The sequence below is a fragment of the Salmo salar genome, chromosome 04 (assembly GCF_965601325.2).
Source record: "Salmo salar chromosome 04, fSalSal1, whole genome shotgun sequence".
Classification (NCBI taxonomy): domain Eukaryota; kingdom Metazoa; phylum Chordata; class Actinopteri; order Salmoniformes; family Salmonidae; genus Salmo; species Salmo salar.
In genome coordinates, this window is record NC_138294.1 from 13,921,241 (window position 1) to 13,982,188 (window position 60,948).

The 60,948-nt window shown below is 40.5% G+C and overlaps 2 protein-coding genes and 1 pseudogene across 2 annotated transcripts; all 3 read left to right on the forward strand.

The window, feature by feature from the left end:
* The first annotated feature begins 33,635 nt into the window (after positions 1-33,635).
* On the forward strand, positions 33,636-38,334 carry LOC106602215 (GTPase IMAP family member 9-like). The gene is made up of 2 exons (XM_082974125.1): positions 33,636-33,710; positions 34,001-38,334. Exons 1-2 carry the CDS (start codon positions 33,704-33,706, stop codon positions 34,897-34,899), a joined length of 906 nt encoding a protein of 301 aa, XP_082830251.1. The 5' UTR covers positions 33,636-33,703; the 3' UTR covers positions 34,900-38,334.
* A 12,030-nt stretch (positions 38,335-50,364) lies between these two features.
* LOC106602169 (ecto-ADP-ribosyltransferase 5-like) lies at positions 50,365-51,219 on the forward strand (annotated as a pseudogene).
* A 6,345-nt stretch (positions 51,220-57,564) lies between these two features.
* On the forward strand, positions 57,565-59,101 carry nar4 (Ecto-ADP-ribosyltransferase 4). The gene is given in 3 exon segments (NM_001140859.2): positions 57,565-57,624; positions 57,799-57,890; positions 58,226-59,101. Coding segments are annotated over 2 exon segments (864 nt in total). The 5' UTR covers positions 57,565-57,624; positions 57,799-57,812; the 3' UTR covers positions 59,012-59,101.
* The last annotated feature ends 1,847 nt before the right edge of the window (positions 59,102-60,948 follow it).

Sequence of the window (60,948 nt, forward strand, 5' to 3'; positions counted from 1 at the left end):
ACATCATCATCTGCACATCTATCACTCCAGTGTTAATTTGCTCAATTGTAATTACTTCGCTACTTTGGCCTATTTATTGCCTTACCTCCTCACGCCATTTGCACACACTCTATATAGACTTTATTTTTTTCCGTGTTCTGGACTGTACACTTGTTTATTCCATGTGTAACTCTGTTGTTGTTTGTGTCGCACTGCTTTGTTTATCTTAGCCAGGTCGCAGTTGTAAATGAGAACTTGTTCTCAACTAGCCTACCTGGTTAAATAAAGGTGAAAAAAATAAACAAATAAAATTGAGACAAAACACGCACCTGATCTCGCAGGTATGGCTACTGAACTTGAAGCAGCAAGAATGATGACAGCGACACTTGCTACGCCTTGCCTAGGCCTATAGGATATGCCCTACCGTTTAGGATGATTTGCAGGCAGAGACAAATAAATTGTTAATCAATACTTATTGAAAATGAAAAGGTTCACCATAGTAGCCTTACATATGTGCGCGTTGTGCCTTTTCTTTTTCAATTATGATAAAAAAAAATTGATTGCACTTCGACACGCGTTGGTTGAGCACCCTCCACTTCTTTCCATTATCAATATTAATTTACAGACCAGTCTAATCATATTTATCCTCTCTGGGCTAGGCGGGACGAATTCGTCCCACCTACGTAACAGCCAGTTGAATCCTGTGGCGCGATTTTCAAAACCTTTGAAATGCTATTACTTCAATTTCTCAAACATATGACTATTTTACAGCTATTTAAAGACAAGACTCTCGTTAATCTAACCACACTGTCCGATTTCAAAAAGGCTTTACAACGAAAGCAAAACATTAGATTATGTCAGCAGAGTACCCAGCCAGAAATAATCAGACACCCATTTTTCAAGCTAGCATATAATGTCACAAAAACCCAGAAGACAGCTAAATGCAGCACTAACCTTTGATGATCTTCATCAGATGACAACCCTAGGACATTATGTTATACAATACATGCATGTTTTGTTCAATCAAGTTCATATTTATATAAAAAACCAGCTTTTTACATTAGCATGTGACGTTCAGAACTAGCATACCCCCCGCAAACTTCCGGGGAATTCGCTAACAATTTACTAAATTACTCACGATAAACGTTCACAAAAAGCATAACAATTATTTTAAGAATTATAGATACAGAACTCCTCTATGCACTCGATATGTCCGATTTTAAAATAGCTTTTTGGTGAAAGCACATTTTGCAATATTCTAAGTACATAGCCCAGGCATCACGGGCTAGCTATTTAGACACCCGGCAAGTTTAGCACTCACCAATATCAGCTTTACTATTATAAAAGTTTGATTACCTTTTGTTGTCTTCGTCAGAATGCACTCCCAGGACTGCTACTTCAATAACAAATGTTGGTTTGGTCCAAAATAATCCATCGTTATATCCGAATAGCGGCGTTTTGTTTGTGCGTCCCAGACACTATTTGAAATGGTAAATCAGGGTCGCGCGCATGGCGCAATTCGTGACAAAAAAAATCTAAATATTCCATTACCGTACTTCGAAGCATGTTAACCGCTGTTTAAAATCCATTTTTATGCCATTTTTCTCGTAAAAAAGCGATAATATTCCGACCGGGAATGTCCATTTAGCTAAACAGAGGAAAGAAAACACAGCTTTCGGTCGACGCGGGCACGAGCCTGAGTCTCACAGTACTGTAACCAGCCACTACCCAAACGCGCTACTTTTTTTCAGCCAGAGCCTGCAAAGCCACGATTCCGCTTTTTGCCGCCTTCTGAGAACCTATGGCAGCCGTAGGAAGTGTCACGGGACAGCAAAGATCCTCACTCTTCAATAAACAGAGACAAGAAGAACGACACCTTGTCAGACAGGCCACTTCCTGTAAAGGAATCTCTCAGGTTTTTGCCTGCCATATGAGTTCTGTTATACTCACAGACACCATTCAAACAGTTTTAGAAACTTTAGGGTGTTTTCTATCCATATGTAATAAGTATATGCATATTCTAGTTACTGGGTAGGAGTGGTAACCAGATTAAATCGGGTACGTTTTTTATCCGGCGGTGTAAATACTGCCCCCTAGCCCTAACAGGTTATACTGAACAAAAATATAAATGCAACATTTCAACGATGTTACTGAATTTCAGTTCATATAACAAAATCAGTCAATTGAAATAAATAAATTAGGCCCTAATCTATGGGTTTGATATGATGAAATGAAGAAGGTAATGAAGCCGGATTTGAAGGTTCTGGGCTAGCGTGGTTACACGTGCTCTGCGGTTGTGAGGCCGGTTGGATGTACTGCCAAATTCTCTAAAACGATGTTGGAGGCAGCTTATGGTAGAGAAATTAACATTCAATTCCCTGGCAGAGGTTCTGGTGGACATTCCTGCAGTCAGCATGCCAATGTCACAATCTCTCTCAAAACTTGAGATATCTGTGGCATTGTGTTGTGACAAAACATTTTTAAGTGGCCTTTTATTGTCCCAGCACAAGGTGCACCACACACACAAAAACGTATTTCTCAAATATTTTGTGCACAAATTTGTTTACATCCCTGTTAGTGAGCATTTATCATTTGCCAAGATAATCCATCCTCTTGACAAGTGTGGCATATCAAGAAGCTGATTAAACGGCATGATCATTACACAGGTGCACCTTGTTCAATACTTGACTGAGGGACCTTAGATGTTGTATGTTTGGGGGACAGAGGAAGGGCTAGTCATTCAAAATTAATTTAAACTCCTATTATTTCACACAGAGGGTGTCCATATAACTTATGTGATTTGTTAAGCCACATTTTACTTCTGAACTAATACAGGCTTGCCTAAACAAAAAGAGTAAAAACGTATGCAATTACTATATTATAGATATTAAAGTTCTATACATTTTTTTAAATGTGTAGAATTTTCACTTTAACATTAATGAAGTATTTTGTGTAGATCAATTACAAAAAATTACAATTTAAATACATTTCAATCCCACTTGGTAACAAAACAAAATGTGAAATAAGTTGAAGGGGGTGTAGACTTTTTCTATAGGCACTGTATATAGTTTCTTAAACAGCTGAGTAGAGAATGGACCAATTCTGATTATTTTGGACATATTTTGAATTTCATGATTTATGGCACTTCTCTGGCATTTTAGTATTGACTGAAACTATAATTTTATAGTGTCCATTTTCAGAACCATTCAGCTGTTGGCTAGTTGGAGAACCAGAGACCGATAATTACCTTTCCTTGTACACTGATATAATTAATTAAAAAGGTATTGAATTAGACTATGTGTAATAAACAATAGATTGTATATTTCTATCCTGTCATTCTTATGGTCTGTAAATACTGACGCCTTGACCTCCATTCTATAAAGCTCTATGTTATTCAACTTAACTCTGTCTGTTATTGACTTATGGGTCGATGTTTGTACCATTGTCATTATTGCATCATCAATATGGGATGGAATAGTGGAATTATTTGGATGGATGCATACAGTTGTCCAGACTTTGTAAATCATGCTGTTTAACTTCTATGGGAAACGTGGGACGTGAGCTATTCAACAGCCAATGGAACCGCATGGCGCGAAATTGAAAACCTCAGAAATGCTATAATTTCAATATTTCAAACATACAACTATTTTACACCATTTGAAAGATAAGACTCTCGTTAATCCAACCACATTGTCCAATTTCAAAAAGGCTTTACAGCGAAAGCAAAACATTAGATTATGTCAGGAGAGTACCCAGCCAGAAATAATCACACAGCCATTTTCAAAGCAAGCATATATGTCACAAAAACCCAAACCACAGCTAAATGCAGCACTAACCTTTGATGATCTTCATCAGATGACACTCCTAGGACATTATGTTATACAATACATGCATGTTTTGTTCATATTTATATCAAAAACCAGCTTTTTTACATTAGCATGTGACGTTCAGAACTAGCATACCCCCCGCAAACATCCGGTGAATTTACTAAATTACTCACGATAAACGTTCACAAAAAACATAACAATTATTTTAAGAATTATAGATACAGAACTCCTCTATGCACTCGATATGTCCGATTTTAAAATAGCTTTTCGGTGAAAGCACATTTTGCAATATTCTCAGTAGGTAGCCCAGCCATCACGGCTAGCCATTTAGACACCGACCAAGTTTAGACCTGATCAAACTCCAATTTACTATTACAAAAGTTTCATTACCTTTGTTGTCTTCGTCAGAATGCACTCCCAGGACTTCTACTTCAATAACAAATGTTGGTTTGGTCCAAAATAATCCATCGTTATATCCAAAAAGTTTTCGGATTTGAGAGGAATTTGTATTTCGCGCCACGCCCATCATTGGATATTGGAGCAGGTGTTCCGCTAGCGGAACGTCTAGATGTAAGAGGTTAAATCAGGTACGTTTTTTATTCTCTATAAAGTGCACTACTTTTGACCAGGACTCATGGGGCTTTGGTCAAAGTAGTGCGCTATGTAGGGAATAGGGTGCCATTTCAGACATTACAGGCACGGAACCAGCAGCCCTATGAAATCAAGAGAGCAGTGATAAACATCAATATTGTAGAAAAGTTTTAATTAAGACTAAGTACACCTCACTAACTTTACATTAAATTATTACACACAGTTCTAATCTCACACAGAGGTACGGGGAAATGACCAGCAAACCATTAACATGTCAAAACAGACATCAGGGGACAAACATTTGTCATATTGTGAGTCACATACATACTATTTCTCTTCCTCTGACACACACACACACACACACACACACACACACACACACACACACACACACACACACACCACACACACACACACACACACACACCTTTGGATGGAATAATCAGTACAATAAGTAAATAAGGAGAATTGCTTTTCATTCTGTTTCAAAGTTACACAAGCTGTTTAAACACACTGAGATGAAACCTGGATCAAAGTGGGTTATGGGAAGAACACTGAGAGGAAACCTGGATCAAAGTGGGTTATGGGAAGAACACTGAGAGGAAACCTGGATCAAAGTGGGTTATGGGAAGAAAACAGTGAGGAAACCTGGATCATAGTGGGTTATGGGAAGAACACTGAGAGGAAACCTGGATCAAAGTGGGTTATGGGAAGAACACTGAGAGGAAACCTGGATCAAAGTGGGTTATGGGAAGAACACTGAGATGAAACCTGGATCAAAGTGGGTTATGGGAAGAACACTGAGAGGAAACCTGGATCATAGTGGGTTATGGGAAGAACACTGAGAGGAAACCTGGATCATAGTGGGTTATTGGAAGAACACTGAGAGGATACCTGGATCATAGTGGGTTATGGAAAGAACACTGAGGTTTGAGGGAAGAAGAAGCACTTGTTTCAATTCAATACAAATCTTCAGCACCACCCAGCCCAGTGAAAAATCATTAGTAGGAATCCAATAGAAAGATTCAGAGTGTAGAAAGTGAGTGAACAAACCAGGGACACATTGACATGATCAAATGGCTCTAGGTCAACAACCAATATATAAGATCTCACATTAATAACCCACTTCTGGTTTCCCATTCTGTTATTTCCCATACCCCCACCTCCTCAATCACACAGCCACACACACACGGTAGAATAAAATAATTCATTCACACAAAGGCAAGTTGTTCAACCTTCAGGTAGCAGTTGAAGTAATTCATCATCATTTTCTTCATCAACATCATCAGCTCCCCAGTTCCTAATAGTAATAATAAATAGTAATAGCATCACTGGACAGTACCAGTCAAAGTCTCAGTAATGTCACTGTTGTTGTTGGTTAGTCAGCCCACTAGGGGGAGCCCTCCCTAACTCTATGCCTCCGGCGCAGCCCAGGCACGCAAGGCGCGGTTGGAGGAGCGAGACCGTTCACCCCAAAACAAAGCAGTCCCTTGATTGATGTAGCAGCTGAAGCGTCACCAACGCAGCCCCCGTTGAGGTTCCGGTAGGGTCGTCATGGCAGAACGCGACGAGGAGTCGGCATCCCCTTCACGCACATGGACGGAAAACTCAGACCAATCAGATAGCAGCCCGGACAGGAAATGACCTCATCTTGCTCAGAGGCGGGGCCAGCAGGGGGGCCCAGGATTGTGGCGCGGTAGCCGCTAGCCCTCCAGCCAATTGGACGGCCGATGACCACCATCGCCAAGATGTTGTTGTTGTCCAGACGGGGGAGAGGAGGGAGGTAGGTAGGGGCATTGGAGACTGGGTGGCCGTTAGGCTGCAGAAACAGGGAGGAAGAGGACAAGGCTGGGTGTAGGAGACGTCTCCCTGGTGTAGGGACAGTGCCTCTAGTGTGTCAGGAGACCTGCTGCAGTCCATAGGCTCCCCAAGAGAAAAACCTTCCTCCTCTTCCAGAGGATCCAGAGACACCATGTCCAGGTCCAGAGGCAGCTCTGAATCATCTGACACGTCCTCCACCATCCCTCCCTTCTCCTTCCTCCTTTCATCCTCCACCTCCTCCTCTTTCCCCAAGCTCCGGAGGAGGGGGGCGAGGAGTCGCCCCAGCTCGGGGGTGCAGGGGAGGGACTGTCAGCGGAGGGAGAGGTGAAGGTCAGGGGTTTTCGGTTGTTCATCTATGCATTTACAGTAAGTATGTACACAGAGTCATGGATGCATGCAATTATGTCTGTCTGTCAGTCTGTCAGTCTGTCTGTTATTGTATCTTAAATTAGAGCAGAGGACTGCAAGGTTGAGGAATGGTGTCCGATAGTCACCGACCAGGTTCTCAAAGGCAGCCAACGTCTAGCCCAAAGTCCTGCACACACAGAAAACCATCATCATTGTCATCTTTTAATGTAGCCGACTAGCTATAAATCAGTTTGTCTGACTAGGTTAAAATGATATACATGTTGTATTTCTACACAGTATTTACTCAATGGAGACACACACTGTGATAGAGTTCTACTCATTAAACATTATACAAGAATGGAACCACTACAATGTACTGCATTGATTCAATATTAAAGTCCTCCACAGCAGTTACATGTGATAATGTTCAATAAGGGCAAGGAGGGTACTTCTTTTCTGGGTCAAAGTGGAAAAAAAGAGTTATATGGTGCTATTTGACAGTAGACCTACTGGGGTTGTGCAGTGGTGGTGAAAGGGTTGGATTAAGGGTTTGTTCATACACTGTCCATTTGTTGTGTGATAGTATTAAAGCCTTGATTTAGGATTGTGTGATCGTGTAAAAAGGAAAAACATTGGTTAACTGTATGCCTGTCATACACTGGGGTTGGGTGTGTGTGTGTGTGTGTGTGTGTGTGTGTGTGTGTGTGTGTGTGTGTGTGTGTGTGTGGTGTGTGTGTGTGTGTCTAAGTGCGAGGTAGGAAGTCTGGATCTGCCTCTATCCGGGCGATGATATCAACCAGGAGGATTCCATAGGCAAACACATCCACTTAGGGGTCAGAGTCAGCCAATCACATCTGATCAATAACATCTCACTTGAAATATTCACAATAATACACCTTGAAGGAGTCTGGTCATTTGCTAGCAACATATATATTAACAAGACCCACTAGAAACAACCAGAATAATACAGCAGGGACATGGAACAGTATGCCTTACAGATTGCATTATAGCATAGTATTATTGCATTATATTACTGTGTTTGCTTCGTCTAATTATGCACCCGGACCAGTGAGATAGCAGCCAGGAAACAGTAGAGTACTGTTAGTATCTTTTCATCATAGACCTCTCCTCTCAGCACCTCCAGGGCCATCCAGTAGGGGGAGCCCACCACGGCCAGAGGCTGCTGATCAGCCCCGTCACTGGAGGAGAGGAAAATAACACATTCATATAGAACACATTTATTTTTCAGGAGAGAAAAACAGAATAGAATGTACAATTTATTTAATGCTATATGTGCAGTCATGATGGGAATATGGGGAGCCAGTCATATAGTCTTCCTGTAATCTGGGGAACTTTCTTACAGCATTAACCTGTAGTCTGGAATCTTCTCTGCCAGACTAAAGTCTCCCACTACTGCAGTGAACACACCATTCTCACAGCGCACCAGACAGTTCTATGAGAGAGAGAGGAGAGAGAGAGGAGAGAGAGGGCATATGAGTGTGTATGAGAGTCAGTGAGAGATGAAATGAACGATTAGTGCAAGATGAAGTGAAGGGAGGTGTTACTGTGTGTCTGTCTGTCTGGAGGCTGATGGGAGGAGCTATAGGAGTACGGGCTCATTGTAATGGCTGGAATGGAATCAATGGAACATAGTTTAACACGTTGTTTTCATGTGTTTTACGTGTTTGGTACCATTCCATTGATTTAATTTCAACCATTACAATGAACCGCTCTCCAATAGCTCCTCCCACCAGCCTCCTCTGATTTGAACAGTATAATGTAATATTTTCTGTAAAGTCATGTACCCTCTGTTTGAAACAATATTTGGAAAGGATTCAAAGGGTGGAAAGAATATTTCATTCACATATAGAAATGTAATATTTATTTTATTTACAATATGGACCAGTTCACTGTATTCTACAGCTCTGCAGCTTTCTGTAGATAGAAGGGTTTACTAGGCTATTCTACATGACCTTCTCTATATTGGTCTTGTTTGAGGGTAAGGCTAAAGTAACCGACTGTAAGGGCTGTCTGAGGAAGTGGACCAAAATGCAGCAGAGTTAGTGTTCATCTTCAATTTAATTACAGCCGGAACACTATTCAAACAAAACAATGAAGCCGACAGCCAAACAGTCCTGTCAGGTGAAACACACTAAACAGAAACAATTACCCACAACCCCAAGGAAAAACACACACTACTATATAGGACTCCCAATCAAAGGCAACTCAACACACCTGCCTTCAATTGGGAGTCCAACCCCAATTAACTAACACATAACACAAAACTTCTGCCACGTCCTGACCAAAACTAATACAATTACACCCTCTGCTGGTCAGGACGTGACACCGACTGCAGAGGAAAGTCGAGTGTTTCCATTCTTCATACAAGGTGTCTTCGTAATGTAGAAATAAACGTCCCCATATGTATCACACACTCACAAACTGTAAATATACTGTATGTGTGTACAGTGTACTATCAATTGGTGAAAGAGCCTAAAAATATCACGTTCACTTGTACATAATATCCACTGTATACATGAATCATGGCAAAGTTGGATCCTGTTTCAGTCACTTCTTTGGACATGTTTGGTGGGTGGAATAAAAACACAACATGATTGAAGCCTCCCACAATGCAGGTGCTGGCTTCATGATGATGTAGATGAAGAGCAACTGGACAAATTTGCAGTCAACTGCAGCAGAGAGGAAGAGGTGAAGAGAGGGATAACTGAGCCCAAAATCTGACTTCTCCAGCAGGTGGCTTTTATTTTTTCACTCACCAAGCGAGGAATGTTTGTATGGAGGTCAATGAAAGAGTGTTGAATTTGGATCACAAAAAATGAAGGCTTATTTGTAACCCGTGGCTTATTTGAATTCCGTAATGCTTAGGTTGTTAGGAGTGCACTGATATAAGTAGGACATGTGACATCCTTGTAACTTTGGGGAAAAACATTTTATATCAGAGTTGTGCCTGTTGTTCAGATGTGTCTGTCTTCTGATTGGATAGAATGGTCTTACCTGATCTTGCCTCCTCCTGACTGCCTTCTATTTTTTAAGATATTCCTTTCCATTGTTAGAGCGGCCACTGGGGTATCTGGTCAATATAATGGATAATCTGTGACTGCAGTCAAAACTTCTTGACCTTTGATCACATGTTTTTTGTAAAGTTCATGCAGTTGTCATGTAGGCACAATTTTTTTCCGCATTATGCAACACACTTAAAGGCCGACTTGACAGAAGTGATCCACTCGAACGCGCCGTTGTCTTTTATCCATGCATAGCAAATATAGGATAAAATCGCTCCAAGGCTGTAGCAGAGAACATAATTTACAAGAAATGCCCTGACTGACTGGAAAGCTACGTTTATCATGCAGCGGGGAGCATAGTCGAGTTCCTGTCCGACTAAATGCTCAGGCGTTGCATTGCATCAACCAATGGTTGGTTGCCACATCACCCAGATGGCACAACACAAAAAAAAGGTTCCTGGAAGATCTTTTAGGAATTCTTTTCAAATTGAAACTGTGGAGGAACGTCTAAATTCTTCAAAGAATCCCCTTTAATGGTTCCTCCAATAACCTTTTGGGGTTCATTTTTTACCCCCCACCATTATTATTATTAGTCATCATAACAATAACACAATATTTAGTTGTCAATGTTTATTATGATTTTAGTGGCAAAGTAGAATAAAAATATCAAAGATGAGGTAAACTCCCAGCAGAGCCCCAAGTCCAGTGGATATACCCCTGGTGTGTTGATGTTAATGTTCTCCATATCCATGGCCAGAATGATTTTGCAGTGCATGGTGATCGAACTGGTTTCCTGTTATATTCATCAGAGGTGTAGGGAGGGTGAAGTCTGTGAATCCAAAAAATAGCAATTATACAGATGATTAACAAAACATGCACACAACAGTATTCATACCTTGGTTTTTGTGGTAAATGTGAATGAAAAAAACTGTTTTGATAATGGTTTTCATACACATACCTTGTCCATAATGTAAAGGCCTATGGGATATTCATTGAAGATGTAAGGGAGGAGGATGGTAAATGTGATCTGCATAACATACCAATACCAATTGACATACATTTGTATGCCTCCTCCTCTGTATACCTGAAGACAGACACAAAGGTGATCAGTTCAGTCATCTGCGCCTAATACAGCGAGCCTTCAACATATTCTTATAGCCTACATATTCTTACCTCTTTGTTGATTGATATCCATTGAATTGTGTCCATTTTTTGTTTCAGGAAGATTTAAACAAATATGAAAAGGTAGATTGTATCATCATAAAACAATACAACAATAAATTGAGTAGATCTTAAAAATGTTCAGTTAAGTGCCTGCACCTGCTGTTCTCTCAAATTCAAATCCACATGTTTCGGTTGGGCAGTTAGGATCCTGCAAGAACCCCCAAGAACTAAGTAGGTTCCTTGATTAACCCCACCTCCTATGGGGTTCTTGGAAGTATGTTTCGGGGGCGTTTTTCAGTGCCAAGAATCCTACGGGTCTTCAAAGACCTTTGAGGATGTTAGAAGAACCCTTGTTGAATACCTAATTGTTAGTGTATATTACTGTTTTATCATTTCTACTACACAGTACCTTTCTGTGCAAACCCAACACACAGTAAGTAATAGTAAAAAAAAGTACATCGCTCATCATAATCAATAAAACAAATAACAGGAAGGCTGTGTGTCTTTAAAAAATGTGCCTATTACACAACATCTTTCCCTCTGAAGACTGATTGAACATGGTGCATGTTTGAATGGATGGCAAACTGGTTGAACTAATGTCTATCATTCTTGTTTGAAAGGTTCAGTCAGCTGTAAATGTTTTGTACAATAACAATGTCACATACTGCACCATTATTGAGCGTTGTTGTATAAAGACAGTATAACTGCCACAAAGAATAGGCAGTTCATCATTAATTTAACGCACTCAAATATATTGGTATGTAAAATACATTGTTGTCTTTCCTCTTTAACCACAGACAAAATGGCTGTGAAATTCAGTGTGGATGTAAGGAACTGAATACCAAAATAAAATACCTTGTAACACTACATTTGATATTTAAAGCATTTTCAGTCACAGAATAAGTAACTGTTTACTGTTAGTCCCTTTCTTGCCAGAATACTGAATGTGTTGTATATAATAGACCTACTGTAATATGAATAATTCCAAATTGTATATAAAGTATTTGACTTGAACAAAACATGATGTATGAGTTATCAATACATAATTTCTAAAGCTGCAACTGCAATCTTGCCTTGATAATAATCTTAAACAGTCCATAATAGGACATAGGCCAATATCTGCAATAGCCAACTCTCTCTAAAATAACAACCGTATTTACAATGAGAGACATAGAACCATTCAGTTGATTGTCATCTAATGTTTTATGTTGTCTGTAATAGCTTCTACATATATACTGTATATTAGAGATCGGCCGATTATGATTTTTCAACGACGATACCGATTGTTGGAGGACCCAAAAAAGACCATTATTTTTATATTATATATATATATATATGAAATAATGACAATTACAACAATACTGAATGAACAATGAACACTTTTATTTTAAGTTAATTGTCATGTCCTGACCAATAAAAGGGGCTATTTGTTATTGTAGTTTGGTCAGGGCGTGGCAGGGGGTGTTTGTTTTGTGTGTTTCGGGGTTTTGATGTATGTTCTATATTTTCTATTTCTATGTTCATTCTATGTTCCCTATCTATGTGTTGTATTTCTTTGTTTTAGCCTGGTATGGCTCTCAATCGCTGATTGGGAGCCATACTTAGGTAGCCCTTTTCCACCTGTCTTTTGTGGGAAGTTGATTTCACATTGCTGTTAGTAGCCTGCGAAACTGTTCGTTCGTTGTGTTGCTTCTTGTTTTTGCTGGTTCACCGTTTATATTAAAATATGATGAACCCAACCCACGCTGCGCCTTGGTCTCATTCTAACGACGGACGTTACAGAACTTCCCACCACCTTTGGACCAAGCAGCGTGGAAGGGAGCAGCACCAGGCGTAGATCAAGCAGCGTGCTCGGGAGGTGATGGCATCCTAGCTGCTGGAGGAATTGGAGGGAAGAATAGACTGGACTTGGGAACAGCTATTGGACCACTGCAACAGCCTGCCGGGGAAGCAGGTGGAGGTGAAGAGGCAGCCCCGCCCAAAACATTTTTGGGGGGGCACACGGGGAAGATTGGCGGAGTCAGGCGTTAGACCTGAGCCAACTCCCCGTGCTTACCGGAAGCGGCGTGGTACTGGTCAGGCACAGTGTTATGCGGTAGAGCACACGGTGTCTCCAGTGCACGCTCATAGCCCGGTACGCTACATCCCAGCCCCCCGCAAGTGTCGTGCTAGAGTCGGCATCCAGCAAGGTAGGAGTATGCCTGCTCAGCACATCTGGCCACCAGTGCGTCTCCTAGGCCCAGGCTACCCTGCGCCTGCTCTACGCACGGCAGCCATCATGCCTCAGCACAGCCCAGTTCGCCCTGTGCCAGCACTCCGCCCATGCAGGGCTACAGTTACAACCCAGCCAGGACGGGTTGTGCAGGCTGTGCGCTCCAGACCTCCAGTACATCCTCAAGACCCGGTCTATCCCGTGCCTGCTCCCAGAGCCAGGCCTCCTGCATGTCTCCCCAGTCTGAGTCCTGTGCCTGCTCCCAGAGCCAGGCCTCCTGCATGTCTCCTCAGCCTGGTGAGTCCTGTGCCTGCTCCCAGAGCCAGGCCTCTTGCATGTCTCCCCAGCCTGGTGAATCCTGTGCCTGCGCCCAGAGTCAGGCCTACTGCTAGTCCCGCCAGTCCGGAGCAACCAGGGTCGCCCGCCAGTCTGGCGCAGCCAGGGCCGCCCGCCTGTCCGGCGCAGCCAGGGTCGCCCGCCTGTCCGGCGCAGCCAGGGTCGCCCGCCTGTCCGGCACAGCCAGGGTCGCCCGCCTGTCCGGCGCAGCCAGAGTCACCCGTCTGTCCGGCGCTGCCAGAGTCGCCCACTGCGAGGGTCCGCCATCCGGGGTCGGCGGCGAGGGACTCCGCTCTAGAGGCGCCACCAAAGTGGGGTGAGCCAGTGGTGGAGCGGGGTCTGCGTCCCGCTCCTGAGCCACCTCCGTAGGGGGGAGGATTGCGAAGGGGGTGTGTAGTACAAGAACCGTCATTGACGGTGGCCACCCTCCCTTCCATTCCTTTAGTTTGGGGTTATTGTTTTGTGAGTTTTTGTTTCAGGTGCATTCGGGGTCTGCACCTTTGGGGGGGGGGGGGGGGGGGGGGGGGTACTGTCACGTCCTGACCAGTAAAAGGGGTTATTTGTTATTGTAGTTTGGCCAGGGCGTGGCACGGGGTGTTTGTTTTGTGTGTTTTCGGGGTTTTGATGTATGTTCTATATTTTCTATTTCTATGTTCATTCTATGTTCCCTATCTATGTGTTGTATTTCTTTGTTTTGGCCTGGTATGGCTCTCAATCAGGGACAGCTGTACATCGTTGTCGCTGATTGGGAGCCATACTTAGGTAGCCCTTTTCCACCTATATCGCCATTAGCATAACAAAATTTAATAAAAAAATGTTTTTCTTTTTTTTTCTTCAAATTATATCGTTTTATAGATACACCTCTCCTGAATCGACCCACGTCGTCCGATTTCAAAAAGGTTTTACAGGAAAGGCAAATCATTAGATTATGTTAGAGGAGTCCATCGTAAAAAGCAGCAACATAGCCATTTTCCGACCAACCACATGCATCACAAATAACCAAAAAACAGCTAAATGCAGCACTAACCTTTTACAAACTTCATCAGATGACACACCTAGGACATCATGTTACACAATGCATGCATTCTTTTGTTCAATAAAGTTCATATTTATATATGAAAACAGCATTTTACATCGGCGTCTGACGTTGACTAACTATTTTCCCGTCAAAAGCATCCGATGAAACAGTGCTACAATTTACTGAATTACTATTCGAAAACATGTTTAAAATGTAATATTGTCATTCTAAGATTTATAGATGAATATCTCTTGAAAGCACCTGTCATACCAGATTTAAAAATAACTTTACTGGGTAATCACATTTAGCGATAAAAGGGGATGCGATACTCAGAAAATGAGCTAGTAAATACAGCTCGGCGCCATCTTGGAACAATCGCATATCACATCTAATGTTGTATAATATTGTCAATAATCCCTTACCTTTAGTTGTCTTCATCAGAAAGCACTTCCAGGAATCCCAGGTCCACAACAGATGTATTTTCGGTCGAAAAAGTCCATCCTTTATGTTCCATTAGCTTTCTGTTGTTAGCGCGTCTGAATGCTGTATCCAACTACTCTGCCGTGCGCGTCACAGCAGTTTCGAAAAAATAACTTTTTTTCACATTTAGGTTCGTTCAAACATGTCAAACGTTGTATAACATAAATCTTCAGGGCCTGTTTCAACAAGAGAGCCAATAAGATTCGAGGGGGATGATTTCATTGTGTTTCAAAACCTTTCCAAATGTGGGGGTAGACAGGGCCGCCGGCGTCATAATGGTGATGGCCCTCCCGCTGTGACCAATTTCCAACGCGTCTCATTCACTGAGTTTCGACAGTAGAAGGCTCAAAACACTTTGTAAAGACTGGCAACATCTTGTGGAAGCAATAGGATGTGCTCAATAAACGATATCTCACGGTGTGAATAATAGGCGACGACGTGAAGTTGAGTCCACAATTCAGAATTCCACTTCCTGGTTCAATCGGTCTCGGGGTTTTGACTGCCATATGAGTTCTGGTATACTCACAGACACCATTCAAACAGTTTTAGAAACTTTTAGGGTGTTTTCTATCCACAGGTATTAATTATATGCATATCCTAGCTTCTGAGTCTGATTAGTAGGCCGTTGAAAATGGGCACGAATTTTTTCCAAAATGCGCTGTGGCGCCCCCTATCCTAGGGTAACGTCAAGAGGTTAAATCATCACCTTTTTGGCGAAGTAGGCTGTGATTCAATGATAAATTAACAGGCACCGCATTGATTATATGCAACGCAGTACAAGCTAGTTAACCTACAGTAATATCATCAACTATGTGTAGTTAACTAGTGATTATGAGAAGATTTATTGTTTTTTATAAAATAAGTTTAATGCTAGCTAGTAACTTACCTTTGCTCCTTGCTGCACTCGCGTAACAGGTGGTCAGCCTGCCACGTAGTTTCCCCGTGGAATGCAATGTAATCGGCGTCCAAAAATGCAGATTACCGATTGTTATGAAAACTTGAAATCAGACCTATATATCGGCCATGGAAATTAATCGGTCGACCTCTACTGTATATATAAAGTTTTCTATATTGTAGACTGTACAATGCGAAGTGTTTTTAAAACTGATCATGTCAATTTACTGTGACAAATTAAGGTGATGAACCATATTATCCCAGCCACTCGAGGGCACTCAAAATTAAGGCATCAAAAATGTAGAAAGAATTCTTCAAGAACTGACAGGGGGTGAAAGTTGGCCTTGATGGAAAAAGAAGGCAAAAAAAAACACATTTTACCCGGTAACACTGGACGGCAGCCAAGCTCTTTAGCCAAGACAGAGAACACCAGACATCTCCTCTTACAATTTACAGGATCGGATGTTCAGAAATGTCCTTTAGCTTAACTACTTACAGAATGTACATAGGTTTTGCTTGTGACTCTAAGTGATGACCACAAAGATGCACTTGGGTATTGCACATTTTGAGAGTCAAGAATGTAATATTTTCCTGAATGAGGGCATGTATTTCTGCCTGTCAGGCTACATAAGACATGAACTACAGCATGACTCCCCTTTACAGTAGACATAGTATTAATAATACAGCCCCGCGGGAAATCCAATGAACATAATAAAAACTTCAAAATCTGTCAGTTTAAACTAGAGATCTGTTTTTTTTGCATGGTCTGAGTCTCAATCGACCGTATCTGCAGGAAGTAGTTTGGTGATTGGGGTGCTGCGATTTATTTGCTGACTGTATTTTAATGTATTTTAGTATTTACCAGCATTTGTAACTTGAGTTTGATAATTATCTATACTAAACTGTTCATCTACATCCACCCAGGTCTCTGTCACCAACATTACAGCTGTACCTGTAGTTAGTACTACATCCACCCAGGTCTCTGTCACCAACACTACAGCTGTGCCTGTAGTTAGTACTACATCCACCCAGGTCTCTGTCACCAACACTACAGCTGTACCTGTAGTTAGTACTACATCCACCCAGGTCTCTGTCACCAACACTACAGCTGTACCTGTAGTTAGTACTACATCCACCCAGGTCTCCGTCACCAACACTACAGCTGTACCTGCAGTTAGTACTACATCCACCCAGGTCTCTGTCACCAACACTACAGCTGTACCTGCAGTTAGTACTACATCCACCCAGGTCTCCGTCACCAACACTACAGCTGTACCTGTAGTTAGTACTACATCCACCCAGGTCTCCGTCACCAACACTACAGCTGTATCTGCAGTTAGTACTGCATCCACCAGAGGGCCACCTTTGACCCTGTCCCTGTATCTAAGCAGGGGTTCTTAAACTTTTTCATCCTGGGACCCAAATTAGAATTTCTATGTTATTTGGGTCACAAGGTTATGAAAATATACAGCTATGCGTAAATATTGGTGCATTCCATTGCCCTTATGCCTGAAACAAATGCAATATAAACAAATAACAATTAATTTCAAGACCCATATAAATGGCTATTCATGTTTATTTTTCCCCATTAAAAACACTCATATCTGTCTAGGTTGGAACTGTTGCTGTTAAAATACAATAAATAATTTTATTCTGAACCCGAATAAACTGATTGATCACATCACACAGATGAATACCAGTACACACACACACAGGCTCCGTTTTTAATTGTGCAACCCTTAGTAACAGTACAGATGAAAAATGATCATGCCTACTGTACATCTTACTGTAGAAAGTATTGTTGAAAAAAAGTCTAAGTTGGAACTGCTGCTGTTAAAATACTATAAATATTTGTTTATTCTGAACTGGAATAAAAAGCATCTTGCTTCAATCAGTTTATTCAAGTTCAGAATAAAAATAATCACTTGCATTTTAACAGCAACAGTTCCAATCTAGATTTGTTTTCAACAATAATTTATACAGTAAAATGTACAGTAGGTCTGATCAATTTTCATTTTCATCTGTATTGATACTTACGGTTGCACTATCAGTAGCTAGCTAGCTTGCTTTGGCTAACGTTGACTATTAGGTGTGTACAAGCCCAGGGGATTGTTTGAAAGAGAAAGTCAGATCTACTACTGTGAGAGAGAGTACTCCCTTATTTCTGTGGATGTTTGGTCAGGACGTGTCATTATATTAACTTGTTCGTTCTGAGAGACTCATTACTAAGCACTTCCCCGCACAAAACACATTGTGGGCGCGCCTCGTTATTTGTATGAAACCAAGAGAGAGAAACTCATCGCTGTATTTGCGTTTCATGACGATTGAGCTCAGTCAGAACTTGAGTGATAGCGAATGGGAATGACATGTCAGTGGCTGACAAGGCATCATCTGCTGCTGACCGACAGCGCTGCAGCTTGTGGGTCGCAGAGGGATCTTCAAGAAAACTGCAGAAAAAAGATCCGGTAAACCGCGAAACACACGGGCATCTCCCACACATCCAGCTGCTAAACTCAGCAGAGACCGTTGCTAAGCAGAGACCGTTGCTAAGCAGAGAGCGTTGCTAAGCAGAGAGCGCACTGAACAGTGAGCGCAGTTGCACTTGGCCAAATCAATTCCAGTAATCAATAAAATAATTATACATTTACTCTGACACGTCGCGACCCATACTTTAAGAAAGGCTGATCTAAGGATCTGAGCTTTCTCTCCTCCTGTGTAATAGAGTAGAGCTATAGAGGTGTGTAATAGCTATAGAGCTATAGAGTTGTGTAATAGTTCATGTAGGTAGATGTCATGTGCAATCGGTTGTGCTAAGATAATGAGAGTTAATGACTATAGGTAATGGTATGTATGTGTATATTCTGTTGTACTAAGAGACTTTAAATACACCGTTTTTTGTTGCTGTCATAATACACTATGTGGAAGTTTTTCTTCCCCCTTCATATTCGATCATATTATGTTTTAATTGAATTTCCCTTTTAAATATCTGAAACTGTGGAGATCATAGCTCTGTCTCAATTAATCTTTCCTTCAGTCCTCACATCCTCTCTCCTCGCCCCATTCACAAAACTCATTGGATAATATGTTCCAAGTGGAGGGACCTTGGACCTTCTCTTCTAATACGGTTGACAAGGAGGAGAGGGGATAGGATGCGAGAAATCCCAGAAATAACTGATTGAGACGTAGCCCTTTTCAGAGGATTGGCCTAACAGAGTGCTTTCACAGTAACTTGGCCTAGACCTAAAAAAACAAGCAAAAACACACGTGTGAAGTTCCCCTTAAAAAATAGCTGACTGGCAGAAATACCTATTGAGAAAGATTGAGATCTACATTTCCCACACAAGACCCTGAATAACTATCCACACTGATAGAAAAAAAGGCCCTATATGGCTAGTCTGTTGTGGGGTTGCTAGCTAGCCTATTGTAGGCTCACTCGCTAGCCTGTTGTAAGGGTAGCTAGTTAGCCTATTATAGGGTTGCTAGCTAGCCTATTGCAGGGAAGCTAATTAGCCTTTCGTAGGGTCAATAGCTTTCTTATTGTAAGGCCTTGTGGGGCCTACTTTAGGTCAAGAAAGATCATCTGTTTACAATAAATTGTATTTGACTTCAAATAAGTCACATGGTACCACAGTGGAGTGTTAGGGGGAGTCCTTATAATCCTGACCACTCTTCCACTTCTCCTTTTCTTTCGCCATACGTTCCTCTTTTCATCTTTCACTTTCCCTGTTGTTGTTGTGGAATATGCAAAATAGATGTCAAATCTAAAGAATGTGCTGCATTAACAGACTCAAGTCAGGGCTCGTATTTGTCACGTCTCAGAGGAGAAGTGCAGATCTAGGATCTGTTTAGCCTTTTGATCATATGATGACACTGTCAATTAGGAGGGACGGTATGGGTGATAGGAGAGACGGTAGGGGTGATAGGAGAGACGGTAGGGGTGATAGGAGAGACAAGAGGGGTGATAGGAGAGACAAGAGGGGTAGGAGGGGTGATAGATGAGAGGGGTGATAAGAGAGACAATATGAGAGACAAGAGGGACAGGAGTGTTGATAGGAGAGACAGGAACAGTGATAGGAGAGACAGGAACAGTGACAGGAGAGACAGGAACAGTGATAGGAGAGACAGGAAGAGTGATGGGAGAGAGACAGGAGGGGTGATAGGAGGGACAGGAGTGTTGATAGGAGAGACAGGAACAGTGATAGGAGAGACAGGAACAGTGACAGGAGAGACAGGAACAGTGATAGGAGAGACAGGAAGAGTGATGGGAGAGAGACAGGAGGGGTGATAGGAGGGACGGGAGGGATGATAGGAGAGTCAGGAGGGGTGATAGGAATGGACGGGAGGGGTGATAGGAGGTACGGGAGGGGTGATAGGAGGAACGGGAGGGGTTATATGAAAGACAGGAGAGGTGATAAGAGAGACGGGAGAGATGATAGGAAAGACGGTAGGGGTGATAGGAAAGACGAGAGTGGTGATAGGAGAGACAGGAGTGGTAGGAGGGGTGATATGAGAGACAGGAGTTGTAGGAGGGGTGATAGATGAGAGGGGTGATAGAAGAGACTATATGAGAGACAGGAGGGATAAAAGTGTTGATAGGAGAGACAGGAACGGTGATAGGAAAGACAGGAAGGGTGATGGGAGAGGGACAGGAAGTGTGATAGGAGAGACGGGAGGGGTGATAGGAGGGACGGGAGGGGTGATAGGAGAGACAGGAGGGGTGATAGGAATGGACAGGAGGGGTGATAGGAGGGAAGGGTGATAGGAGATACGAAAGGGGTGATAGGAGATCCAGGAGAGACAGGAGGGGTGATATGATAGACAAGAGTGGTGATAGGAGAGATGAGAGGGGTGATAGGAGAGATGAGAGGGGTGATAGGAGAGATGAGAGGGGTGATAGGAGACACAGGAGAGACAGGAGGGGTGATAGGAGAGACGAGAGGGGTGATAGGAGGGACGGGAGGTGTGATAGGAGAGACAAGAGGGGTGAAAGGAGGGACAGGAGGGGTGATTGGAGAGACGAGGGGTGATAGGAGAGACAGTAGGCGTGAAAGGAGAGACAGGAGGGGTGATAGGAGACAGGAGGGGCGATTGGAAAGATGAGAGGGGTGATAGGAGAGACGAGAGGGTGATAGGAGAGACGAAGGGCTGATAGGAGCGACGAAGGGCTGATAGGAGAGACAGGCAGGGTGATGGGAGAGACAGGAAGGTAGATAGGAGGGATGGTGGCAGGGATGTCTGATGTGAAATCACATGATTTCATGAAAAAATGTTTTGGCAGTGAGGGTGTGTAATGTGAGGTGTCCTACGATGAACGTCAACAAGATGCATGTCCAGCGTTGTTAAAAAGACCTACACAAAAGTTCCATCTAACTGAAGTGTCTGTATGCTGAGAGACAGTGATGCACTAAACAAACAATGGGTGACTATGTGCTCTTTACCACCTGGAACACAACAATGGTTTCAGTTCTTTACCTTCCTCATAACCACCATTAACCACATCTAAACTGTTTTTATTCAATCTGAACATACCAGTTGATGTCTAAAAGAAACAATAGCAAAGCACTTGCCGCTGCTGTTCTGGTAGAGAAATGAGGAACAGGCCTGGAGAAATGTAACCACTCTCAAATTCATAGACAGAGCTATGGCTACTACAAGGACTGACCATCTATGATATAAACAAGTACAGTTTAACCATGTGTTGAGGCTATACAGTGTTAGTTTACATTTACATGTGTGATGTGCATGTCTTCATTAACCCAGGTGTATGTATCTGTCTCCAGGTGCAACTCATTGCAATTAGGGGCAGGGCTTGGCTGATATATACATTGCGTTTGGGTCAGTCTACAAATCCCCATGATGTGTGAAGGTTGGTGTGCCCTGGGAGGATGGAGCTGAGATGGTGTCTGTTTTATTCCATTCCAGTGTGGCCCGCTGGCGTGTTTGTATTTGTAACGGTGTTTTGGGTCAAATCACTAGGGAACCCCCCCCAAAAAAGCCCTATAACCTGTTAATTCATTAACCTTGAGACTGTGATATATAGGCATAAGGCCGAGACAATAAGACACAGTGGCAGAATAAATTCAACCACACCTTTGTTTCATCACAAAACCGCATAACAACCTCTGTCCAGTGAAGTCCACAAAGCATATTCCATGTACAGTAACAGACAGTTACATGACCTACAGCATGGTAAAGCGTGGTAATGTTTTAGGACCACTAAATAACTAAACTACTATTGATTTAGAACCACAGAGAGTTACCGCAAGTCGCAAAGAAAACAGGAGCTGCCTCCACTATTCCGGCACCATTTACACTTCAACATTTCAACATAATCAAATCACCTGCTTAGTCTAATACAGTGACGACTAAAAGATACCAAAAACAAATTTAGTCCAATCAACGTAAGTTAAATATGATGTTGCTGTCCATGGTTCTGATTTCTGTGTGTTTGCGTGCGCGTTCGTGCAAGTAGGAAAACATGTTGACTCACCCTACTTGTAGAGAGACTCCAATACCATCCTCCTCTCTTTCATGTTAACGAAACAGTCTATCACTCTGTCATACAGTACAGGCTTTTAATTTGTTCTCCTAGGCTACCTGGATAAAATGATTGATCGCTAGCCTAACTTCCATTCATGGGCAACGTCAGCTAGTTAATATTAGCCTTCAACATCTAGCTACACATTGAACTTCCATCCAGGGGCACAAAAATGTATGAATTAATGGTTAGATTAGAATCACCATTATAATCATTGGCCAGTACGGAGAATTAAGTACAAGCACAAGTCCAAATCCCTATCTCCATCCATGGCTAATTGAGGATAGGACCCATTTTAGCTAGCTTGTAGGGTCGCTAGCTTAATTTAGAGTGGCTACTGTAGCTAGCCGTTGGTAGGGTGAATAGCTAGCTTATTGTAAGGCCTTGTGGTGCCTACTGCAGGTCAGGAAAGATAATCTGTTTTACAAGAAATGGTATCGGACTTCAAATAAGTCACATGATACCACAGTGGAGTGTTAGAGGGAGTCCTTATAATCCTGACCACTCTTCCACTTCTCCTTTTCTTTCACCATACATTCCTCTTTTCATCTTTCACTTTCCCTGTTGTTGTTGTGGAATATGCAAACTGTATGTCAAATCTAAAGAATGTGCTGCATTAGCAGACTCAACTCAGGGCCCGTATTTATTATGTCTCAGGAATGTATAACTATGGCAGGGTCAAGAAGGGTGATAGGAGAGACAGGAGGGGTGATAGGAGAGACAGGAGGGGTGATAGGAGGGGTGATAGGAGAGACAGGAGGGGTGATAGGAGGGGTGATAGGAGAGACAGGAGGGGTGATAGGAGGGGTGATAGAGACAGGAGGGGTGATAGGAGAGACAGGAGGGGTGATAGGAGAGACAGGAGTGGTGATAGAGACAGGAGGGGTGATAGGAGAGACAGGAGGGGTGATAAGAGAGACAGGAGGGGTGATAGGAGAGACAGGAGGGGTGATAGGAGAGACAGGAGGGGTGATGGGAGAGACAGGAGGGGTGATAGGAGTGGTGATAGAGACAGGAGGGGTGATAGGAGAGACAGGAGTGGTGATAGAGACAGGAGGGGTGATAGGAGAGACAGGAGTGGTGATAGAGACAGGAGGGGTGATAGGAGAGACAGGAGGGGTGATAGGAGAGACAGGAGGGGTGATAGGAGAGACAGGAGGGGTGATAGGAGAGACAGGAGGGGTGATAGGAGAGACAGGAGTGGTGATAGGAGAGACAGGAGGGGTGATAGGAGAGACAGGAGGGATGATAGGAGAGACAGGAGGGGTGATAGGAGAGACAGGAGTGGTGATAGGAGAGACAGGAGTGGTGATAGAGACAGGAGTGGTGATAGGAGAGACAGGAGTGGTGATAGAGACAGGAGTGGTGATAGAGACAGGAGGGGTGATAGGAGAGACAGGAGGGGTGATAGGAGAGACAGGAGGGGTGATAGGAGAGACAGGAGGGGTGATAGGAGAGACAGGAGGGGTGATAGGAGAGACAGGAGGGGTGATAGGAGAGACAGGAGTGGTGATAGGAGAGACAGGAGGGGTGATAGGAGAGACAGGAGGGATGATAGGAGAGACAGGAGGGGTGATAGGAGAGACAGGAGTGGTGATAGAGACAGGAGGGGTGATAGGAGAGACAGGAGGGGTGATAAGAGAGACAGGAGGGGTGATAAGAGAGACAGGAGGGGTGATAAGAGAGACAGGAGGGGTGATAAGAGAGACAGGAGGGGTGATAGGAGAGACAGGAGGGATGATAGGAGAGACAGGAGGGGTGATAGGAGAGACAGGAGGGGTGATGGGAGAGATGGGAATGGTGATAGTAGGGGCGGTGGCAGGTACGGGAGATTTAAAATCACATGATTTCATGAGGATATGTTTCCGCAGTGAGGGTAAGAGCTGGGGGATATGGCCTAAAACTCATATGTAGATTCTTTTTTTTTGTGCAATTCACGATATATATCTAGATTTAACAAAAAATGTTTTCTCAAAATTAAAGGTCAAATACACTGCATTAAAAACAGTCAGAAATATTATAATGAATTCAGAGCTTGTGAAATTATGCCTAGTTAAATAAAGGTAAAATAAAAATATAAAAAAATAAAACACCGGCCAAACCAGAATGATGCTGGGCCAATTGTGTGCTGCCTGATGGGACTACTGATCATGACTGGTTGTGATACAGCCTGGGATTGAACCAGGGTCTGTAGTGACACCTTGGTCACTGTGATGCAGTGCCTTAGACTGCTGTGTCACTCTGGAGCCCCAGGGCATGGTTCAAAAGGTTAACTTTTCCTCTATTACAGTACAATAATATCTCCATGTGTTTCAAGTGTCCATATGACCGATTATTTTGGACCAAACCTCAAATGCAAACAGCGAATTGAAACCGTTTGTCAGAGGAAGAAGTGATCTCTCATCTTTGGTGTTGTGAGTGGTAGGTGGAGGGACTTGGGAGAAAGAGGCGAAGCAAGAGGTTTCAATCTCGCCAAAATCTGTCCAAAATAAGCCCAATTAGTTTCTTTGCGTTTATTTTTAACATTGTCGCCTGCCTTCCCGCCTTTGAGACAACAACTCCTATTTTTAGGGCGGAGACAGTAGCATCTCGTCATTATATACAGATCTCTGGTGTAAATGGAAAGGTGTGGATGGCTGAGCTCGTGCAGAGGTTTTTTCTTAATTCGCTCGATGACGTTATGGAAAAAAGGTTTATTGGCTAAATGTGGCAACTCCTCTCTAGCTGTGAAAACTAGTTTTCAGGCCTTGTTGCGGGTTTTGAATAGTCATTCGGCTAGAATTGTAGGCTTGACCTGACAACCCTGATTGTGTATGTGTTCCATTCAAAGGGTGAATGGACAAGACAAAATATTTAAGTGTCTTTGAAAGGGGTATGGTGATAGGTGCCAGGTGCACCGTCAAGAACTGCAACGCTGCTGGGTTTTTCACGCTCAACAATTTCTCATGTGTATCAAGAATGATCCACCACCAAAAGGACATCCAGCCAACTTGACACAGTTGTGGGACGCATTGGAGTCAACATGGGCCGGCAGGTGTTCCTAATGTTTGCTATACTCAGTGAATGTAGACCTACAATATGACAATATGACATTTTCAATGTAAAGGTTGTATATGAAACAAGAAGTCATGGAGAAGGAAACCCTTCACCAGGCCCCATAGTATTGTTTTTCATTTGATCAACAAAGGACTTTTGAACATTCTGGACATTGAACGTTCTTAAACAATGGCATGCTGTCACTGGGAATAACCTAATGTAGCAGGCGTAACAGAAACACCTGAGCGGGATGCCCCACTTCCTGGTCTTGAGGAGAAGAATAAAAAACTGATGGGGTTCTATTCTGCACAGTTCAACCAATCCAGTACATGTGGAGGAGGAGTTAAGATGGAGTGTCACCATGAGGGGATTCGATTAATGTGTAAACCGGGTTTAGTTAGACAGGGCTGCCTTGCCAGGGTGAGCTGGGTGCCACGGTCAAAGCCGACGGTGAAGTCGGCTGAAAACAAAAGTGACGAATGTCAAGCAAGCTTAGTAATAAGTTGTGATGACACTGAATCCTAAGTGTTTTATTTAAGTAATAAGGCATGAGGGGGTGTGGTATATGGCCAATATACCACGGCTAAGGGCTGTTCTTAGCACCACACAATGCAGATTGCCTGGATACAGCCCTTAGCGAAGGTATATTGCTATTATAAACTGGTTACCAATGTAATTAGAGCAGTATAAATAAATGTGGTATATACCCGTGGTATACAGTCTGATATACCAAGGCTGTTAGCCAATTAGCATTCAGGGCTCGAACCACCCAGTTCATAAAGAAACATATATTGCTTAACCAGCCTTCCCAAGGAAAACGACTGAAAATTGGATAAAAAAAAAAACATGTTTTATGTTCCTGAATGATTCTTCATGCTGTTTTGTTGATATTATGGCTCCATTTGAGCTAGGCGCTCTTCCCTCACCGCTTTTGCCCGGTGACGTGAAGCCCGGTTTACCCCGGGTCAGTATAATAGAACTCCCTCCTTGTTAACAGTGAGGCTCTCGTCCAAAAGCGGACGTCGCATCACAGGCTATCTTCCTTTTCCAGTGAATACCGGATGCATCCGATTGTGAGGGTGCTCAGAGAGCCTGTCAGGCAACAGTGCATATTCAAATCAAATCAAATGTTATTAGTATATTACTATAGTACTATAGAAGAGGCCATAAAAATAACAAGGAAAAGGATTCATACATTTTATGAAACCGATAGCCCATTTCCTCATACCAGAATTAACATGGACCTGCCTATTCATTCATATAGGTATCTGATATTAGAAATCAAAATATATCTCTTCCTGCATCCACATGTGATAGGCCCCGGATCAATGGCTTGCACTTCACGGTTGGAACATTGATCATGCAATGGATGCATGCACAGTCATGAGCTAAATTTATGTCTATAACCTTACCTACTTTATTGGATAAAAATCATTGTCAAAAAATCATCAACTTATTTATTTGAATATGACAGCCGGCCAAAGATAAGTTACCTCTTTTGAACTATTGATTTATAGTATTTTTCTGTTGTCAACACTTTCTACCACAGTACAGTAGAAGACCTAGTAGCATATGTCGTGAATGATGACCACTTGCTGTCAACATCTGCAGTGTTGCTCATGGATTACCCCATATCATAGATAGAGACACAATAGTGCTTTTCACTTATGGGGAAAGACTGACAGAAACAACCATAGATGAGTTTATCTCAGAGGATAGAAATCTGCAGAGGCTGGTTAAGAAATGTGGGGGTGGATACCATGTCAGACATCTGGTTGACTTTCTTTTGAATATGAAGAGTCTTAAGAGCATTCTCTCCTGTTTTAGATAATGGGTGTTGGGTTTTACCAGAAAGACACACAGTTACATTTAAAAAGCAAGACAAATCCAGTACTGGTGGATTTGTTTAATATATATATATATATATATATATATATATATATATATGTGTGTAATTTTAGATCAATATAAACTTACACAAACTGATAAAGAAGCAGTGTGATTATTATTGGTGGATGTTTTGTGATTTGTCACCAGCACTGTTATTGTAAATAGAGCATAGGAGATTATACTGGTAATAGGAGATTATACTGGTAATTTGCATGTAGTTGGTTATAGATGATTATGCTGTCACTCCATGTTAGAAGCCTCAAGTTCAGTGAGTCAAGTATCAATGTAGGCAGTTTGAGAGTTCTGATGATAGAGAGAAAGTATTATTTCATCTGAAGCACATACACACTGAAACACACTTCCATCTCCAAACTATGAATGTACACTATAGTTAACCACCCCTGGTTCCATATACTGTATCTTTTATTTTACCTTTATTTCACTAGGCAAGTCAGTTAAGAACAAATTCTTATTTTTAATGACAGCCTAGGAACAGTGGGTTAACTGCCTTGTTCAGGGGCAGAACGACAGATTTTTACCTTGTCAGCTCAGGGATTCGATCTTGCAACCTTTCTTGCAATCTTTGCAACCTTTCAGTTACTAGTCCAACGCTCTTCCCACTAGGCTACATGCCTATGTCTTCGTATAACCAATGGCTTGAACGTTTCAGTGTTGCCTTGTGGATCAATCTGACAGTGGTAAATAAAACTGAGGCTATTTGATGCTTTTAAAAAATGTATTTTGCATTTCCCCCCTTATCAAACATTAACAAAAGTTTAAAAAAAAGTAAAAATCACAAGACTGATTGAACATGGTGCATGTTTGAATGGATGGCAAACTGGTTGAACTAATGTATATCCTTCTTGTTTGAAGGTTCTGTCAACCGTAAATGTTATAATATGCCCAAAACAATTGAATGTACTGCACCATTATTGAGTAGTTGTTCAAGGAATAGGCAGTTCATCATTAATTTAATGCATTCAAATAGCTTGTTATGTAAAAAAAATGTTTTTACACAGACAAAACTCTTGTGAAATGATGATTGTATGTAAGGGACTGCATACCAAACTAAATTGCCTTGTAACATTACATGTGATATTTAAAGCATTTTCAGTCACAGAATAAGTAAGGTCAGGCTACTTAAATCAAGCTTTATATATTAATCTTGTTGCACTAAACTTTAAACCTAGTTTTAAATTACTCCTAATTGTAATCGTTCTTCTAAACTAAGTTTAAGTTTTACTTTGAACTAAGATCACATTTTATCTTGTTGCTCCATTGTTTTTAAATCAATTTTAAATATAGTTTAGGGATTAAATCTAAACTGGTTGAGGTTGAAGTTAATCAAATGTCAGTGTAAGTGTTGTATTTTTTCGTGTGATAAGGTTTTTGCTCATGTATTGTCAACTAGCCAGGTAACTAATTTGACAAAAAAAATGATTTCATCAGCCTGAAGTGAAAACTCACTGGTTTGGTGCTGGTTTGTTTCCATTGAAATATCATTTCAACATATTGCTATAGTGAAAGCATTCTTGTTTTTATTTACATTTTACATTTAAGTCATTTAGCAGACGCTCTTATCCAGAGCGACTTACAGTAGTGAATACATACATTTCATGCATTTTTTTTTTTTTTTGTACTGGCCCCCCTGGGAATAAAACCCACAACCCTGGCGTTGCACACACCATGCTCTACCAACTGAGCCACTAGGCAAGTCAATTAAGAACAAATTCTTATTTTCATATGACAGCCTAGGAACAGTGGGTTAACTGCCTTGTTCAGGGGCAGAACGACAGCTTTTTACCTTGTCAGCTCCGGGATTCGATCTTGCAACCTTTCAGTTACTAGTCCAACGCTCTGACCTGGATTAAATTATTATATGTCCATTGCGCTGCCGGCTCACCGGTATGAACGAAATCGCTAACAGCTTTTTTTGTTCCAGCCCGCAAGAACTGTTGTCTGCTACAGATGATAATCCGTTTCTATCTGCCAATTTATGGGCAGTATCCAGACGACTTGTCCCCAGAGCTTCGTATACAGTTAATCTATTTCCGTAAGGTGTTGATGCCGGCAACTACGGAGAATGAGAGGCTCAACTAAAGATGTTACAGAACTGCTGAATTTGAAACACAACTCCCTTCTGCCCAGTTTCCCTGATGTTGTAAAGGCAATATAGCTCTATTTAACATCCATGTAAGTGTTGCTTCTGCCGATAGATCCTTTTCTAAACTACAACTCGGAAATAACTACCTAAGAAGCACAGAACGAATTGTCTTTGCGCGAACTCCAGGTCAACATAATCGATGCTGTCTGCAAAGATAAACGAAAGAGCCGATGGTCTGGAGAAAATGATACGCGAAAACACATACAAAAATCAGCGTTCTAGGTTTGAATTGTGGTGTTATGGTTTACAAGTTAACACTTCTGTTAATACATAAATATGAAGCAACATTTTATAGAGAGGGTAGAGTTGAGATTGCATATTACCTTTCTTTCTGTTCTATATGGACTTGAAGTTTATGTCAGTCAATGCCAGGGGGATACGAAACCTGCTGAAGAGAAAAGTTTTTTGTTTTGTTTTGTAAGGACTGCAACGCAGATCTTGTATTCGTTCAAGAAACACATTCATGCAAAGAGGACTGTAATTATTGGAAAAATCAGTGGGGCAGTGCCATTTTTTGGGCTTTGTGTATTGTATATGGATACTGTTCTAGTCCTCCAAATAACTTACTTCTAGAGGAAATTGAGGAAATTCTTAAAAGTCTTCGCAGAAAATATCCATCCAGTTATATTATAGTTGGTGGAGATTCTAGTATGGTTTATTCTAATGAGACTGATAGATTGCCCCATAGGCCTAACATTGGTGTGAACAAGTTGGTGAATTTCTGCCAAAGCCTGGACTTAATTGACATATCGAGAGTTAAAAACCCTGGAGAGAAACAGTACACATGGAGTAATAGAGATCGTTCACTACAATGAAGAATTGACTTGTGGGTGATAACCTCTAGTCTTGAGCCCAACACAGTAGAGGTCAAAATACTGCCTGCAGTCCTGAAGGATCATAAAGTCATATGGCTGACTGTAAGAATGTGCAGTAATGATGGTAAGAAATACTCTGGTGGTTATTGGAAATTAAATTACTCATTGTTATTGCATGATGATTTAAAAAATGGGATTAAGAATCTAATTTCTGTTTACTGGATTTTAGATTAGCATTGGATATTGTGAAGCAGTTCTCCAAAATCTCAGGTTTGGCATTAAATCTTTCCAAATGTGAGGTGTTGGTTCTGAAAGGAGCTGTCAATCCAGCAGATTGTAACATCTCTGAAAAAGATACTGTAACCTACCTCGGTGTAAAGATCACCAAAAATCTTAAGGCTGTGAATGTTCTTAATTTGAACCCTGTTACGGAATCGGTCAACAAAAATGTCCTCATGATTAGGGAGGGATTTAAGTCTTCAAGGAAGGGTGCTTTTATCCAAAGCTGAGTGGTTATATTGTGCATCCTATCTTTTTTCATCTATTGACATTCCCAAATCCACTTGCTGGACCTTAGATAAACTTTTGTACAGCTTCATATGGAAGCTGTCATAGACTTCACTCTCTTCAATCAGATATCAAAAATCAACTGGGTTAAAGAGGTACATAAAAAATCCTCAGAGTTTCTGGAATATTATACCTCATTTTGTTTTTCAAATGCTCGGAGGGCTTAATTTTTTACTACAATGTCCATATATTGTGGGTAAACTTCCTGTGACATTGGCGGATTTTCACCAGCAGGCTTTAATGTGCTGGGCTTTGCTGTATAAACACAACTTTTCACCTCATAAATGTTTTATATGGAATAATGTTATTACATAATTAATAACGATATTACATAGAAACAAGATGTTATTTTACCGTAACTGGTTGTCGAAAAACATTGTCCTTGTCAGCCAATTAGTTAGTATTAGTGGGAATCTATTTACGCGGAGAGAATTTATGGAAAGATACAACTTTAAGGTTTCAAGCAAGGAATATGACACGTTTATTAAAGCTATACCTAGTGGGATAAAATCTTTACTCCAGAATAATGCATAATTTGGAATATCTCCTATTGTAAGCGATATCCAGGTGAATGGCATAGGTTTACTAGATTAGAAATTCAACAATCGTTTATTAAGGGATATTTTCTACAGGAAGTCTATTCCCTCTGGGATATTTTGTTGGGCTTCATCGTTTGATGTAAACTGGCGCCGTGCTTGGGTCACTATACAGACATGTATGGTGACCAATAAATTAAAGAAGATCTCCTTTAAGATTATCCATAGATTCTATCCGTGTAATAGCTTGATTTCTAAATATATACCTGATGTTACCAGTGAATGCAGTGAACTAGAAACTGAATCTATTGAACACTTATTCTGTCATTGTTTATATAGTGAAGTGTTCTGGACTGACGTAAAACTATATCTTGGCCTCAAAATGCATACAACCATTGAAATTGCTAAGTTTGACATATTATTTTACTACACTGATTCCACAATTGAACGTGAGTATGTCATACATCTCTTTATTTTATTATGACCATTTTTCATACACAAATGAAAATGATGGAGAAAAAGCCCATTTTCTTATAAAAAAAAAAATCTGATTTGGAAAACTATTTAGAGTCATTAAAACGTATACAAAACAAAATGTCCCCCAAAAAATGTCGCTACATGTCTGTACTTGAATTGATATAATGTGGATTTGTAATTATATATTTCTTTCTCTTATTTCTTTGTGGAATCCCTCTGGCTGTTCTGTTTGTTCTGTTCTGTTCTGCCTCATGCCTGTGTCCGAGGCCTAGGGGAATAAAAAACCTGTTATAAATCAGATACAAACATGGCATAATGAAGTGCAGGGCCGGCATTAGAACTAATCAGTTGGACAGGCATTTGATTTCCAGAGGTTGGCACATTTTTTCCCCACGTGATCTCCTATGTGTTTAAAATTGTTTTCATCGTAAAGACATGTCATTTAACTGTAAAAATGTATTACATTTTAATGTGGCATGAACACAACCAGTCATGATCACTTGAAAAAGTAGGTTACCTTCACACGTTCGTCCAAAATAATTCCATACGAGCTGTAAACTGCCAACTTTTTCGATTCGCAAGCGGCTGAATCTGGCTCACCTGAGAAAGCATCCAGTAAATTCAGAAAATGTTCAGTAAATTCACAATGTTTGTTCTTATATCATTAACACTTAGCTCTAAGTATAAGCAGGTGCAGGCAAACGAGCTGCAACGAGGTAGGCCTATTGATTCAGCACTTTCAAAATGGACAGAGACAGATTTTTTTATTTATCCGTTATTTTACCAGGTAAGTTGACTGAGAACACGTTCTCATTTGCAGCAACGACCTGGGGAATAGTTACAGGGGAGAGGAGGGGGATGAATGAGCCAATTGGAAACTGGGGATTATTAGCTGACCATGATGGTTTTTGAGGGTCAGATTGGGAATTTAGCCAGGACACCAGGGTTAACACCCCTACTCTTACAATTTACATTTACATTTAAGTCATTTAGCAGACGCTCTTATCCAGAGCGACTTACAAATTGGTGCATTCACCTTATGATATCCAGTGGAACAACCACTTTAGAATAGTGCATCTAAATCTTTTAAGGGGGGTGGGGGGGTTAGAAGGATTACTTTATCCTACAATAAGTGACATGGGATCTTTAATGACCTCAGAGAGTCAGGACACCCGTTTAACATCCCATCCAAAAGACAGCACCCTACACAGGGCAATGTCCCCAATCACTGCCCTGGGATATTTGATTTTAGACCAGGAGAAAGAGTGCCTCCTACTGGCCCTCCAACACCACTTCCAGCAGCATCTGGTCTCCCATCCAGGGACTGACCAGGACCAACCCTGTTTAGCTTCAGAAGCAAGCCAGTAGTGGGATGCAGAGTGGTATGCTGCTGGCAGATATGTTAGTTCAGATACATTCAGCAAGATGTTGAGTTAACTTTACTCTTCCTTAAGTCACCATACAGAGAGAGAGAGAGATGTGGTTAGCCTACCATTTTAAGTATTTTATTAGGCCTATGTGGACTAAAAAGGAAGGGAAATGCAACCACAAGGATCCACTTTCTGCAAACAAAACGAATCTTGCAAAATCAACCGGAATTACATGTTTATATTAATGAACATTTTGTTGAAAACAAATATTTCAACGGGAAGAGACTGTCACTGGCAAACATAGTTACAGACTCAACAACATTATATTGTATCCCCTCCTCGTGGAGAAAAGCACGAGGTAATTATAATATACAAAGTAAGCAAAAAAAAGAAAATGTAATGTATCATTCTAACATTGCCTAAAATTATGAATAAGACACTAATGCGAATATTAGTCTAAGAAGCAATGAGAGACTGAAAATGTAGCTTTAGTAGTTGTTCTGTAAGATCACACTTCTCTCTAAAGAAACAACATTTTTCATCCAACAGAGACCCTGATTGCTCTGGTTGGAAAGACTGTTCCTTGGAAAAGCTTGACAGCACTCCAAAACCCAAACATGACCGGTGAGTACTTAGTCTACAAGACAGAGATAAATCGGTTTATTTGTTTAATGCGTTTTCACAAAATAATGTTTTATTACATTATTAATACATTTTAATAAAATGAATGTAGGCTTGGAACTTCATTTATAGATAATGCCCTTGTTAATTTGCTTACAGTTAATATTCTATAAACCATCAATGTCTAAGAAGATAGAGACTGATCATATTCAGTCGCTGTTCTGTAAGATGACCAAACAGAAAGAACATTAGACTTCTTTCTACAGTAACAACATTTCCTTCTTATTCAACAGAACAAAATAAAGAGGTCCGGATTGTTCTGGTTGGAAAGATTGGATCTGGGAAGAGCGCAACAGGAAACGCCATCCTGGGGAGAAAAGCGTTTGAATCCAAAATGTCCGCTATTTCTGTGACATCCTCAAGTAAAAAGAAAAGAGGAATGGTGGGAGGGCAACATGTAGCTGTCATCGACACACCTGGCTTGTTTGACACTAAGTTAACACAGGAGGAGGCACTGAAAGAGATCTCACAGTGCCTGCTTTTCTCTGCTCCTGGTCCCCATGTGTTCCTGGTTGTGCTCAAGCTGGGAGGATTCACTGAAGAGCAGCAGAACATTTTGAAGATGATCCAGAAACTATTTGGTGATGAAGCATCCAAATACACCATGCTTGTCTTCACACATGGAGACCTTCTTGATGATGTAACAATTGAAGACTTCCTGCATGGAAATCCCAAACTGGAAAGTTTCATTGCCGAATGTAATGGGGGATATCATGTCTTCAAAAACAAAGATCAGAATCCCTCCCAGGTCACTGAGCTGCTTGAGAAGATAGACAAGATGGTGAAGATGAATGGAGGAAGCCACTACACCACTGAGATGTTCCAGGAGGCTGAGAGAGTGATTGAAGAGGAGAAGAACAGGATCCTGAGAGAGAATGAAGAGAAGATACGTGGAGAGAGGGTAGAACTGAAGGCAAAGTTTGAAGGAGTGTGTCTAAGAGAAGAAGTAGAGAAGCAGGGGATAAAACAGGAAAGAGAAGCTAGAAAGAATGCTGAGAAATTTAACAACATGAGAACAGGTGCTGGAATCGGAGTGGCTTTGGGAACATTTGGAGGCCCAGTTGGTATGTCAGTTGGTGCAGCACTGGGAGTTGCAGTGGGAGCTGGAGTAAATTTATGCAATACTCAATGAGAGTCCGTAGCTAACAGTGCTGTACCTTCTAAAAGTTGTTTGATTTCATTACTTGATATTTAATGCTTCCTCTATATACAGTTGAAGTCAGAAGTTTACATACACCTTAGCCAAATACATTTAAATTCAGATTTTCACAACTCCTGACATTTAATCCTAGTAACAATTCCCTGTTTTAGGTCAGTTAGGATCACCACTTTATTTTATGAATGTGAAATGTCAGATTAATAGTAGAGAGAATCATTTATTTCAGCTTTTATTCCTTTCATCACATTCCCAGTGGGTCAGAAGTTTACATACAGTCAATTAGTATTTGGTAGCATTGCCTTTAAATTGTTGAACTTCGGTCAAACGTTTCGGGTAGCATTCCACAAGCTTCCCACAATAAGTTGGGTGAATTTTGGCCCATTCTTCCTTACAGAGCTGATGTAACTAAGTCAGGTTTGTAGGCCTCCTTGCTCGCACACACTTTTTCAGATCTGCCAACAAATTTTCGATAGGATTGAGGTAAGGGCTTTGTGATGGCCACTCCAATACCTTGACTTTGTTGTCCTTAAGTAATTTTGCCACAACTTTCTAAGTATGCTTGGGGTCAGTGTCCATTTGGAAGACCCATTTGCAACCAAGCTTTAACTTCCTGACTGATGTCTTGAGATGTTGCTTCAATATATCCACATCATTTTCCTGCCTCATGATGCCATCTATTTTGTGAAGTGCACCAGTCCCTCCTGCAGCAAAGCACCCCCACAACATGATGCTGCCACCCCCGTGCTTCACGGTTGGGATGGTGTTCTTCTGCTTGCATGCCTCCCCCTTTTTCCTCCAAACATAACGATGGTAATTATGGCCAAATAGTTATATTTTTGTTTCATCAGACCAGAGGACATTTCTCTAAAAAGTACGATCTTTGTCCCCATGTGCAGTTGCAAACTATAGTCTGGCTTTTTTAAGACGGATTTGGAGCAGTGGCTTCTTCCTTGCTGAGCGGCCTTTCAGGTTATGTTGATATAGTACTAATTTTACTGTGGAAATAGATACTTTTGTACCTGTTTCCTCCAGCATCTTCACAAGGTCCTTTGCTGTTGTTCTGGGATTGATTTGCACTTTTCGCACCAAAAGTACGTTCATCTCATGGAGACGCGTCTCCTACCAGAGCAGTGTGACGGCTGCGTGGTCCCATGGTGTTTATACTTGCGTACTATTGTTTGTACAGATGAACATGGTACCTTCAGGCATTTAAAAATTGCTCCCAAGGATGAACCAGACTTGTGGAGGTCTACAATTTTTTTTCTGAGGTCTTGGCTGATTTCTTTTTGATTTTCCCATGATTTTAAGCAAAGAAGCACTGAGTTCGAAGGTAGGCCTTGAAATACATCCACAGGTACACCTTCAATTGACTCAAATGATGTCAATTAGCCTATCAGAAGCTTCTAAAGCATGACATAATTTTCTGGAATTTCTCCAAGCTGTTTACAGGCACCGTCAACTTAGTGTATGTAAACTTCTGAGCCACTGGAATTGTGATACAGTGAATTATAAGTGAAATAATCTGCCTGGAAAAATGACTTGTGTCATGCACAAAGTAGATGTCCTATCCAACTTGCCAAAACTACAGTTTGTTAACAAGAAATTTGTGGAGTGGTTAAAAAACGAGTTTTAATGATTCCAACCTAAGTGTATGTAAACGTCCAACTTCAACTGTACACAGAGTAAATGAAACATTTGGAACACCTTCCTAATATTGAGAACTGATAGAGAATAAGAGAGTGAAAGATGGCCTTGCCTTTTCTATCAATTTGGAAATGGTCCTAAAGACACAGGAAGACTGCAAATTTAAATGAGATGTTAGCTTAATCTGTTGCAATATCACTTCTCACTTCTGAGTCTTGTGTTTTGTCGTACATTTCTCTGTTCAAAATCAACTTTAAAAAACAAATAAATATAGTCTACTGTTATTGTAGCCTACATTAAGAATGATACTTAAGGGTATTACTTAGATATATTATTAACACTCGCTAATAAAGTATTACTTAGATGTATTATTAACACTCGCTAATAAAGTATTACTTAGATCTATTATTAACACTCGCTAATAAAGTATTACTTAGATGTATTATTAACACTCACAATGGACACATTTCAGCCATCAAGCATTTCCCTATTGGACATAATGTCATTAATTACATCATCTATGTGATAATTCTGTATTGTGATGTTCTTATGACCTCACAGAACCATGGTTCTCATAATTGAAAGAAAGCCTCATTATCTACTGTGCACCACAGTCAATTTATTCCCTCATGTTGCATGAACTTAGAAACTTGATGCATTACTGACACTTTGAAGTCAACACAAAAGTGACTAGAGGGCAGGAAGTTCTAATGCAAAGTCCCATTTTCTATGAAATCATGTGACTTAGGCTGCTAAATCACACTCAAAAAGATGGTAGCATAACAGGAAAGATAGACCTTAAAGGGGAAGTAACATTTCTGCAGAAGAGGTGGGGATGTGGTGTATGAATGGTCTTCTTCAAATCTCTGTGCTTTGAGTAAAAGTTTATTTCACCATCCCTTACGGTAGCGATTGTGGTGGTGACAGGGGCAGGGGCAGGAAGTTGAAATGTAAAATCATGTGACTTAAGCTGCACTTATGGTGGTATGTCATATTATCAGAATATATTGTTTCTGTTCACACACATTTTGGATAAAAAAAATGTAATCAACCAAACAACCAATAAACCACTGATTGCTGTAAACAGGCAACAAGATCCTGACCCACTCGATCAACATGAACATAATAGCCTCAGGTGATTCCCCGGGCAAACACACACAACCAGACATTGATTGATTGATTGATTGATTGATTGATTGATTGATTGATTGATTGATTGATTGATTGGAGACAGCTTGTTTCAATTATAGAACAGTATCTATTTTTGGGTTAGCTGTCACTCAAACTTTAACTGATAAAGATTCTTACATGTCTTAAATAATATGTTGTTCAGCCAGTGTCCACCTGGTGTCTTCTCACAGCCGCTAGAGTCCTCCTGTCCTGCTATTCACATTACTGAATGTTAAATGTAGTACTCGAGTTACAAATATATACACTGTGTAATATACTGCATAGTGTGGGGAGATATAGGTAACAAGGTACAGTATTGGGTTGTGGGTATAATCATCCAAGGGACTCTGAACAAATTGCTCAGATAATTGTTATACTTACATGTTTTCAATACCAATTATTAATAGACATATAGGTTATTAGTCAACTTGCTTTTGTCTTGATTAGTTTGCTACTGATTAATAACAGGATCTAACAAATGCGGTTTGAAATGACCTAATTATTTAAACGGAACACAATGTATTATAGTATTGTGCAAGTTGGCATATGTTTTTATTCAATTCAAAATAAATATAGATCTTTTTCTACTCCGAACTATTGTTGTGTTGTGTTATTCTGAATTGTGTCCATACTTTTTTTTATTAGTCATATTTATTAGTCACTCAGGTCATTCTCATGTACAGTACCAGTCAAAAGTTTGGACACACCGGCTCATTCAAGGGTTCCTCTTTATTTTTACTATTTCTACAATGTGGAATAATAGTGAAGACATTAAAACAATGAAATAACACATATGGAATCATGTAGTAACCAAAAAAGTGTTAAACAAATCAAAATAGATTTTATATTTGAGATTCTTCAAAGTAGCTACCCATTGACTTGATGACAGCATTGCACACTCTTGGCATTCTTTCAACCAGCTTCACCTGGAATGCTTTTCCAACAGTCTTGAAGGCATTCCCACATATGCTGAGCACTTGTTGGCTGCTTTTCCTTCACTCTGCGGTCCAACTCATCCCAAAACATCTCAATTGGGTTGAGGTCGGCTGATTGTGGGGGCCAGGTCATCTGATGCAGCACTCCATCACTCTACTTGGTCAAATAGCCCTTACACAGCCTGGAGGTGTGTTTTGGGTCACTGTCCTGTTGAAAAACAAATGATAGTCTCACAAAGCGCAAACCAGATGGAATGGCATATCGCTGGAGAATGCTGTGGTAGCCATGCTGGTCAAGTGTGCCTTGAATTCGAAATAAATCACTGACAGTGTCACCAGCAAAGCACCCCCACACCATCACACCTCCACCTCCGTGCTTCATGGTGGGAACCACACATGCAGAGAACATCCGTTCAACTGCTCTGCCTCTCACAAAGAATTGGCGGTTGGAACCAAAAATCTCAAAAATGGACATCAGACCAAAGGACAGATTTCCACCAGTCTAATGTCCATTGCTTGTGTTTCTTGGCCCAAGCAAGTCTCTTCTTATTATCGGTGTCCTTTAACAGTGGTTCCTTTGCAGCAATTAGACCATGAAGGCCTGATTCACACAGTCTCCCCTGAACAATTGATGTTGAGATGTGTCTGTTACTTGAACTCTGTGAAGCATTTATTTTGGGCTGCAATCTGAGGTGCAATTAAACTCTACGGGCTAGGGGGCAGTGTTCGGAAGTTCGGAGAGTCTGGCGTGCCCAAAGTAAACTGCCTGTTACTCAGGCCCAGAAGCTAGGATATGTATATAATTGGTAGATTTGGATAGAAAGCACTCTGAAGTTTCTAAAACTGTTAAAATAATGTCTGTGAGTATACCAGAACTGATATGGCAGGCGAAAGCCCGAGGAAAATCCATCCAGAATATGTGATTTTTTGATGTGACTGTTTTTTCCATTCACTTGCTATTGACTTTATAGGGATTTAGCTCCCAGATTGCAGTTCCTATGGCTTCCACTAGATGTCAACAGTCTTTAGACATGGTTTCAGGCTTGTTTTAAAAAAAAACGACCAAGAATAAGAAGTTTTGGAAAGTGTCCATTGAAACTGGTACTACTGTTTTGCGCACCTGACTGTGTGCGCCCTCTATGTTATTTTTTTCCTTTCTATTGAATACGCTATTGTCTGGGTGAAATATTATCGTTTATTTAGATATTTGACAACCTGAGGATTAATTAGAAACATCGTTTGACTTGTTTCGACGGACTTTACCAGTACTTTTAGGATTTATTTGTCTGCATGTTTGAAAGCCTTTGAGCAGGTTGGATTACTGAACAAAACACGCCAACCAAACTGAGTTTTTGGGATATAAAGAGGGACTTTATCAAACAAAACAACATTTATTTTGTGTAGCTGGGACCATTTGGCTTGCCAACAGAGGAAGATCTTCAAAGGTAAGTGATTTATTTTATCGCTATTTTTTAGTTTTGTGACACCTGTGCTGGTTATGACATTATGCTAACTTTAAAAGTTCTTGAATTGTGCCGCATTGACTGACCTTCATGTCTTAAAGTAATGATGGACTGTCGTTTCTCTTTGCTTATTTGCGCTGTTCTTGTTATAATATAGACTTGGTCTTTTACCAAAGGGCTATCTTCTGTATACCACCCCTACCTTGTCACAACACAACAGATTGGCTGAAACACATTAAGAAGGAAAGGACTTGCACAAATTAACTTTTAACAAGGCACATCTGTTAATTGAAATGCTTTCCAGGTGACTACCTCATGAAGCTGGTTGAGAGAATGTCAAAGCGTGCAAAGCTGTCATCAAGGCAAAGGGTGGCTACTTTGAAGGATCTCAAATATATTTTGATTTGTTTAACATTGTGTTATTTCATAGTTTTGATGTCTTTGTTATTATTCTACAATGTAGAAAATAGTAAATATAAAGAAAAACCCTTGATGAGTAGGTGTGTCCAAATTTTATCCCAGTCTGCTGTGCCCACATGCTTCAAGATGGCCACCATTGTTCCTGTTCCCAAGAAAGCTAAGGTAACTGAATTAAATTACTATTGCCCCTTGGCACTCACTTCTGTCATCATGAAGTGCTTTGAGAGACTAGTCAAGGATCACATCACCTCCACCCTACCTGATACCATAGACCCACGTCAATTTGCTTACTGCCCCAATAGGTCCACAGATGACCCAATCGCCATCACACTGCACACTGCCCTATCCCATCTGGACAAGAGGAATACCTATGTAAGAAGGCTGTTCATTGACTACAGCTTAGCATTTATCACCACAAACGCAAGGCTCTCCAGAGGGTAGTGCGATCTGCACAACGCATCATCAGGGGCAAACTACCTGCCCTCCAGGACAACTACAGCACCCAATGTCACAGGAAGGCCAAAAAGATCATCAAGGACAACAGCCACCCAAGCCACTGTCTGTTCACCCCGCTATCATCCAGAAGGTGAGGTTAGTACAGTTGCATCAAAAATGGGACAGAGAGACTGAAAAACAGCTTCTATTTCAAGGCCATCAGACTGTTAAACAGCCATCACTAACATAGAGTGGCTGCTGCCAACATACAGAGTCAAATCTCTTGCCACTTTAATAAATGTAATAAATAGATTTAATAAAGGTATCACTAGTCACTTTAAAGCGGGACGAAACCCACATTGCAAAATGTAAAGTACTCAGGAAAGCGTAGCTGTAACGGTCGTCATGTGGAGTGGACCAAAATGCAGCAGGGACGTGAATGCTCATTTGAAACTTTATTGAACACTACACAAAAAACAAGAAAGAGAACGAACGACAAACAGTCTTGCAGGCTAACCCGAGCAGTGCAAAAACAACTTCCCACAAAACACAGGTGAAAAACAGGCTACCTAAGTATTACTCTCAATCAGCAACAACGATGTACAGCTGTTCCTGATTGAGAGCCATACCAGGCCAACAAAGAAATACACAACACAGAAAACCCATAGAAATACAAAAACTAGAACATGACCCAAAACCCCCGGAACACATAAATCAAACATCCCTCTTACATAAATACATATACTAACAAAGCCCGAACCACATAAAACAAACACCTCCTGCCACGTCCTGACCAAACTACAATAACAAATAACCCCTTTACTGGTCAGGACGTGACAGTAGCAGATATTCCTCTCAGGAAAACCAATAACATTTACAATGACTGACAAAGACAAATGACAGAGGGAGTATATATACAGTGATAGAGTGGGGATTGGAACCAGGTGTGTTTATTGATGACGAGACAAGTCGGGGGTTGAAGAGTGAAGGGCATTTGCCAGCAGCAGGTTCGGCAGCAGCTAGAAGGCCGGCGACAACGAAAGCCTGAAAGCCAACGAAAGCCTCATTTATCTTATCTTTGTTAAGTTATTTGTGTGTTGTGGTTTACACCAAACTCACCCTGGTGACTGCCTGTCTCACACCTTCAAGAGGGCCTCAAACTTGTTAGCTGGGGGTTTAGATCACAAAAGATACCTGTTAGGGACAGTTAGAAATTAACTTGGGGGGGAGGGGCACGTTTTTTCCCTGATTTACATTTGCCATTTTGCAGGTTTTACTATATAATGTATTCTACTGTATATAACCACATGGCCTCATCTGCTTGCATGCATTTCTGCTATCAAGGTGTCTGGTACTTGTCTAATGCACTATGCTTTTCCGCACGCTTACTATACCACAGGTCAATATAGCCTACCACTCAACTGTCTATCCTAACCTCTTTCCACTATTCATAGTGACAATAGTGGTAGGTGGATCATTTTCCAGATCTACAATAGGCTAACTAGCAATCATACCACACATAAAAGCATTCAAAGCTGCATCAATGTTCAATATAAATCCACAACAACAAATAGGAATAGCTGATAGGCACCGGTGAGGCCAGGTGCATCATTGCGCATGAAAGAACAGTGAAGACATGAGACACAGCTCAAAAAGCTCCTCTGTTGATATTGCTTAGGGACAATACAGTTATCCTGCCTAGCCTACAACACCAAAAACGAATGAAAAATTGCATTATTGTTCTACTCTAGGCTGTAGACTGCAGTAAAAATGTCATAATAAGCCCTGTTATTTGATTGTTTCCATATAGTGTGGCCACATAGGCCTATGATCCCAGCAGGCCCAGTCATTCAGAAAAGCTCAACACACCTTCTGCCTGCTTTCTGATCTGAGCGGCTATTCCTCAACCTACAACCTAAAGTTTAAATATTGCCTAAATACCTGTCATTTAACTTTTAAAATGTATCACCTTTTATGTGTGCATTAACTTCTCTGGCCTACGTGGGACGTTAGCGTCCCACCCGCGGTACACACTATCAACAGCCAGTGAAATATCAGAGCGCCAAATTTGAAAACTATTAAATGTCATAATTCACATTTCTCAAACATACAACTATCTTACACCCTTTCAAAGATAAACATCTCCTTAATCTAACCACGTTGTCCGATTGTAAAAAGGCTTTACGGCGAAAGCATGAAGTTAGATTATGTTAGGACAGTACATTGACAAAACATTACATACAGCCATTTTCAATGCAAAGACAGGCGTCACCAAAAGCAGAAAACCAGCTAAAATTATGCACTAACCTTTGACAATCTTCATCAGATGACACTCCTAGGACATTAACCTGTTAGGGCTAGGGGGCAGTATTGACACGGCTGGATAAAAAACGTACCCGATTAAATCTGGTTACTACTCCTGCCCAGTAACTAGAATATCCATATAATTATTGGCTTTGGATAGAAAACACCCTAAAGTTTCTAAAACTGTTTGAATGGTGTCTGTGAGTATAACAGAACTCATATGGCAGGCAAAAACCTGAGAAGATTTCATGCAGGAAGTGGCCTGTCTGACAAGGTGTCGTTCTTCTTGCCTCTGTTTATTGAAGACTGAGGATCTCTGCTATAACGTGACACTTCCTACGGCTCCCATAGGCTCTCAGAAGGCGGCAAAAAGCTGAATCGTGGCTTTGCAGGCTCTGGCTGAAAAAAAGTAGCGCGTTTGGGTAGTGGCTGGTTACAGTACTGTGAGACTCAGGCGCGTGCCCGCGTCGACCGAATGCTTTGTTTTCTTTCCTCTGTTTACCTAAACACAGATTCCCGGTCAGAATATTATCGCTTTTTTACGAGAAAAATGGCATAAAAATGGATTTTAAACAGCGGTTGACATGCTTCGAAGTACAGTAATGGAATATTTAGAATTTTTTGTCACGAATTGCGCCATGCTCGTGACCCTTATTTACACTTCGGATAGTGTCTTGAACGCACGAACAAAACGCCGCTATTTGGATATAACGATGGATTATTTTGGACCAAACCAACATTTGTTATTGAAGTAGCAGTCCTGGGAGTGCATTCTGACGAAGAACATCAAAGGTTATCAAACTTTTGTAATAGTAAATCTGACTTTGGTGAGGGCTAAACTTGGTGGGTGTCTAAATAGCTAGCCGTGATGGCTGGGCTATCTACTGAGAATATTGCAAAATGTGCTTTCACCGAAAAGCTATTTTAAAATCGGACACCTCGATTGCACAAAGGAGTTCTGTATCTATAATTCTTTAAATAATTGTTATGTTTTTTGTGAACGTTTATCGTGAGTAATTTAGTAAATTCACCGGAGTTTTGCGGGGGGTATGCTAGTTCTGAACATCACATGCTAATGTAAAAAGTTGGTTTTTGATATAAATATGAACTTGATTGAACAAAACATGCATGTATTGTATAACATAATGTCCTAGGGTTGTCATCTGATGAAGATCATCAAAGGTTAGTGCTGCATTTAGCTGTGGTTTGGGTTTATGTGACATTATATGCTAGCTTGAAAAATGGGTGTCTGATTATTTCTGGCTGGGTACTCTGCTGACATAATCTAATGTTTTGCTTTCGTTGTAAAGCCTTTTTGAAATCGGACAGTGTGGTTAGATTAACGAGAGTCTTGTCTTTAAAATGGTGTAAAATAGTCATATGTTTGAGAAATTGAAGTAATAGCATTTCTAAGGTATTTGAAAATCGCGCCAAGGGATTACACTGGCTGTTGCGTAGGTGGGACGATTTCGTCCCGCCTAGCCCAGAGAGGTTATGTTATACAATACATGCATGTTTTGTTCAATCAAGTTCATATTTATATCCAAAAACAGCATTTTACATTAGCGCGTGATGTTCAGAAAATATGTTCCGTCCAATACCGCCAGTAAATCAGCACAACAAATTAAATAATTACAAATCGAAAACATCGTTAAAATATTATATTGTCATTCAAAGAATTATAGATTAACATCTCGTGAACGCAACCGCATTGCCAGATTTAAAAATAACTTTACTGGGAAATCACACTTTGCAATAAACGAGGTGCTGTGTTCAGAAAAATAGGCTTGGCGATACAGACTAGGCGCCATGTTGGAATCATCTAAAATCAAAAATACTATTGTAAATATTCCCTTACCTTTGATTATCTTCATCAGAAGGCACTTCCAGGAATCCCAGATCCATAACAAATGTAGTTTTGTTCGAAAAAGCTCATAAATTATGTCCAAAAAGCTCCGTGTTGTTAGCGCGTCCTGTAGGCTACTCAAAAAAATTAACGACGCCCGCCGGACCTGTCTTCACCAAAGAGGGAAAAAAACATATTTACGTTCGTTCAAACATGTCAAACATTGTATAGCATAAATCATTAGGGCCTTTTTCAATCAGAACTTCAATAATATTCAAGGTGGACGATTGCATTCTCTTTTAAAACGTATTGGAACGAGAGTGCCCAAACATGCACTCGCGCGCGAGAGTAGTATAGGCCATCCGCTTATGACCAACTTACCAGGCCTCTCGTTCGGTCAGTTTTCACCGTAGAAGACTCAAACCACTTCGTAAAGACTGTTGACATCTAGTGGATGGCGTAGGAAGTGCTAAATGATTAATACGTCCCTGTGTGTTTCAATGGCATAGGCTTAAAAGTAATTCAACACATCAGATATCCACTTCCTGTTAGAATTTGTCTCAGGGTTTTGACTGCCATATGAGTTCTGTTATACTTACAGACACCATTCAAACAGTTTTAGAAAATTCAGAGTGTTTTATATCCAAATATATTAATAATATGCATATCCTAGCTTCTGAGTATGTGTAGGAGGCCGTTTAAAATGGGCACATATTTTTTTCAAAATTCTCAATACTGCCCCATTGCCCCAACAGGTTCATAACAGGTCACAATGTTTTAGTCTGATTAGGCTACTTTAAAAGTCTCCTGTAGGCTACCTGCGAACGTTCTTCTACTCCCCTCTAATGTAATTCCAGCATCCAAACTGCGCACCATTCATTCCATTAAACCAAAACATTTAACCTCTCTGGCGCAGGAGTTCTGCTAGCAACCCACCTCGACAACATCCGGTGAAATTGCAGAGCGCCAAATTCAAAATACAGAAATACTCATAATAAACATTCATAAAAGATACAAGTGTTTTACATCGACTTAAAGATGAACTTCTTGTTAATCCAGCCGCTGTGTCAGATTTCAAAAAGGCTTTACGGTGAAAGCATACCATGCGATTATCTGAGGACAGCGCCCCGCTTACAAAAGCATACAAACATTTTCAAGCTAAGTCGAGTCACGAAAGTCAGAAATAGCTATAAAATTAATCACTTACCTTTGATGATCTTCATCTGGTTTCAGTCACAAGAGTCCCTGTTACGCAATAAATGTTTGTTTTGTTCGATAAAGTCCCTCTTTATATCCCAAAAACTCTGTTTTGTTGGTGCGTTTTGTTCAGTAATCCACTGGCTCAAAGGCGGTCACAACATGCAGACGAATACATCCTAATAGTACCAGTAAAGTTCGTCGAAACATGTCAAACGATGTTTATAGTTAATCCTCAGGTTGTCTATTGTCTAAATAATCGATAATATTTCAACCGGACAATAGTGTATTCAATAGAAAGGAAAAACAACGAAGGGTGCGCAATCGGTCACGCGCAAACCAGCTCTGCTTCATTCTACAGTCCACTTACAAAATGGTCTCATTCTTAATTTTTCAGAAAACAAGCCTGAAACAATGTCTAAAGACTGTTGACATCTAGTGGAAGCCATAGGAACTGCAATCTGGGTCCTAACCCATTACATACTGTATAGGCATTCAATTGAAAATTACCCACATCAAAAATATCCCTCTTCCTGGATGGATTTTCCTCAGGTTTTTGCCTGCCATATGAGTTCTGTTATACTCACATACATTATTTTAACAGTTTTGGAAACTTTAGAGTGTTGTCTATCCAAATCTACCAATATGCATATCCTAGCTTCTGGGCCTGAGTAACAGGCAGTTTACTTTGGGCACGCTTCTCATCCAGATGTCGAAATACTGCCCCCAAGCCATAACAAGTTTTTAAAGACATTCGGAGATTATCAAGCCAAGACTTTAATACTGAGTAGGGAGGGTTATATTTTCTGTTTGTCAAGATTGACATACTCTATTTGATTGTGGTGTTGAAAACTTAAACCATGATGATAAGCACTCAAAGTCAGTAATCGGTATGCAGTCATGTGTTGCTTATTGGTTGGTGGAAAAGGTGTTGCATATATTTTATATAATTATAAATATAACATCAAAATGATGAAACTCTTATATCCCCCTAGCTGATCATTATCTGAAGCCGGCTCTGAACGTAGTGTAAGAAAACAGGCAAGAAGAGTTAGCTGGTCTGTGGTGGTCGGTGAACCCTCAACCTTCCGGCCCGTTAGTCCTGCGTGGCATCGACTGTGGTATAGTTGATATCCATATTTATAATCACAGGGTTACTACAGTTATTGTTATTAATGGTGGTAATACATTTGCTTTAGTTAATTTTAGTAGAGGGGAGTGTCTGCACATTTTTGATGACACAGCACAAACAGATCTGGGACTCTAAACAGCAGTCAGAGGTCATGAGTGAAGTCACCCTGATGTCTGACTGATTACTGGTTCTTTCCATATTTACCAAATGTGATGTATTTTATAAAATATTTTAATAGACAATTAGATGTACTATTCTATTCTATTCTGTCCTATTCTATTCAAATTTTGATAATTGGTTCTGTTGGGGTTTGCTCTTTCCTTGTTCCTTGCAAATCATTGGCTCATTGGTGAAATTAGCATTATGACAATATCTTTAATTAAATAATTCAAAAACCTATATTAATGCAATTGCAGACAGAACTTAACAATCAGGAACATGTTTCGCATGTTTCAGAGTAAGTTCTGCATCATAGAAAAAGTCTCAAGTTGTTTTATTAAACCGAAGTCCAGCCTTAGTGATGTCACTGCCTACGTCATTACCTTCTACTCCTGAGACCAAGCCCATGCATCCACAGCTATACAAACATAGATTTTCAGTGGTATCTAAAAGCTAGGCAATAAATGTCCACTCCCCAAAGTTGATTTATTGTGGAATGTCTGACTAGTCTCTTATCTCCCACACTCCCCTGCAGAGTTCTTTCTCAGTCACACATTTCCCAGAGGGGTATCTTTATAAGAGGCAGAGAGAGAGAACTAGAAAACAACTGTGGAACAATACTAAACCTCTACAATGAATATATATATTGTTAATCTGTAGTCTAAGACCCTATAAATGTAAGGAGGGAGGGGTCTTATAACCCCTCCCTTTCTATTAATACAACATAAGCATAATCAATTATTCTAATAACTCAACATTTTATTACATCCCTATCATGACCCCTAGGTGAACCTCTGACAGTTCTGCCACAAGAAAATTAAATAAACTGTGTTGTGAAGTCGTCTACACACTAGTGAGCACTGGAGTTCAGAGTGACTTGATGTGCAAGTTGCAAAATGGAGCAAAATCAAACCTGAGAAGCAGTTTTCTTGCAATCAGCAGAGCATTAGCTACAGGCTACTTACTGTTCTTTATTATGTTAATATTGAGTGATAGGAGTGACTCTGTATCAAGAAGCTTTCAGCAGCCATCTTGTTGACTAGCAGAGACCACAGAGGCCATATAGTGGCAGTTAACAGTCATAACAACCTACTGACTAAACTGTTGCTTTGACACAAACACAAATCCACAATATCTTGATCTAATGAACTGTCATAACCTACTTACTAAACTGGTGCTTTGACATTAACTATTGCTCTGACATGACTATAAAACACAATATCTCTAAGAGATGGAAATGATCATGAATATCTATTACAGTAATGATGACACATAGTTACATCTGGGAAACTGAATTAATCTTTGTTAGGTTGATTGTGTTGTGGTAGTGGTTTGCATCAAACTCAGCCTGATAATGACTGTGTCACACCTTCAAGAGGGCCTCAAACTTTAGTGTGAGCTTTGAGGGGGAAAATATCAGAAAAGATACCTGCTAGTGGGAAACAGCTAGCCTGAGTCCCAGATATGTTTGTGCTGTCTTGCCAACACTATGTGTTGCTGAGAAATGTATGGAAATCATCCAGTGACATTACCAGTCACACAACCTGAGAGACTGTGACCATGACAACTGACCACACGGTGCAGTGGTAGACTTGGGGTTGAGGGGAGCGTCAGAAAGACAGAAAGGGTGAACGTCAACTCTTTCTCAGCAGCATCACTTTTAGTTGAAAATGGCCCTGTGGTGAACTAAGGTAGAGCTGTGTACATCCTCATACATGTCTATGTGTCACGTCTGCTTCCGCTCTTCCCCCCTGGCACTCGAGGGCGCCAGGCTCCCCTGCAATACGCACTCCTGCCACCATCATTTACGCACACCTGCCTTCCCTTGTCACGCGCTTCAGCGATATTGGACTCACCTGGACTCACTCAATCACCTGTTTAGTACCTCCCCTATATTTGTCAGTTCCCCAGCTCTGTTCCCCGCTGCTGCATTGTTTGTCGTCTGTCTTTGTGTTTCCCAGTTCTGACGCTGTTCCTTTCCTGTTGCATGTCCGTTCCTAATTAAATGTCAACTCCCCGTACCTGCTTCTATTCTCCAGCGTTATTCCTTACACTATGTGTGCAGACATTAATGTCTGCATGACTTTGTTCACATATTATCTTGGTGCTTCAGTGTGGGAAAAGGATTTGAGGTCATGTCTGCTTGTAAAGTCAGAAATCTGACCAGGTATAAGTAGATCTTATCAGACAGTCTGCAAAGCACAGGTCCTGAAGCTGAATAATACAAAACATACTCTATCGTGCTCCTGTCTGGTAAGTTCAACTATCAGATAATTATTATCTGATAAGGTGTTACAACAACAGTGGATATAAGATACAGGGTGACATTTTTGTTGTGCAAAATCATTGTATAAAGTGCAAAAAATACCGTAAACCTCATTGTAGTCTCTGTACGATTTGGTAACACTTTATTTGGATAGATGTGCTACAGACTACAAAGATCTACATTTCAGCTAACTATCTACAGTACTAACCCTATCCCTAACCTTAACCCTTATCCTAACCCTAAACTTAACCCTTGCCCTAACCTTAACCCTTGCCCTTATTCTAAACCTAGCCCTAACTGTCAGTTACTTATCAACAGATAGTTTGAAACTTTCCTTCAACAATGTGCATTATTAAAAGGAAACTACTTAGGTATTCCTCAGTTTACTAAAATGTAGTTAAATAATTGCCTCATTATAATGCAAAATGTTGAAGAAAAGTTGGAAATTAAAATCCCTGAGAGAAACTATGAGGTTTGCGGTATTTTTGTCACTTTGTACAAGACAAAAATGTTGCCCATCGTATTGTTGGTAGTATCACTAATTGAAAGATCATAATACTACAAGGCTGTAGTTAATGTTGTTATTTCTCTATAGAGTTTATATTAGTAGTCACTTTGGTCAATTGGAAAAAAGTAACAAGTTAATTACTGAATAAGATTTGATTGACAGTGTTTTTAGTTCATAATAAAGGCTTCATTAAATGGTGGCATTGCAATAACTCCTATAAATTTTAGACAATATAACAAAGATTTCAAGCAGGGTTGGACCGCTGCTGAGTACCATTACAAACCAAAACCAAAACTGAACAGAGCACTGTCTAAACTATTCCCTGGCAATCCAGGTGTATGTGAATGAATACCCCCAAATGTACAAGTCATTCAACGAGGCCACTCGTACCCAAAAGAAGAGCTACATCACAACATTCAAGTACCACTCCCTGCACTTCCTTCTGACCAATTCCTTACGAATCCTGAACAAGAAAAATGCGTGTTTCCAAACCTTCCAAGGAACCAACGTGTCTTTCCACGGTGTCCAAAATACTGAAATGCGATTCGGACAATTCACCTGGATCTCTTTAGACAGAAAATCACTGGTGAACGCTTTGGAACTCGCTCCACCTACTTTGGTGCTCCGCTGGGGGAGTACACATCTCAGGTGGCTCATGAGAAGGAGGTGCTGATTCCCCCCTACGAGGTGTTTAAAATTACAGCGGTGACGGAGAAAAAAGACAAGAAAGTCATCTGTCTACAAACTGGAGAGTACTAAGAAAAGAAAAAGTGACCTGAAATGCCAGATTGTTGGACCACTCCAAGGAGAATAAAATCAAACCAGTAACACAGCTGTTGTGCTTTCAGTCAAATATGAAATACAGATTTTATTGCAACCCCTGGCTTCCCCATCCATTGTCGCTCCCTCCCACAAATGCAAGAAATACTAAAACATTAGCAGAACTTTTCCAACTTTCAGATTGTCAGACCTGTCCTGTTATAAATGTTTCCCACATTGTTTGCTTAGATTGTTAACATTTCTTCTGCCAGTGAATTGGCATTTGTTGTCATGTGCACTGCAGCTTTTGTTAAAACCAATAAAGAAAAGCATTGAGTATTATTACGTCTTCTGTCCTATTTATCCACTTCCTGTACATCTGTTATAAAGATATTAACGTCAGCTCACTTGAAGAATATGTGTTTCTTCTCAGGTTATAATTAGAATGGGCTACAAAGATATTCAGATTTAAACAAAGATATAGCCAAAAATAACCTAAATCTTCAATCATCCCATCTGAGTGAGATTGTTGCTAACACGGTAATTCTTCACCCATTATTCAACATACAGTAGTTGTACAAAGTAATGACACTTAGTCATGGCTTTGAAATGAATTGGAGGGAGGGAGGAAGAACAGTAGCAGGGTTCGTAGTTTCCAGTGTCTGTGAGGTCAGAGCTCTGTACCTCTCAATCTATCAACAACAACGAGGAGAGAGCTGTCTCGTTCCAGGCTGACAATATTGAAGACATGCTGCAGCCTTTAAGCTGCTGGCCAAGTCATCGACTGCTTAATCGGGCATATGGTTAACTGATACGTTGAACACCTATCCAGACATTGTGAGATTTTTTATGCAATCTAAGGCCATAATCATTGTGCTTAATTCTATGTAAAAAATAAATAACTTGATTGATAGCCTGAAATGGCTTCTTGATAGCTAGTTATGAGGTTGGGAACCTATTTGGGCTAGCTAAAGCCAACTTCATAAATTGTGGCAAGTAGATTTACAGAGAGAGAAACACTAATATATACAGTGCCTTCGGAAATAATTCAAAACCCTTGACTTTTTCCACATTTTGTTACGTTACAGCATTATTCTAAAATGTATTAAATTATTTTTTTCTTCATCAATCTACTCACAATACCACATAATGACAAAGCGAAAGTGTTTTTTTAAATAAAAACAGAAACACCTTATTTACATAAGTATTCAGACCCTTTGCTATGAGACTCAAAATTGAGCTCAGGTCACTCCTTCCATTGATCATCCTTGAGATGTTTCTACAACTTGATTGGAGTCCACCTGTGGTAAATACAATTGATTGGACATGATTTGGAAAGGCACACACCTGTCTATACAAGGTCCCACTGTTGACAGTGCATGTCAGAGCAAAAACCAAGCCATGAGGTCAAAGGAATTGTTCGTAGAGCTCAGAGACAGAATTGTGCCGAGGCACAGATCTGGGGAAGGGTACCAAAAAATGTCTGGACCATTGAATGTCCCCAGGAACACAGTGGCCTCCATCATTCTTAAATGGAAGAAGTTTGGAACCAAGAAGACTCTTCCTAGAGCTGGTCGCCCGGCCAAACTGAGCAATCAGGGGAGAAGAGCCTTGGTCAAGAGGTGACCAAGAACCCGATGGTCACTCTGACAGAGCTCCAGAGTTCCTCTGTGGAAATGGGAGAACCTTCCAGAAGGACAACCATCCCTGAAGCAATCCACCAATCAGACCTTTTTGGTAGAGTGGCCAGATGGAAGCCAATCCTCAGTAAAAGGCACATGACAGACAGCTTGGAGTTTGCCAAAAGGCACCTAAAGGACTCTCAGACCTTGAGGGACAAGATTTTCTGGTCTGATGAAACCAAGGTTGAACTCTTTGGCTTGAATGTTAAGCGTCACGTCTGGAGGAAACCTGGCACAATCCCTACGGCGAAGCATGGTGGTGGCAGCATCATGCTGTGGGGATGTTTTTCACCTGCAGGGACTGGGAGACTAGTCAGGCTTGAGGAAAAGATTAACTTCTACAGGATCAGCCCCTTTTTTTTCTCCGTTTTAGCCTAAAATGACATACCCAAATCTAACTGCCCGTAGCTCAGGCCCTGAAGCAAGGATATGCATATTCCTGATACCATTTGAAAGGAAACACTTTGAAGTTTGTGGAAATGTGAAATTAATGTAGGAGAATATAACACTTTAGATCTGGTAAAAGAAAAAACAAAGAAAAAAAAAAGTTTTTTTGTATTTTTTTTGTACCATCATCTTTGAAATGCAAGAGAAAGGCAACAATGTATTATTCCAGCCCAGTTGCAATTTAGATTTTGGCCACTAGATGGCAGCAGTATATGTGCAAAAATTTAGACTGATCCAATGAACCATTGCACTTCTGTTCAAAATGTTGTATCAAGACTGCCCAAATGTGCCTTATTTGTTTATTAATAACGTTTCATGTTCAAAACTGTGCTCTTTCGTCAAACAATAGCATGGTATTCTTTCACTGTAATAGCTACTGTAAATTGGACAGTGCAGTTAGATTAACAAGAATTTAAGCTTTCTGCCAACATCAGATATGTCCATGTCCTGGGAAATGTTCTTGTTACTTACAACCTCATGCTAATCGCATTAGCCTACGTTAGCTCAACGTCCCGCATGGGACCCACCAATCCGGAAGAAGTCAGAGCAAAGTACAGAGAGATCCTTGATGAAAGCCTGCTCCAGAGCTCTCAAAACCTCAGACTGGGGGAAAGGTTCACCTTCCAATAGGACAACGACCCAAAGCACACAGCCATAGACAATGCAAGAGTGGCTTCGGGGCAAGTCTCTGAATTTTCTTGAGTGTCCCAGCCAGAGCCCCGACTTGAACCCGATTGAACATCTCTGGAGAGACCTGAAAATATCTATGCAGCGACGCTCCTCATCCAACCTGACAGAGCTTGAGAGGATCTGCAGAGAAGATTGGGAGAAACTCTCCAAATACAGGTGTGCCAAGCTTGTAGCATCATACCCAAAAGACTTGAGGCTGTAATCGCTGCCAAAGGTGCTTCAACAATGAACTGACTGAAGGGTCTGAATACTTATGTAAATGTGATACTTTAGTTTATTTTTATTTTATACATTAGCAAAAAAAATTGGAATGTTTTTGCTTTGTCATTATGGGGTATTGTGTGTAAATTGATGAGGGGGAAAAAACGATTTCATACATTTTAGAATAAGGCTGTAGCGTAACAAAATGTGGAAAAGGTCAAGGGGTCTGAATATTTTCCGAATGCACTGTATATTTTTTTCTAACAGGACAAATGTGAGGGGACACGTGCCCCTGTTCCCCCTATTTTCATGACGTCTCTGATGGTAAGTTCTGATTTGTTGTCATGTGCACTAGAACTTAAAACCACCAACAACAAAAAACAGTGAGCAATACTACATCTCATGTCCTCTTGATCCACTGTGTAAATCTGGTATAAACCTACAGAAGATATAATAGAAATCTTGTTCTGCTGATCCACTATGTGAAAATCTGGTATAAACCTACAGAAGGTAATATTCCATCTCATTAAAAACAACTCCACTTGTTCTAAGGTTGTTCTCTGATTGGTTTAAAATGGTAAGCAGCAGCAGCAGCCCCACCCCTAGCAACAATCACCTCAAATAGGAAGCTAAAAAAGACGTGTCTAATCTGATCAACACTCTCATTCCACTTACATGCAGGTAGAACATATAGAGAAACCTATTTTCAACTTTGAAATTAATCATTAGTCATAGTTTTACGGAGAAGTAACACTTAGTCATGGCTTTGAAATAAATTTGAGGCCAAAGAGTAACAAGTCCGGCTGGCTAGCCAGAGAGAGAAGAGTAAACGGTGGCTGTCAGAGTAAGATGGGAGGGAGAGCAGTATCAGGGTTAGTAGTTTCCTGTGTCTGTGAGGTCAGAGCTCAGCACTGCTCAATCTATCAACCACAAGGAGAAAGCTGTCTCATTCCAGGTCAACTATATTGCAGTCAGGCAGCACCCAGCAACAAATGGGCATCAGATTGCTCTACCATATGATGTGGTTAACTGATATGTTAAACACCAATCCAAGAGTTGTGAGATCTGGTAGGTGACTTCAAGCAGTCAGCCTGGAACGTGGCCAGTGTCATGAGTGGGGTTGGAGGAGAGAAGGGGCGGGACTTGGTAATGAAGAAAGCTTTCAGCAGCCATCATGTTGACTAGCAGAGACAACAGGCGTCATAGGGTGGCAGTGAACTGTCATAACCTGTGGATAGAGAGTAGATGTTAACTGTCATAACATCTCCTGTCTATCCACAGGTTACTTTGACACTAACTGTTGCTTTGACACTACTATAAAACACAATATCTCTAAGAGATGGAAATGATCATTTATATCTATTACAGTAATGATGACACCTACATATTTACATCTGGGTAACTGAATTACATTTATCTTTGTCAGGTTGTTTGTGTTGTGGTTGTGGTTTGTATCAAACTCAGTCTGATGATGACTGTGTCACACCATGAAGAGGGCCTCAAACTTTAGTGTGGGTTCTGAGGGGGAAAATATCCGAAAAGTGGGAACTGTTAGTGGGAAATATATATACAGAAGTCAGAAGTCACCCTGATGATTGACTGATGACTGGTATCATTCAACATTTTAATAAATGTGATATATTTTATGAAATATTTTAATGGACAATTAAGATTTTCTAATTTATTCTATTGAAATTATGATACTTGGTTCTGCCACGAAATTGAAAACTAAAACATATTTCTGAAAAATCACTGGAACTCATCCAGTGAGGTCACTACCAGTCACACAACCTGAGAGACTGTGACCAGGACAACTTACTGACCACACGGTGCAGTGGTTGACTTAGGGTCGAGGGGAGCGTCAGAAAGACAGAAAGGGGGAGTGTTAACTCTTTATCAGCAGCATCCCTTTTAGTTGAAAATGGCCCTGTGGTGAACCAAGGTAGAGCTGTGTACATTCTTATGCATGTCTGCTTGTGCAGACATGAAGATCTGCATGACTTTGTGCAGATATTATCTTGGTGCTTTAGTGTGGGAACATGGTTTTTAGTCTTGTCTGCTTGTAAAGTCAGATCTCTGACCAGGTATAAGTAGATCTTATCAGACAGTCTGCAAACACAAGTCCTGATGCTGAACAATACAAACAACCTCTATCGTGATCCTGTCTGTTAAGTTCAACTATCATATAATTATAATCTATTTTTATAATGAATATAATGATTGCCAGTATATTTGTGTTTACTATCAGCTCCTATATGGTGCTATTGGGATTAGTCCCGTTTTTTTTACAATGAAAAGTGAATAATAATAAAGCTATGTTGTATCATGTTGGGTATTGTTATGCTGATTGTTATGGTCTCCTATATGTTGTTTTACTACAGGTGCTGTTGAAGTCATGAGGAGAGACAACATCCTAACCTTTTCTGTGCTGTGTGTCTTCTATGCTTGGACTCTGGGTGTGGACTCCAAGATGGTAAGATACACCACTATTTTGAGTGCATTTGAATATGAGCGAGAGAGAGAGAGAGCGACAGATATCTTATCCTTTTGTCCATGCAAAAGGATAAGTCAGCCTCTGATGTCCAGAAAAGGACAGAGGAATGAGCCCAACGTATATTCAAAAATAACTGGTCAAATCAGCCAATGGCAGACAGGCACAAGAGTTTGTGGAGTACGTACTAGTCTTAAACTGAAGTGGCACATTGGCTGTAAATGCAAATTGGCATGTACATCATTGGTCCACAACCCTGGTCCTGGACTGCACCTGATTAAGCTCTGAAGAAACACTGACGTTGTTCACTAGTGTGAAAGGGATCATGTTCATGAGCGAGTATGACAGATCATACCCCAGTTAAACATTGCCAAGGGACATTAGAGTTACAATTAGTTCTTCATACAACATTTTTTGTAATTGGGCATACAGTTGTGAGTGTCTAGAAGCAGAGTAAGTGAAAACATCAGATTCATTTGTAGAGTTTCAGCACTCAAAAACAAGATGCAAAAGTTGTTTTATGCTATTTTATTCATTTAGAGGCAACGAGCTAAAACAAACATTGAGTACTGACAACAGTAGAAGCTCAGCTACAATACAGTATCAAATTGGTCCTACTCAGTATAGAGTTATGGAGAAAAGAAGATGTCAAGTGGCATGTAAATGTCCGTTTTCCATCTTCCTTGGGCAACGCTCAATTTCCGAAAAAGGGCAGAGGAATAAGACCAACAACTGTTCAAAACCACCTAGTAAAAACAGCCAATAGGAGACTGGCACGACAGGCTGTGGTGTATGGTATTAAACTGCCACGTGTGCTCTAGTAGAGAGTAGTATTATTCTATGCAAATGGTAAGACAGGATAAAACACATCCTCAACCGACAGAGACACACCAAAAACACAGCAAAGACAAGGAGACCTGCTGAAGCTACAGACAGCACAAGTCGTAACGTAAGTTGTATTTATAAGACATAGACTAAAAACTTGATTTTAGACTAAGAACTAATGAAGAACTTTATTCTTGTATCTTGAGCTTTAAATATTATCATGATGATTTATGCTATTTAGTGACTATTGCTGACAACTATTCGACCACTGTTCCCTCTACATGTTGTTTTACTACAGGAGCTGTTGAAGTCATGAGGAAAGACAACATCCTGACCTTTGCTCTGCTGTGTGTTTTCCATGATTGGACTTTTAGTGTGGACTCAACTGCGGTAACATACATTTTCAAGCATCAGTGTATTGTGGAGGGCCATATGGCCCATTGAAATGGTCAAATTTTGTGCCAACAATGATTTCAAGGGTTGGTTTAATTAAAGTAGAATTCACGTTTGGTGACAGCTCAATTAAATATCAACCAAAAGTTGATGTTAATTTGATGTTACACTAGGTTTTTGCCCTGTGGAAGTAAGGACACTAACTCACAGATTATTCCAACACATCAGTTTCATAATTAACCTACTTATATTTAATCTACCTCAATTAATCATTTCATCCTAATATCATCTCAATATTTACATTCATATTGTTAATTTCTTTATTTTTTAAGGTTAATCCCCATCGGCATCGTCGTGATCCCTATGGTACTGACCAAACAGTACAATTATCAATAGTCCATGACTCTGTTGATGACATGTATTCCAGCTGCACTCAAAAAACATTAGAAAAGCTGAACACATATCTTTCAAGTGAAACCAACATAGAGGGGATCTTCAAGAGGGCCTGGAGTAAGGCAGAAAGTTGTGCAGAAGATGTGGAGAATCGATTCAAAAAGGACAATTCTGAGTACAATTCAGCAGAACTTGCACACGATCATATCAAGGCTATCTGTGCTTACTCAGCAGGTGAACCCAAGATACACGACGAGTTCAACAAAGCAGTCCTCTCCGAGAAGGATAAGTACAAAACCTCCTTCCAGTTCCACTCCCTGCATTTCCTGCTGACTGATGCTCTCCGCCTCCTGAAAAAACAACAGGGCTGTCATAATACATTCAGAAGAACCAAAAATCATTTTAAAGGTGAAGTTAACAAGGAAATCCGATTTGGCTTCTTTGCTTCCAGCAGTACCCACATGGGACAATCAACATTTGGAGACAAGTCCTGCTTTGAGATAGAGACATGTTTTGGCGCTGACCTGAAGTCCTACCCCAAAATGGGGAATCGTGAAAAGGAGGTGTTGATTCCACCGTATGAGGTGTTCAAAGTTACTGATGTGCTGAAGAAAGAAAATAATCAAAATCTTTGGTGTGATGTTGTGTACAAACTAAAGAGTATCAAAACACTGAGTAACCTGAATTGCGAAATGTTTAAGACAATTTCTAATGAAGAAAATTAATATTGAGTCATTGTCCCTAAAGAGGATTTAATTTAATTGAAAATTGCTTGGTCATTCTGTGGTGATTTAAAATAAAAAAATACAATTATGAATTAATCTTGGTATTGAGTCATTGTCCTTAAAGATGATTTAATTCTTGCAGAGTTAAATAAAGGTTAAAAAAAATTATAAGACAATGTTAACCAGCTTGGCTGCTTATGCAGAAAATAAAGAAATATACTGAATATAAATGTTTTCAGTATCAGCTTGTATTGTAATAAGTTAATTGGTTAATTGATGAATGTTACATACAAACCTCATTCTGACTACCTGAAATAATGATTATTAAGATGTACTGGTCTGTGTATCAGACTCCATAGGAGACTTTAAAGCACTTATGGGTTCTGCAGCTTCCGGCAAAATGAATAAATAAAATACTTTAGCATGACTACAGTATGTCTCATGTTGTTGTTTGAACTTTCACTGTACTACATTTAGACAAACTGAAGTTATAACATTATATGGGCCACTGATTAAGATATAATGTAAACCGGTTGGTTTGAGCCCTGATTGCTGATTGGCTGAAAGACATGGTATGTCAGACCATATACCACGGATATGACAAAAAATATATTGTACTGTTCTAATTACGTTGGTAACTTGCATCTTGCCTAAGAACAGTCCCTGGGCGTGGTATATTGGCCTTTTATCTCCTCTGGCCTTATTACTTAAATATAACACGATTAAGATATAATATAACATGCCTCATATTGAATTGTCCAATAAAGTGATACTGGAAACTACCAGTTGGTGGGGGGAATATTTACTGTACTGTCTTGCTTTGTACAGTAGTAGCAAACAATGGATCACAACAATTACAACAAATGACCAAATATTACAACATACTTTTTCCACCCTAAAACAAACAACATCAGGCAACTTGCCATATTAATAATAAAAGTAATGTTTTTAAAATAATACTTCCACAGAAAACTTTTAACAGTCTGACCATATGGCCAATTGAGGATTGGCTGGCTCCACAGCAAAGTTAGAGCTCTATTTTCAGCTGGTGTTAATTAAGAAGGTCCTAGTGTCAAACGCACTTTAGTTTGCAATTTCGTTATGTAAAACTGGCACACTGGCATTTTTCCAGCCCTAACGTCAGGTTAGGCCATTTACCTGTCTTATATCAGCTCGCTTGCGCTCAGATGGGCGGGGAGGAAATATTTGAGGTGTGCCCTAAAAAATAGGATCCAAAGTGGCAGCGCTGATGGGGATATTTAAGACCAACCAAAAGGTGCTTTTAGCGGTAAGGAAGTTGGTTATGGCATACATTTTTGACAGTGGAAACTAAGCTTATCGTTTTGGACGTTCGTAAAACACCCTCTATGATATAGGCTACGTGTCCATGCCCATCATGAAACGAGAGATGAACCTAGTATTTAGAAGATATCTGTAACCTGCAAAAATTGCTTGTTTTCCGTTTAATATATTCAAAACACAAGCCCTTCCTTAGGTCTACTCTAACAAAGGCTGGTTCAACAGCAATGCCTGTCTTTTTTTATCCTGGTGTTTTTTGTTTAATTTTATCACAACCAAATTTATTAGAATGGTTTTATGGTGACAATGTCCGTGTCGCGCTTGCAATGCAACTTCTGACGTGAATGCGATCTTATCTGTATGATGTTTCCTATTATGTTCATAAAACATAGGCCTATTTAAGAGCAGTATAACGTGATTGGACATTTTCCCTTTCTATTTATTTTGGATCTTTGTCCAGCTACTGTGAAAAGTTTTTATATGTGTAAAACCCTCCATAGACTGTGCTGTTTTAATATTATATGCCCACGGTGAGAAATGTTGGTGCCTGTAAGTGTGACATAGCCTATTTAAAACAAGTTGTTGTTTTGTTTATAATTTGATTCGAATTATTCATTTTCTTATTAGGTCTCATAAAT